Here is a 72,089-nt window from a genome sequence, read left to right as displayed (position 1 = left end):
TATAGAACTCAGAATCCTTAAAGGAACAGTACAGCTGATTATCATCTGCATATAGGCAATAAGAGACATTATGAAAAGAATCAAGTATCTGTCCAAGAGGGTGTATGTACAGCAGAAACAACAGTGGACCCAAAACAGAGCCTTGGGGTACCCCACAGAACAAATCAGTAGAATCTGACATGATGAGGTTTCTACAGACACTGTAACTCCAGTCTAGAACAGTTCCAGAGATCCCCACCGAGTCACCAAGTCTGTTACTAAGGTGCTGTGATCAACAGTGTCAAGAGCTGCAGAAAGACCTAACAATACTAACACTGTGAACTCCCTGTTGTCTGCAGCCATCATGATGTCACTGGAAACTTTAAGCAACGCTGTTTCGGTTGAACGCTTTTTACCAAAACCAGACTGGAATTTATCAAAACTGTTGTGTATTTCCAGAAAAGTAATCAGCTGATCTGCCACAACCTTTTCCAATATTTTAGAGATAAAGGGTCATTTAGAAATGGGTCTGTATGTGGTGAGGGAGGGGCTTCCCACCCCACCGCCCAGGTCCCACCAGCACCAGAGTCCAAGGCCATACGCGCCCCAGCAGCTGATAGGCACCAAAGGACGGACACCGATCAGCCAGCCTAGAGGACAGACCCAAGCCCAGGGAAGAAGAAAAGTCAGAGAACGTCAGGGCACCAGCCCCCTAACCAATAGGAGCCCATTTGGGGCCACCACTGATAGCAAGTGCAGCAGTAGCTCAACAGGTAGAGCGGGTTGTCCAGTAATCAGAAGGTTGCAGGTTCGATCCTGGCTCCGGACAGAGAATTCTGTTGTTGTGTCCTTGGGCAAGACACTTAACCCACCTTGCCTGCTGGTGGTGGTCGGAGGGACTGGTGGCGCCTGTGCTCGGCAGCCTTGGCTCTGTCAGTGCGCCCCAGGGCAGCTGTGGCTACATTGTAGCTCATCCCCACCAGTGTGTGAATGTGTGTGTGAATGGATGAATGATAAATGGATGAAATGGTAAAGCGCTTTGGAGTCCTTACTCTGAGAGGTGCTATACAAGTGCGAGTCATTTATCATTTAACGTACAAATGGACAAAAGGGGCGACGGTGGCACAGGAGTTAAGTGCTCGCCCCGTAATCGGAAGGTTGCCGGTTCGAGCCCCGCTCAGTCTGTCGCTGTCATTGTGTCCTTGGGCAAGACACTTAACCCACGTTGCCTGCTGGTGGTGGTCGGAGGGACCGGTGGCGCCAGTGCTCGGCAGCCTCACCTCTGTCAGTGCGCCCCAGGGCAGCTGTGGCTACATTGTAGCTCATCCCCACCAGTGTGTGAGTGTGTGTGTGAATGACTGATTGTGTTGTAAAGCGCCTTGGGGGGTTCCATGACTCTAGAAGGCGCTATATCAAATACAGACCATTTATGTACAGTGCAGACAAACAGACTGAGAATTTACATTCTCTGGTTACAGGCTAAGAAGCATTTTCAGTCCTGACAAAAGAGAACAAGAAAGAAAACAAGGGTACAAATTCATCTGAGTGTCGGCGACGAGCTGAAAGCAGCCGTGTTTAAATAACATTTCTCTAAGTTGCAATAAACGATTACAACCATAATAGAAAATGCCACCAAGCATGGTGGGCGTTATTGTCCCCCACCCCTCCACCCCCTGCTGGTTGATTTGCACAAAAGATGTGAGCGGTAAGGAGACGATTACCATAACAAACACACTCGCAGGCACACGCCTCCCCGGGGAAGTGTCAGTCTAAGTGGAAAAGTATGTTGACATTTATAACCATCTGGGGGGGACATGGTCGCCATTTCTCAGCTGCTTAACTTCAATTAGCGCAGCGTTGGTGGGTTGGAGTGAGGGCGACTTGTTGGTGAATGGTTAAGTGGAGGCAGAGGGAGTAACGGGGTGGGGGGGATATTTATGGCTGCCTCCTAAAGAGTGTTATTGTGCCGGTGTGTGGAGTCACGCTGCTGATGGCTGTAGATTACTATTGACACAAGATGTTAATGTGATCAGGTGTTTATTGGAAAAAGTGCCTTAAAAGTACTTCCTTTTCTCCCGAAAGCCAAAGACATATCTTGCGTCAGAACCTGTGGCCCAATACTTTTAAAAATCGAGCTCCCGGCGGACAGGAACAAGAATACAAGTTAAAAAAAAAACACCAATAATAAAATGATGAAGAGGGGAAAATGTCCTATTGGACAGGAAATAAAGTGTGCTGTCAGTCAGTGGCCGCGACGCTGTCACAGTCACATCTCCCAGGTTATTGCTTATTGTTTACTCCCACCAAAAGGTCAGAGGTCACAGCAACCGCATTTATTTTTCTCTCCCACCCACCCGGGCCATTCTTCTTCGAGCACAAGGAGGAACAAAGAGCCATGGCGGGTGGGAGGGGGTGAGGGGGGGAAGGGAAGGGGGTGGGGTGGGGTGTGTGGTTAGGTGGTGATGGGGGGGGGGGGGGGGTGGAATTAGAAAAAAAATATATAGAAAGGGAGAGCAGCGATCAGACAGCGCTGATAAGGAGAGGAGGCAGGGGCGGGGTGTTGCTGTGAGCTTTTGGTGTTGTGTGTGTGTGTGTGTGGGGGGGGGGGGGTGAGGAGGATGGAGTTGGAGAAGGGGAGGAAAGGAGAGAGGGGTGATGTGTGTATTCAACTCCGGGCTGACTCCTCTTATGCTAATACAGCCAATTTCCTCTTTTATTTCATTTCTGGAGCCGAAATCTGCGATCTGCGATAAGGTTGCCGTGGCGACCGCCTGTTCCCCGGGCGGATGCGGGCAGCCGTGTGATGGAGATGTGTAAGTCGGCGGGAGCAGCAGGGAATGAATAATTTAAAACTCCACCAAGCTGGAGAGATAAGAGAGAGCAGGGCTGAGGCCTCTCTCTCACACTCACACACTCTCTCTCACACACACACACACACACGCACGCACACACGCACGCACGCACACACACACACACACACACACACACACACACACACACACACACACACACACACACACACACACACACACACACACACACACACACACACACACACACACACACACACACACACACACACACACACACACACACACTATCCCTAACCCTTCATCTCTCCACCTCACCCCTTCCAACTCTCAATCCCCCTTTCCCTGTGCTCTTTTTTCTCCTCTCTTTCACTTCCCACCTCCCTCTCTGGACATCTAAGGCTTCATCCTCCAAAGCACGCGGACCCCAAAGGTCAAGGGCATGATGGGTAATTGAACCAAAGGTTTGGGCCAGCTGAGATTGGGTCTGTGGACGATACAGCAGAGACAAGACAGAGTGATGATGGCAGAGGAGAGGAAAGCCTCGGTTTTCTTCCCTCTGCTCGTTTTAATGAAGTCGGAGCGGCTGCAGCTCCCGTCATCCCTCTGACTGTCGGAACGTTCTACAAACTTCCTGCACTTGAAGTTAAGCCCCCTTTGCTTGTGTCATTCTCACATTAGTCACTCCAGCAGCAGCCACTTTCCACCAAACAATGGCCCAACACTTGAATCTGAAACATGCTTGGAATACTTGAGCGTTCCAGTTCAGCGACGCTCCAGGGTAAATACGGCGAGGCTTCCCGGTGACTCCTGAGGTCATCTGGTGCGCGTGTTCTTGTGTGCTTTCAGGATGTGTTCAGACAGATGAGGTTCAGTGTTGTTTGAAGATAAACAAGCACCTTTAACAGTTTAAAGATGCTAAAACAACACATCTGGATGATTTAGCGAGCGTGTCGGACAGTGTGGAGAAATCTTTTGGTTAGCGTCATCGCTCAGTGGGAAGGTTTCTGGATTAAATCTCAGCTCTACAGACCTACATGTTCTCCCAGTCTCTGAATGGGATTTCTCTGGGAACTCTGAAGTTTCTCCAGATATTTCTCCAGGGGTCAAGAGCAGATAGAGATGTCATGTGTCACGTCTGTGTCTTCCCTCATGTGTCTCCTCGTGTTCTCCATCCTCTAGGTCCCCATTTTGGGTCTCATAAGCGCCCTCATGTGTCCTTTGTCTGCGTCTCATTTACGTGTTTTCTCTTGTAGCTTCAGCCTTTTTGTCCCCAGCTCCCTCCTGGTTTTCTACATGTCTCTTACCCCGGGTTTCCACGGGAGCCGTCAGCAGCACGTGACTGCAGCAGCACGTCTTGCTCGCGTAAGCTGCTGCTTGGCCCTTCCCACGAGGCGCGAAGCAGCAGGGGAGCAGCTGTCACCGACCGAGCACGAAGTCACACGAGTGACTTCGTCAGTAAACACAACAACAAGCAGGAGAAAACTACAACATGATTTGTGTTTTATGTTCTGTCCGTTTTATAATCGCCAATACGGACCTGAAAAACAAAGGAGACCGCTAGCTAGGTGATAACTTCTCACGGGGCCGCACAGTTAGTAACCTTTTTTAAAAGTAAAGCAACCGGAAGGCAGGACGTTCTTTATTCTGAAAATCTCGGCAGCTTCGCTCCGTTTCCGCATCTGATTTCCTGTCTTTCCTTCCCCAAAAATGTCGAACTTGACCCGTTTCAGAGGCGTCGCGCGTAGAAAATAGAACCGGCGCGACTCCGGCCGACTCGCGCTGCTGACGGCTAAAGTGGAAAAGGTTCTGTTGACCACAGCGGTTCCTATCAGCAGCTATGACGTGCTGCTGACAGCTCCCGTGGAAAGCCGGGGTTAGTCTCCCCACCTCAGTTTATATAGGTCTTTTATTTCAGTGTGTGTGTGTGTGTGTGTGTGTGTGTGTGTGTGTGTGTGTGTGTGTGTGTGTGTGTGTGTGTGTGTGTGTGTGTGTGTGTGTGTGTGTGTGTGTGTGTGTGTGTGTGTGTGTGTGTGTGTGTGTGTGTGTGTGTGTGTGTGTGTGTGTGTGTGTGTGTGTGTGTGTGTGTGTGTGTGTGTGTGTGTGTGTGTGTGTGTGTGTGTGTGTGTGTGTGTGTGTGTGTGTGTGTGTGTGTGTGTGTGTGTGTGTGTGTGTGTGTGTGTGTGTGTGTGTGTGTGTGTGTGTGTGTGTGTGTGTGTGTGTGTGTGTGTGTGTGTGTGTGTGTGTGTGTGTGTGTGTGTGTGTGTGTGTGTGTGTGTGTGTGTGTGTGTGTGTGTGTGTGTGTGTGTGTGTGTGTGTGTGTGTGTGTGTGTGTGTGTGTGTGTGTGTGTGTGTGAGTCCTTCCCCAGTCAGGTCTGGTGTCCTTCTCTGCTTCTCCTCTAAGTATTGGTTTCACCTGTGCCAGTTCCCCACACACCTGCTCCTCGTCTCCTATCACTCCAGTCCCAGTGAATATAAGCCCTGTCTTGTCTCAGTGTCTTGTCGGTCCATCGTTGTTTGTCAGCGTGGTTTTGGTGCTCTGTGTGAGCTTTGTGGCTCGTCCCCAGTTTGTGCTCTAAGTGAGGTTTTGCTCTCCTGATTCAGGGTTTTTGGATTTTTGGCTCCCTGCCTTGGATTTATTTTTGTTCATCCTTCAAAACAAAGGATTTTTCTTTATATCATCTCCTGCCTCGTGTCATCCTGGGGTTTCTGCATTTTGGGTCCTAACCATCTCCTACTCATCCCGAGACAAGAGATACTTAAGCCCTTTAACAAGGATGTATTTCCTCAACAGAGTATGGTGGACTGTCCTGTTGACTGACACCCGTAGTGGCGAGTATCACATCGTTGTCCAGTAGCACCAATAGTATGTGGACAGTTGAAAGACAACCGCAGATCCCGTGCCATGACTGAGCTCTGCTGATGGGCGTGGCCAGACTGTACATTCACATGTTTAGGATGGCTCGCCAGGCTAATTTTTCAAGCCGACGTAAAAACTACTTTTACACGGGGCTTGAGGCCTCAGGTTGATAGAAAATTACGTGATTATTTCTCTGTCTCTACATTTTGTTTTTGACCTCGTTTACAATTTGGTGCCAATGATTTTTCAGGTGTCTTGCATTTCAGACTCGTGGAAACCAAACTGAGAAAGTTTTTAGACCTGTGATGTGAGGACTGCTGTTGTGGCCTTAACAAATACTTATCATCAGTAACTCTCTGGAGGCCAATCAATCAATCAAACAATCAATCAAACAACCAGATTTTATTTATAAAGCGCTTTTCAAGCAAAGTGCTTTACAGAATTAAAATGACCCCAAATTCCCATAACAGTTTAAAAACATTAACACACACACACACACACACACACACACACACACACACACACACACACACACACACACACACACACACACACACACACACACACACACACACACACACACACACACACACACACACACACACACACACACACACACACACACACACACACACACACACACACACACACACACACACACACACACACACACACACACACACACACACACACACACACCAGTAAAAATTTATATTCGGCAGAGTTCAGATGAGCCAAGTAAGGTAAGGTAAGGAAACACCATCAGAGGAGCCGTCTGCCCCGGCAGCATCAGGTCTTCCACACTAAGTCAGGGCGCTCAGCGGAGGGGGAGCATAGACCCCCACCTCCACTTAAACACTACCTGTGGAGCGCCCAGGAAGCTACGGTCGACCACCGCCCCCGGGGCAGAGGGCCCCTACTTTGGTTAGAATAGAATAGAATAGAATAGAATAGAATAGAATAGAATAGATCATTGATCCCACAATGAGGAAATTCAGTGGGTTAAACACCCTCTCGATATATGCTGCATCACTGTCATTTATCCAAGCAAATGTTGCGTGTGCCCCCCCCCCCCCCCCCCCCCCGAAAAAAAACATACGCAAATGGAAACAAGACGGAGATAAACATTGATTGTAAATACCAGCTTAGGTTTATCGGGCCCGTATGTTAGAAATCGACCGTTAGCCATCACCGATGTTGAGGCTATGCCGTGCATCACTATTGAACAAAAACACTATAACTACATCTCTACAATCATAAATACTTCTACGCTGAATGAACTCTGCAGAGACAAGGGCTCGTTTATTTAGGTATTATCAAACTAAATCTGAAGCACAATTAGAGTTTTTCGGACAGCAAAACTCACGTCTCAAGAACCCAAAAGCTGGTTGGTGACTGTATTTGGCAAATTTTCAACCATATTGAATCAAGTAAAGGTCAACTTGAAACTGAAGTTTCCTATTTTTGGTTCAAGGATGCACCATTTTCCAGCTGCAAGTAGAAATCCATTCCTGGTCCATTACAAATTAGGAAATAAAAATAGTGACGAAAGGCCTTTGTGGTGGTAAAACTGGTGCACGTCTAATTCTGACGTTTTAGTTGAGAGAAATTATGTGAAACAACAGAAGCAGCTGCTTGTTCTGCGTTGATCGTTTTCATTTACTTTTCAGGAAATTACTCGATTATAAGGAAATTACTCCCATCAAAACTAGTCAATTCTGGAGGAACTTTCATTCATTTTAAAAATCCAGTTGTTAGATGTGACCGTTCAGGCCACCAGTTTGTCCAGTCAGCTGGTTTGGTCGGTGTGTGTGTGTGTGTGTGTGTGTGTTATGTTACATCCTTGTCTCCTCTCTGTCTGGGCCTTCTACCTGTTTTCATTCCACAGCCAGAGCGTGAGGCTTTATCGCCATGGAGACAAACCAGGACATAAACACCCCCGCGGGTCACGTCCAGGTGAGGGGTTCACGGTGAGGTGTGTCGGCCTCCTCGGGTGTACGGACCTGCAGCAGAAGGATGCGAGCGGCGGGGAAAACGGGAACAAAAAAGCTGATTCATAAGCAAGCCACACAGGACGCCCGCACAGGTAAACTCAGCCCAAGCGTGAACGTTTTCATCCCCATGGCGCCAGCACGCAGCTCGACACACACACACACACCCAGAAAAACCTCCAAACTATTCAGTCCAATTCCATCTTTAGCTTCAACGCGCTCACCTCATGATAACTAAGCTCCAAACTCATTGGGTTCTACATTTTACTGTGTTTTAGGAACATTTTTCCTCCGAACCAAAGATCTCAACCCTCTTCTTCATTGAAGGTCTTCTTCCCATCAAGAGGACTTGTTTTGTCTGCAGAGTTCAACGTCTCGCATTCCTTAAAATCTGATTAAGAGGAATCGCAACAAGACTCGTTTGAGTCAGCAGCAAACATGAAATCAAACCAGAGGGGGACAAAGCATCAAACAAGCTGCAGTTCCTATTGGGACCACATGGTGGCACTCTGTACTTATTGGAGCCCTGGGGCTTGGCTTCAACACCAAGTCCCACCGAGCAGCACAGGGCCAAGCGCACCTAGCAGATCCTCCAGATCGGGTTGATAAAACCAAAAATATTGGCCCATAGAAATAATACAACACACCGATAAGAGCGCGCTATCTGCCTCCATCGTGATACCAAAGCAGAATATCAACTCACACAAACAAGCAAAAAGCAGAGAAGCCGGGCTCACATCAGTGAGATGACAAAATAAAACTGACACGGATGAAACCCAGAAGCCTCTTGATGAAAATTACAGCTAAATTCTCAAGTGGTGTTTCTGTGAAAGCGTGTAAATAGAGCGGTTTTAAGAGGCTTTCAGGGCCCAGCAAAGACGATTTCATTAAACAGGATATGAGCTGGCGTTTCTGATGGCTCCTAATCTAGATTAAGGTTCATCTGGATGTTCGCAAATAGATGTTGGAAGAATTAAACACGCGCCAGTCGTCGAAATCTATTCAAACGGGTCAAAATGTAGAGGAATACTCGGCTCTTCGTTCATTATCGCGTTAATTAAATTACTCCCAAATTATTTCTCTGTTGAAATGATCGTGTATAGAAAGGAATAATAATAACTACAATATATTTGTTTTAAATGAGGAGATTTTCCTGCACGGGATGCACGTCAGTGTGTTTTCTTCTTCTTTGAAAAGTAGATTTACATTCGTTTAATTACTCGCGATCGTCTATCTGAGCTGCCGAGAATTGTGTGGGCCTCAATTAAATTTGTTGTTAATTAAATCTGATCTTGTTTTGTGTTTTAATCAAGCGGCAATTTTAATCTAGTGGCTACGCAGACTGCAATAAGGAAACGTGGATATAGAGTGAGAGCAAGAATTATTTTAATTTCATGCTTGTGATGAATGATTTTTAATTTTTTGTTGCAATAATCTCCTGAACACGCAGTAACTAAGCAATCCGAGCATCGCATGTGCACACGCATAAAGACAAGCAGCTTGCACGAATACTCCTGGAGTTATTATGTGGAGAAGTCTCCTGCAGAAATGTTAATATTGATGTTTTCACTTTAATATTTCATTTATTTTCCCCTGAAAGAAGTGTGCAAGTTTCCACTGCCAAACTACCATTTTTTCTCACTTAATCTGGATTTCAGTTTGTGCATCCACCCACAAACGTGTGTGTGTGTGTGTGTGTTCGTGCAAACTCGTGTGCGTCAGACTGTTAATTATGTTTACATCAGCATTAAACTGCAGCCTTTATCAGATGTACTATTCCTTTTCAGCGGCAGCTTCTTGGTAGAGTGACACCAGAGATAAGTGGGAAAATTTACTCTGTGGTCAGCAACTCTCTCCACAGATACACACACTTTGTTTCCCCCGGTTATTTTAAGCAAATGTTCCTCCTGAATGCAGAGATAGGGGGGAAACACAACCTCTATCCAAACCACATTAGGCTAATTAACAAACTCATTTAAAGCTGGAGAAATATTGATTGCCATACATTTATTTGGAGTGGAGGTGGGGGGAGAGAGGGAGGAAGGAAAGTCAGGGGGAAATAAATAAATAAGTGTGGCAGGTGTATGTAAATTGTTTGTTGGGGAAATTTAAATTACAGTTCAATCAGAGAGGAGGAGAGAGGGGATGGAGAGCGGCGCGCGCCCTGTGATTTCCCGTCTCCACGCTTAGTTGATATTTCACTGGGTGAGGATTGAGCGCTACGGGTGCATTTCACACCCTGAATGAGAAAGGCAATCTCGCTCAGCCGACTAGAACAATAATTAGAATGGAGATTAAATAAAAATAATTAGAAAAAGTTCATCTAGTTTTGATGTATTAATTATTCCGCCCCTGCTTTATTCCAAGTCTAATTATCTGCTTCAGTGAAAATGCCGAGATTTTCTGTGAGTCATAAAAAATGACATTCATGTAATTATGTCAGCAATTTGGGGGGAAGTCGGCTAAGCAGAGCGTCGGCTCCCCACCCCCCGGTTTAAAGTAAGTAACTTCTAACTACTTATAACTTATAAGTTAATACAGTCCCTTTCAAGCCGGGGTATAAATAATAGAATGCAATGGGAGATTATTTACTCTTTAAATGAGGAGCGCGCCGCACTTCCTGCCTTCACACCCGCGTGCTCCGCGCGCCACAATGAAAACAAGACGACTTTTTATCCATTCTTGGTCAGTAGATAATAATTTGCATATAAATGGAAATATTTATTGTGACAAAAATAAGGGAAAGGGAGATGTAGGAAGTAATACGCTCGTTTTTCAAAAACTCATGGGGCCCAACTGTGATATCTGTATTTTAGGAGTCAAGCAGTTTAAAAAATAAGACCAGCCGAATCCTGGCAGGAAAAAAAAAGAAAAGAGAAGAATGAGAGAAAAGGGAGAAATAAATAAGTATGTGCAGAAGAAAGGGAGAGGGGAGCCAAAGGAACCTTTTAAGATGTTTACTACACAAATGGAGTCTCCAGGGAAGACAGCGTCGTGATGAAATTTGAGACGTCGTGATGAAATTTGAGAGATAGCTGTCGACATTCTGTACTTTTCTGGCGGCTGTGTGGATGGAGGCAGGCCGGCTGGAGGACTAAGCTGTAATGACTTTCCTTCCTCTACCTGACTCACTGGGGGAAACCAATAAAGTTACTAAAATAAACTTTACAGATGTGGAAAATGTATTTACTCAGATAGGAAACAGGTGACTGCACTTGAAAAGGAAAACTGAAGGTGTGCCCCTAAAAGGAGAAAAAAGGGAGAAAGTTTGGCTGGAAAAATAAATAAATGCAAATGTAGACACCTTTTATTCTTTTGAAAGAGTCAAACATAAAAGAGTATCTAAAATTTTATTTCTGATAAGGCACACGACGTGGCACTGAAACGCAAACTTTAGCTGTGATCAGTCAAACCGGCGGCTTTGAAAAGCAGAAAATTCTGAATTTCATGTTTGCAGAGCTGCAGGAAAACACTCGTTCAGCGAGCTGAGGTCTGTTCGTTTTCTGCCTGTGTGTTTTCAAACTTAAATTACCATTTATAATCACCTTAAAACCAGAAAAAGGAGGAAAACTTTCCAATGCCTCCAGTTTTTGTGTGACTGAAACAAGCATTTTGCAGCCTCGGCATCTGTGACCCATAACGTGGGGTGCATGTTGGTCTGACTGAAATCAATCAGAAACAGAAAGGCTTTTCATCACAATGTTTTTGGTGCTGGCGAAGCGAAGATCTTTTCATATTTACAGGTAATAAAACATGTGAGTTAAACTACAAGCGGGACTCCAGAGCGGCGGACGTGGACAGATAAGAACGAAACCTCTCTGACTCTGCTTCCTCTGACAGCTGAGACAAAAGCGCCACGGTTGAATCTGGTGTCATGATTAGTTTGAAGCAGCAGCGCCTGTAATACGTTTATAAAGGGGCCCAGCAGTGGTCTTTGGGTGACACCAAAACCAACAACCCCTGCAGGGTTTTAGGAGTTTTATTGTGGGATCTTCTGATTAACGAGACAGTAGAGCCACTCAGTAGAAAAAGGTACCGTATTTGCTCCGTTTCTAAATAATTGGTATTGTAACCGAGGATTAAGGAGAAACTAAATAAAAAATGGGACGCTTTTAAGTCTTTAGACTTGTCTTACAGCAGCCTTCATAGCAGAACTTCCATCAACCCTTCACAATAAGAGCTTCTAACATGCAAATGTACCTGAAATCATTTTCCCAACTACTCATTGGTTTCATCCATCCATCCATCTTTGGCCACTTATCCGGGGACGCGTCGGGGGGAAGGCAGCCTCTGCAGGGAGGCGCAGATTTCCCTCTCCCCAGCCACTTGGGCCAGCTCCTCCGGGGGAATCCCTAGATGTTCCCCGGCCAACAGAGAGACATCGTCCCTGGGTCTTCCTTCAGGTCTCTTCCCGGTTAGACGTGCCTGGAAAACCTCACCAGGGAGGTGTCCAGGACGCATCCTAACTAGATGCACGCAACGTGGAGGAGCAGCAGGTCTACTCTGAGCCCCTCCCGGATGATTGAGCTTCTCAGCCTAACTCTAAAGCTCAAACCGTACGACTTCCCCGCAGAGCAAATCTCACGAGTCATGTGCTCACACTGTATGCGTGGCAGCAACATGTTGGGTCCAAAAACATGCTAAAAATAGCTGTTTTAACACAACACGGTGGACTTTTTTGTGTTACCGATTTCTGTTGTCCTTGGAGAGTGCTGTGGGAGGACGCCCAGGGATTTATGGGGGTTGGATAAGGACGAAAAAAGAAAGTGAATCAGTGTTTTAATTGTTTTTAAAAAGTGTATAAATAAGAACGACTGAAGTGTGTTAACAAGAAAATAGCCGGCGAGCCGTGTTGATGCATGTTTGAGCATGCGTCGAGAGTGGTTCTGGTGCTTTTTGGGTCACAGCTGCTTGCAGCGCCGCTTTAACAGTGTGATACCCTCATGAGGGACGAGCAAAATATCAAGCATGCCAGAAATGTGTGCGAGCTTATGAATAACCTGCACTTGTATAGCACCTCTCAGAGTAAGGACTCCAAAGCGCTTTACACTACAGTGTATCATTCATCCATTCACACACACATTCATACACTGGTGGAGATGAGAGGCGAGGCTGACTGCTGATCGGTAGCTGATCACGTGGTGTTCATCGCCTCTCATAACCCTCCGTGTACTACATGATGCTCAGAGCAAAACTCGATCTTGTAGATTCTCACACGAGGGGAAAACCGGTTAAAAAAGTGGAAAAAGTCGTACAGTCTACGCCCGGCTTAAGGGACAGCCCACACCCTGTGGAGATAATTCATTTCGGCCGCTCATTGGCTTTCCAACAAGGTTCCTTCTGCAGCCTGAAGTGCGAGGAACTTTCAGAAGCTCTTCACAGGTTGTGTGCAGATCTAGACGAAGGTTATGGTTTATGTCGTTAAAGTGTTTTTACACAGAGCCATGTGGGTCTCTGCGCAAATGATGGGGATCCTCAGTCAATTCATTCTCAAAACATTTGTTGAAAATCTCAACATAGGCTTGTCTTCAGGGGTGGACTGGGACCAAAATTCGGCCCTGGCATTTTTACGAATTGTCGGCCCTCCCCGTTGGGAGAGCGGTGGGGGTGGGGGGTGTTGCCGCCCACGGACTCGTCTCTAGGCCGAATGTGAGATCTAATATGGTCCGGGACTGTTAAATTACAAGCAGGGCCAGACCACTGCGACCGGAGTCCTGGCCTTCCAGATCAGCTCATTCTCCACAGGCGGAGATCAGCGGGACATTAGCTACACGCTATTGTGTTAAAACTACTTCTACGTCATCGCTCTACCACGTTTTCCATGCTAAAAACTCCTGGAAAAACTCTGTTAACTTTGGGTTACCATGTAGATAATGTTCTGCTGATCATCAACTGTGGAGTAGTGTCGGCCCAAGCTGGGCAAGCAGCCCACTTGGCTAAGCGTCCCACTTGGACAGTGCCAGAATGCCAGATAGGCCAGTCTACTCCTGCCAGTATTTATATAGTGTCATCTAGGGTTCTAAACATCCATCCATCCATTTTCTGAACCCAGCTTGTCCATGTAGGGTCATGGGAGGGGCTGGTGCCTATCTCCAGCGGTCAATGGGCAATCAGGCGGGGTACACCCTGGACTAGGGGTTGCATGACTTATTTTTGTTTAAAGTCGACAGTCAAGTAATGAAAATTGAGTCGACTTCGACTAGTCGTTGATGACGTCATACACCTGAAGTGGGGGGGGGGGGGGGTCGGTTGGTTCGCTGGAGTTTTTGACAATTAAAATTGCGCCCACATTTTCTAAGTTAAACACATCTCTTTTAACAACGGTAGTTTCTGCTTCAGCCCTCTCCCCCCTCCCCCTGCGCAGCGGCCACAAACTCACTGATGCGCCTGCAGCCTCTCGGAGTTCCTGCTGCTCTAAACATTAAAATAATTATTTCATTTTCTGTTCCTCACATCTGATTACCTTCAATGGTGTCTGTTTGTTGCAACCACCAGGTACAAAAACTAGCTTGTTTTTATTTGACTATTTTTCTGTCCTGTCTGTTTATTATCTTCCTGCATCTCCTCTCAATCCTAAAGAAAAACTGCTACCTGGCTTCTTATATATTCATCTCACGAGTTACCTTTGAACTGCTGTTCTAAAAGATCTATTGACCGCAAAAACAGCGGAGTGCGAGCTGCTCGCCGGCCGCAGTGCGTCACCGGAGGATAAAACAGATGATGCGCCCCGCTCCACAGCAGCGGGGTGCATCAGGCAAAAATAAAAGACAGAAAGCATAAAAGGAAATGAGCCGACATGAACGATCGCGTTACATTTGTTTTTGAGTGGCGACACCTGATTTGATAATGTTACTGTGGCCGTGCTCAGGACGCAGATATCTGGAGCGCGTCAACAATCAGAGCTTTGCATGCGCAAGCTGGTTAAGATTAGGATGGGGTGAGGGGAAGGTTAAATTGTCCCCCACAGGACATTATGAGTATCTCGTCATGCCATTTGGACTACTAATGCCCCTGCTGTTTTTCAGGCCCTCATCAATGATGTTCTTAGAGACATGGTGGGCAGTTGTGTGTTCGTCTATCTCGATGATGTTTTGGTATTTTCTCCTGACCCAGAGACCCACCAGAAACACGTACATGCCGTGCTCCTCCGCCTCCTCCAGAATAACCTGTTTGTCAAAGCTGAAAAGTGTGAATTCCATTGTACCACTGTCTCTTTCCTTGGTTTCACACTCTCCCAATCAGATTGCTATGGATCCTGCCAAAACTTCTGCCGTTGTCAACTGGCCCGTTCCCACAACCTGTAAACAGCTCCAACGGTTCCTAGGATTCGCCAACTTCTATCGGAGATTCATAAAGGGATACAGTAAGATCACTACACCTCTGCATGCCCTCACTTCCAGCAAGGTCAGTTTTCATTGGACTAAGTCAGCCCAAGACTCATTTAAAAAACTCAAGGACATGTTTACATCCGCACCGGTCCTGCATTTACCCGATACCACAAGACAATTTATTGTTGAAGTTGATGCCTCTGCCTTTGGAGTTGGGACTGTTCTCAGTCAGAGATCCAAGGACGATAAGGTGCATCCATGTGCATTTTTCTCCAAGACTCTTTCATCCACAAACCACAATTATGATGTCGGAGACCGGGAGCTTTTGGCCATCAAACTTGCACTGGAAGAATGGCGGCATTGGCTTGAGGGGGCGGTTACACCATTTATTGTGTGGACCGGTCATAAGAACTTGGAATACATCAAAACAGCAAAAAGACTCAACTCTCGACAAGCCAGATGGGCCATATTTTTTACTTGATTCAACTTCACTCTGTTTTATCGCCCAGGAGAGAAGAACACAAAACCCGATGCCCTGTCTAGATCTATGGAATCCACAATAACAGACCAGGACCACGATTCTGACTCCCTGATCCTCCCACAAAAAGTTTTGCTTGGAGCGTCCAGTCTGGAGCTGGAGGATCAACCCCGACAAGCCCACCAGCAATATCCTGTGCCTCCCCAGTGTCCTCCTGATTGCCTGTTCGTTCCTGATACCCTCCGTTCTCAGGTACTCACCTTCTGCCACATTTCCCGTCTCTATTGCCATCCTGGTGTCTCCAAAACACTGGCCCTCGTACGCAATCATTTCTGGTGGTCTACCCTGTCAAGAGATGTTAAAGAGTTTGTTTCAGCCTGTCCTACCTGTGCCAAGGCCAAGACCTCTCGCCGACCCACGGCTGGATTATTACGGCCGTTACCTATTCCCCGCCGTCCCTGGTCTCACATCAGCCTGGATTTCATCACGAGTCTTCCTCCTTCTGATGGTTTTAAGGTAATTCTCACTATTGTGGACCGATTCTCGAAAATGTCTCATCTGGTTCCTCTTAGGAAACTCCCCTCTGCTAAGGATATGGCCGACATTGTGGCGAGAGAGGTGTTTCGCCTTCATGGATTGCCCCTGGACATCGTCTCTGATCGTGGCCCTCAGTTCATCTCTGGCTTTTGGAAGGAGCTCTGTACTCGTTTGGGCATTCGAGTGAGCCTCTCATCCGGTTTTCACCCCCAGACCAATGGCCAATCGGAGAGGATTAACCAGGAAGTGGAGACCAGACTTTGTACGCTCTGAGGACGATGCAACCTCCTGGTCCTGTAACCTGCCTTGGGTCTCCAGGATCAAGCCCGTCGTCTCCTCGGCACTTGTGCCCGCCTCCGGGCCCCCTCCACCCACCCGGCTGGTGGGGGGTGGGCCGGTTTGGGATGTCAGGCGGCTCCTGCGATCCAGGCGCTGGGGTCGGGGACTTCAGTACCTGGTAGACTGGGAGGGGTTTAGCCCTGAGGAGCGTTTCTGGGTTCCCGCCAGGGACATCCTCGATGGGTCCCTCATCCGCGACTTCCACCGGACCCATCCTGACCAGCCTGGTAGACCGGCTAGTGCTGGTCCTTGGGGGTGGGGGGGGGTGGGGTACTGTCATGATCCTGTTCCTGCCGAAGACCTGTTGCCACAGCAACCACAGCCCGCACCTCATCAGCTCCATTCATTCCACCTGTTCTGTCATCAACCTAATTCACCACACCTGCTCTTCCTGCTATATAAGATTCATTCAGCTACCCAGTCATCGCCAGATTATTGAACGCACTGCAATTAAATTCTCCAGCCTGATTACTCACCTTGTCTTCTGATCCCGACTCTGCTCCGTCCCCGAACTCGTCTCTTGGATTTTCCCTGTTGGCTCCGACTCTGCTCCATCCCCGACCTCGATTATTGCATTTACCCTGTCTGGGCACAGCCTTCCCACCCCCTCCCCCTCAGACATCTGGAACTTTTCCCTGCTGTGTGAAGGCAGCTGAAAGGACAAGTTCAGGTACAAAAGTGGTGTGTATGAAAACACAGTTCTGGTTAAAAACTGGACTGAATTGTCCACACATATTCCAGAATGTCAATCTGAAAAGGATTCAAGGGTCAGGTGACCGGTGACCTGTTAATGCTACCGTGGCACAGGTAACTGTAACAGTTCGTTGTTGATTGAAACTGGAAGAACTGGCACCTTTAAAGCGGTAGTGGAAAAATCCCCAAACCCATGACCAAGTTAATGGCACTTACATCGAGACCACTGATGTAGGCCACTGAAGGAGATCTGGATAAAACCTTCTTAGGGGAAACATAAATATTCCAACCTTTTGCAAAAATAAACAAAAAAAAAATCTTCTCTTTGGCTGGTTTGTCTCATCTGAAGTAGCTTCCCAGTGGGAATGTCAAAACGTGTACTCTGGTGTTTGTACAACACTTGTTTGTGTGTGTATGTTGGCTATTAACCACATTAAAGATGTGGACAAATGGAAAAAGCTGTAGGGTTGTAGTGACTCACTTGTGACTTCAACAGGTTCTTTAAGAACATTCATAAGTACCAGTGAACACACAAGCTTCAGTTCTTCAAGGATTTCATCAGTGTTTGTGTTTACGTGTCTGTATTTATTCAAGTTTCTAAAATTAACTCTTAAAAGAGAATGTTTTAACGTATTTATCCCAAGTTTACCATCATCATCATCACCATAGAGGAAAAAGCAATAAAGCTGACTGCATTTAAAGTTTGATGTAAAAAAAAAAAAAAAACATTATCAATGAACCCATAAAATGACCAGAATCTTAAGCAACAAGAACACAAGTTCCTAAAGGTTGATGTCAACCTTCATTATTATTTTTATTTCTAATTACTACTTTGGTCTGATATGAACCAAAATACACAAATTACATAGACACACCTATTTAAGAACAAAGGTGTTTTCTCTCTCTCTCTCTCTCTCTCTCTCTCTCTCTCTCTCTCTCTCTCTCTCTCTCTCTCTCTCTCTCTCTCTCTCTCTCTCTCTCTCTCTCTCTCTCTCTCTCTCTCTCTCTCTCTCTCTCTCTCTCTCTCTCTCTCTCTCTCTCTCTCTCTCTCTCTCTCTCTCTCTCTCTCTCTCTCTCTCTCTCTCTCTCTCTCTCTCTCTCTCTCTCTCTCTCTCTCTCTCTCTCTCTCTCTCTCTCTCTCTCTCTCTCTATATATATATATATATATATATATATGTTAGAGCTGGGCGATGTGGCCTAAAATCAATATCACGATATATTGAGAATTTCACCACGATAACGATAAATGGACGACAACCACAGGTATGCTCAGATACAAAAGTTCTCCACTAGATGGGGCTGTCACATGAATTACGTTGAGTAATTTTTACGTGACTCAAGACGGTATAGCTTCTAAAAGGAGATGAATGTTGCCAACCTACACACAACTTTTCATTTTTTTTATTAGCAAATTTATTGACACAGGAAAAATTATCACGATAAGAGTCAGAAATTTCAATAACAATAATTATTCTATTTATTGCCCAGCCCATATATATATATATATATATATATATATATATATATATATATATATATATATATATATATATATATATATATACTTGTTGGGTGTTTAATTTTGGGACATATATTTTTTTCCTCCACAGTTGAATTCCCATGACTCCACTGAAAGACTGATGATGACTCATAAAGGTATTAAGTGGTTTTGGACCAATAGAGTAAAAAAGACAACATATCAGTTACTGACCCTAAAAGTCAACCTCCTGACTCACTCTGACTCCAATTGTCCCAACTCACATGCACGCACGCATGCACACACACACACACACACGCGCACACACACGCACGCACGCACGCACGCACGCACACACATGCACGCACACACACACACACACACACACACACACTTCCAGGTTAAGTCAGGGTTTGTGGAAATATCCCAGGGTGAACATTAATTTCTTAATGCATTTTGCATCCCAGGGGGGCTGTCCTCAAGAGCAGGCCACACAGGACCACTCTGCCAACTCTCATAATAGGATTGAGTGACAGTGTAGTGTGTAATGCAGAAATGTGTGTGTGTGCTCTATTAACACCAGTTTTCTGGACTTCTCCTGGTTTTCCCCTTTCGGTTGTTGTGTTTTGATAGTATCAAACTTGTGTTTTGTGTTGCCGACGGTTCAGGCAGTCCAAAAGAAAATAAAGCCTTCATTAATCAGCGAGGTTGAGTTCCTCCTCGTGGAGGTTTGTTATTGCTATGTCTGAAGCAGGAAAAAGGCAGACACCTAATTGATCGACAGGCTCTCAGGGATTCAGCAACGATGATCAATATTGACACGTTCTCTGCCCTCACCATAACTCATAAACATCCATGCTGCGGCGTGGGCTGTGTTTGCCTGCCAGAGCCAAACAAAAACTAACAGCATGCTCACATTTAGACAGAAGATGAGATGGAAAATGTCCGTTCAGACGAGATTCTGGATCCCGATATGTTTGGATAGGAAACAAGAGAAAATACTGAAATGCTGTTTTACAGCCTTTCACTACGAATGACTTGTTGGTTGTTTAATTTTGGGACATTCTACCTCTGAAAAACATGTCTCACTTCATCCTAACCTTCTCAGTGGCCTAGTGGTAGAGCGTTCACCCTGGGACTGGGAGAAAGGGGCTCAAATCCAGAGACTCAAAAAAAAGGAACCCATGCCTCCCTGTGAAGCCCTAGGGTCCCCCAGTTGGGGGACCCTGTGCTGTTAGTTCCTTAACAGGCCCAAAACAATCCTCACACCACAGAAGAAATAGTAACAATTCCCATCAAATTAATCAGCAAACCCAGCACTACAAGGATATCTAAACTATTTTTTACCATTAAATGCCATTTTTACCATTTTTCAAGGAATAGGCTTCAAAGTAGGCCTAGGGCTTAAGGGGTTAGGATTTGGGGGGTTAAACCACCAAATAGTTCTCGAGCGCAGCCTCACCTGCAGCCCTTCGCTCCCCACGGGGATGGATCAGATGCGAAGACCAGTGTGTGATGACCAGAGGTGGAAAGAGTACTAAAATTTCCTACTTAAGTACAAGTACCAATACTTTGATAATTTTTTACTCAATTACAAGTAAAAGTACTTGCCTAAATTTTTACTCAAGTAAAAGTAAAAAGTATCGTAAACAAAATGTACTCAAAGTAAAAGTTACTTAGTTACATTTTTGTCAGCGTAAGGATGGCTACATCTAAGTAGTGCTAAATCACAACGCCAGTTCACAATTCGCTCGTGTGTGCGCGCGCACACACACACACACACACACACACAGCTTGAAGGAGGGATTTCTATCGAATCAGTGAGAACAGGACGTGCACATTGATTGGACGAGGTTTTTTTAGGATGTTAAGTTTCAATTGTGATTAAAATTATTCTTTATTTTGAAAAAAATGATAATTTTTTAAGATGCCATCAGTATGTGAGCTATCTCAATGATTTCATGACAACACTCTTAACATGAGACTGTGCTCTAACCTGTCACATAACAAGCTAAATGCAGTCAAACATTTCAGATGGACCGTATGACAGCTGCTAACGTTGGCCCTGCCCTACTTTACCTCAACATTACAGTTCCTTTATTCGTGTCCATCCTAGAGCTCCTCTCTGACCTTCATGCTTATTTAGAGCAGCTGATTTTTAAAGGTAGCAGAGTTCATCCTTGGTGGTGGGTTCACTCACTCATTTAACCCTTCACCACTGAAATCAGTGTGTTCATTCCAATCCTCCTAAATAATCCTCCAATCATCCAACTGGAATCCTTGAGGGTCCCGTAACGTCCATCCTGTCAGAACAGGCCTTGGGAGCCCAGGTGTTACTAGAACTAATGGTGTCTCCTCACCAGCGTGAGCCTCCACACTGTGAAGGTTGGTCTCCAAACATGAACTTTAAATTTATGCATTTATCTCCTCTTGTAAAACTTTAACATGTTTTAAAAGGCTTGTATCATGATAAGTTACACCTCCCAGACCAAAGATAAGATAAAACATTATCATAAACACTGCAGAGACGTCATTATGTATGAAATATAAGTTATTTTCCTGAGCCGTTACTGCAGCCAAGATATAGGACTGCATGGATTTGATGAAACCATGCTGTCTCATGCAGTTCTATATGTGTAACACACACACACACACACACACACACACACACACACACACACACACACACACACACACACACACACACACACACACACACACACACACACACACACACACACACACACACACACACACACACACACACACACGTCATGACTAATTTAACTACATTGAACTGCTTTAGTAATAATTTAATCTCTTATTCTGGAGTAAAATAAAGAAACAAGCTAAATCATCACATATGTGTGGCATCAAGGAGCATCTTCTGAGTTCAAACACAGGGATGGAGGAGCACAATGTTTACACCTGAACAGTATCAGGATGTTTTAACTCACAGAGGCCTGCAGGTCTTCTGTTTTATGAGCAGAGCGCTGAGAATCCGCTTGTTATGGGCGCTAAACGTTATTTTGCTGCTTCCATGCGGAGCGGTAGGGAAACACGTTTCAAACACGGAACCGAGTCTGGCTACCGAACCGAGCAGAACTCTGATGATGTCACACCGGTGCGCGAAGGTGCGGGTTCCAACCCACAGGAGAGGAGGGAGAGATCGGTAAACAGCGATTTGAGGAACTGAACTGATGTCTTTGAGCAAAAGTGTACCCCCCGTTTTGACGCGGCGCTCATACAGGTGTCTCTTTCTGTTCCGATGCTGCTACACGTAATATTTTTAATTTATTAAGTCTATTATTTGTTTTTACTCAGTAACGGATATGATTTAAAATGTAGCGAATTACAATTCTTTTTTAAAAATGTACTCAAGTAAAAGTAAAAGTACAGCTTTTAAAAACGACTTAAAAAGTATAAATATACAAAAAAGCTACTCAATTACAGTAACGTGAGTAAATGTAATTTGTTACTTTCCACCTCTGGTGATGACTGATGGGACTTCAACTTTAATGCCAATAAACTACAAATGTGACAAAGCCTTTAATGACTGTAAGGAAATTATAAACAGCACCAATAAACTGTTCTCTGCAGCATCTCGCTGTAGAACATTGCTGTAAGTGTCAGGGTGCTCGTTTTGGTTTTCACTTCTCCGTTTAGTTCCTCCATTCTGCTAACACTGGTCGACAAGCTGTTGCTGGGACAAAAACTATCATTGTAACTGGGTTGTTGACTCCTGAATACACACACCAGGCACCTCTTCCATCGCTGGCACTCAACAGGGATGTGTCCTGAGCCCCCGCCAGTTCTTCATGAACGTGAACTATCCTGGTAATCGTGTTTTGATGTTTGCAGATCAAAACAATGTTTATTCACTCAACAATGAGAAATCCATTCATAAGAGCGAGCTAGAGGAGCTTGCTGATTGGTGGTCAACATTCAACTGGAGTGTTATTGTGACAAATAGATGGCTTGACTGGTGGACAGCCTGCTGTGTAACAATCTGGTTTAGGAGCTGGTCTGAGGCTGACAAGAAGCTCCTGCAGAGTGGTTAGACCTCCTCAGAGTGTGACCGTCAGCCTTCCTGTTCCAGGAGACTTTTAGAGCAGAGAAAGAAAAATAGTGACAGACCCAACCGAAATGAACTATTGACCCAACAGCTCACTCCCTGAGAAGGGACACAGCAGACTGCACTTCTTGAGGATGCTTAGGTCCTTCAATGTCTGTAGCTAGATAATGCAGATCTTCTACAAGTCTGTTGTTGAGAGTGTAATCTCTTCAGCCATCGTCTGTTGGGGTAGCAGCATCAGAAGCAGGGACCTGAAAAGGCTCAACAGCCTAATAAAAAAGGCTGGTTCTGTTCTGGGGACGACTGTGGAACCACTGGAGGAGATAATGCAAAGAAGGATTCTCCAGAGAATCAAGAACATGATGGACAACGCTGAGCATTCTCTTCACAAGACTGTCCGCCAACGGAAGAGTGTCTTCAGTCAGAGGCTTCTTCAGTTTGGCTGCAACACTGACCGCTACTGGAGATCCTTCCTGCCAACAGCCATTGTAATATACAACAACTCTTTGATGACTTGATTATTATTCAGTCAATCAATCAATCAGATTTAATTTATAAAGCATTTTTCAAGCAAAGTGCTTTACAAATTGACCCCAAGTTCTCATAACAGTTTAAAAACATTGACATACACACACACACACACACCAGTAAAAATTTATATTCGGCTGAGTCCAGATGAGCCAAGTAAGGTAAGGCAAGGAAACGCCATCAGAGGAGCCGTCTGCCCCGGCAGCATCGGGTCTTCCACACTAAGTCAGGGCGCTCAGAGGAGGAGGAGGAGCATAGACCCCCACCTCCACTTAAACACTACCTGTAGAGCGCCCAGGAAGCAGCAGTCGACCACCGCCCCCGGGGCAGAGGGCCCCTACAGAGGAAACACTGGATTAAAATGAGGAAAAATATGAAAATAAAAGAGCTAATATAAATGACAAAAGTAAGAAAATAAGTAATAAATAAAATCATATGGACTGTTAAATAATTATATTCAATAATGAAACAATGCTAAAATATAATCATATAAAACATGCAAAGCAATAAAATATAATCAAGTAAAATGAGAAATAAAATAAAAGTATTAGGTAAAAGCAATTTTATTATTCTGAGCTACTACAGCAATCAATTCCCCTCTGGGATTAATAAAGTATTTTTCAACTGAATTGAATTGAAAAGAATAGAATTGGATTTCATGCTAATAAACTTTGTAATTTCTTCCTAAATGATTTTATTTGTTTACTAAAGACTGGCTTGTTTATTTGGGTTTTCCTGGCTTGGATGTTTTTGTACTCCCTCCCATCTTTTGTTTAACTATTTCATTACTAAAACTTCTAACTTTAATGATGCTTGAAAGTGCAGCCCATTGCAGATAATAATGCAGATAATAATCAAACATAAAGAATGGCGTCGTTTTCAGGTTCAGCGGGAGCAGTAAAGGTGGAGAACAGCAACCCAGCGTGGCATCGGTTTAAAAGGCAGAAGGTCGAGGTCTCGGTGGCACAAGTAGGTGAAAAAGAACATTTGGGTCACTGGGCAATTACTAACACCCTCCATCACAATAAATGGAGCCACACATACTTCCCCCTCAATTAATGCATTAGAGGGGTCAAGGGTTATGTAAGCACAGCGCTCTCTGCCAGAAGTGGGCGGAGCCTCGTAATCCGGGAAGTGTAGCGCTCAAACCTGAATGGCTACCTCTAAATGTTTAGCTTAAATAGCAAAAGAGAGGGGGACGGGGGGAGGAAAGTGCTGCGCTGTGGGACTTTTGTGTGTCTCCCATCGACACACGGTGTCTCCACAGAAATAACAGACAAGACAGATTATGGTTTAAAAATAGAAAAAGTGACGGTATATTAACCAGGATGATAGAAAATGTTCCTCCTGTCATCAACAACAACAGAAAACCGAGTAAAGGAAGTGAGCTCATTGTCCTTCATCAACAATAACTCCTGCACCACACAGGAGCCCCGTCTGTTTATTCTTCTAACACTTTCATGAATGGAGCTGCTCATCTGTCAGCTGAAGGTGTGACGCTTCTCTTCTTTCTCTGTCTTTGTGTTTCTGTGTGGGGATTTTCGCTGAGAGGGTTGACAGTTGTTGTGCCACGAGCCAAATTCCACATTCACGCTTTTAGCTGAAGCTTTCTAGGAACCTCCTCATCTCACCGGCCCGTCCGGGGAAGAAAGACTCCGGAGCCTCGGATACAGGGAGGAGTAAAAACGTCTGTCGTGCTCTCCCGTTTCAAATGTTGAGTTTTGAGCTGCTAACAAACACGGTCATCACGGTTTTGCATTTCTGAAATGTCAAGTTTATGTTTATTTACGTGGCCGACGCGTTTATCCACAGCGATGTGCAGTTGTTAACCTGTAGGGCATGTTGTGGTCTGTGGGGGAAACCGGAGTACCCGGAGGAAACACGGGTGCATGAGGAGAACACGCAACTCCACGCAGAAAAGCTGCAGCCGGGTTTCGAACCTGCAACCTTCTTGCTGCAATGAAGCGGTGCTAACAACTGTGCCACCATGCAGCCCTAAAAGTGGAGCTTCTCTTTAAAAATGTATTTTTTCCTGATGACACAAACCGTTGCAGTTACAGCAGTGCGACTCGTGTTGCCAGTGACGTGTTTAAGGGTTAACGACATCAAGTTCAGCAACAAACCCAAATACTTTTAACTTTATTTTCTCTCTAAGTGTTTTTCTCCCCAGAAGAAGCTACAATGATGTTCTGCTGAGCTGTGGTGGCCTCATGGAGGGGGCCATCGTCGAGCACACTGTTGCTAACCACTTAATCATTCTCCCTCTCCTGATAATAACACTTTATTCTCTTTGACGTTGGATGTGCTACTACTAGTTTACCCGTTTAATTATAGATTCACTAGGATAAATACAATAAAGTTTATCTCTCACCAAATAGAATATTTACAAAGAAATCACAATATAACCATAGAAACACCACTTGGTGTGTGTGTGTGTGTGTGTGCGATCGTGCGTGCGTGTGTGTGTGTGTGTGTGTGTGTGTGTGTGTGTTCGGTCTTCTCGATCCCCAGTGAGTCGTGGAGGATGGCTGCTTATACTGAGCCAGGATCCTCTGGAGGTTTCTTCCTGTTAAAAGGGAGTTTTCCTCTCCACTGTCGCTGCATGCTTGCTTAGTATGAGGATTGCTGTAAAGACTCTGACACTAGTCATTGACTCGATGCAACCTGCTGGGTTCCTTATATAGGAAACATTATTTCTGATTGGCTTAATGAACTGACCTGGATTGGAATGTTTATTATGTGAAGTGCCGTGAGACGACGCTTGTCGTGATTTGGCGCTTTATAAATAAACTTTAATTGAATTTGAATACTTTATTTCTTCCTTTAAAGTTGAGCTAATTTACAGTTTCATTGAGCAGGTCGAATAAACCACCATATAAGTATTTTTGTGTTTTTTTAAGTACATATAAGTATTTTTGTGGCGCCTGACAGCTTTTAACTTAATCGTTTTGTTGTAAAATGTTTAAACGCCACTGACTTCTATGCAAATCTGAACCAAAGTTGACGAGTATTGCACGATTTGTTCAAACCCTTACACCAAGAGATGGCCTCTGCTCTCCTAGAAATAAACCGCGGGATGTCTGAGAAAAAACAAAACTCACTTTTATGATTTCTGTTGCAACACTTCTGCTCCAAAGCCCTCCTAGGTACCGTACCAGGGGAGTCTTCCTTCGACCAGTCCAACCCAAGACTCATCATCTGCAGAGTGATCAGATCCACCTTCAATCAAATCTTGTCATGCAAATAGTGTGTGTGTGTGTGTGTGTGTGTGTGTGTGTGTGTGTGTGTGTGTGTGTGTGTGTGTGTGTGTGTGTGTGTGTGTGTGTGTGTGTGTGTGTGTGTGATCATAGTGGTATAGGTTAGATAGTTGATCAATGTTTTCAAAAGCAAGCGGTGTTGGACTCCATCACCAGTCAATCATTCACCACTAAAACCAGTTAAACCAGCCCTGAAGCTCTCAAGATTTGCTTGTATGGGTGTGTGTATTGACAAGGGTAGTTGAAGTCATGTTACATTAAGTTTTAAGTGCGTGCATGTGTGTGTGTGTGTGTGTGTGTGTGTGCATGCATGTGTGTGTGTGTGTGTGTGTGTGGGGGGGGGGGGGGGGTTCAGAGGCGACACTTTGAAGTCGGGGCAGTTTTCTCTTTGAGGAGGTCTCTCCCTGGTACTCAGCAGCGCTAATCATGCGTGAAGAGAACACGCTCGCTCTGTGGTCGGCCGGGCATCACCGCTGATGGCTTCCCTCAGTCTATGAGCGGGAGGGTGGCTGCTTCGATTAGCATAGCCGTGGGCAAACACACCAAAAAGAACGCTTGACAAATAAATAGACAGGGTCAACTCATTCAACTGGTGCTACAAAGGTAGACGACTTCAAGGAAGCTAAATTTTACGAGTAAATTTTTGGCTTTGCCAGCAAATAGAAGAGCTCAGCTGCAGATCACTGGGAGGGATAGTTAAATTACCGACATTGTGCACATGGTTGGACCAGTTTTTCAGTTAGTTTCCCCCTCATGCAGTGCTGTTGGTCTGGGATTGGTTTTTATGGGTTAAAATGGGCGTATATGGGATAAAAGACACCGATGGCACGTGTTCTACGTTCAGAGAGAGCTAGCTAGCCTTCAGAGAGCAAACGAGAAAACACTCAGCAGCTTTTCTGCATCAGATTAGATCCACTTATTCATTTATTTAACCCTCCCGCATTGTTATCGGGGTCAGATGGACCTCTGGTGAATTTTTATTTTAATATTTTTTAAGGGGTGCATCACTTCACCTCTGCAGAGGCATAAACTTTAAACCCTGTTTAACCACCCCTGTCCTGGCGGGGTCACCTGATAGGAAAGTGGAAGGGTTACATTATAAACGTATCAAACAACATTCATGTTTATTGTCTGAATCAGTTTCAAGGTATTCCACCCTCTTTCATTTGCAAAAATGATCTTTACAAAAAAAACAGATTCCTTTTAAAACAAACTGACACAAAATAGGTTTGTGAGTTGTGTTGCTAGTCAGATTTTAAGACATCGTAGAAGAACTTCATCAAGCACGTCTGCCTCATTAATGGGTACAAAGGGGCAGCCCACTTTGTGCTTGTTGTAATTTGTTCTGTACAACAAGCAGCGTGTGTCCATTCGCCGGTAATAACAGCAAAACTAGAACGCTACATCAGAGATTCAAAGGCCTGTCTGTCACAGCAGCAGCAGTAAACAATACACCGAAACACACCAAGTGGATGTTGTTGGCACCACTACAATGCATCAGCCTCTCCAGCAGCACAACATCCCACACGACATGATGAACTATTAATGTGGAACACGTGCCAATAACAAGACAGGTACGGACATCAAGCAACGACGTAAAGGTGCCAGACAGCATGTGAGTAGAATGGGACTGTGTGATGTCATTGGTGTCTTCGCTTTGTTAATTTCATCGTTAAGACAAATGCGAGACATTTTGAAGTTTCTACATTTCAAGATGTCAGATAAACCCTGATGCAAACTGGAGTTTCCGGTGGAGATCGTGCTTTTATCGCAAATGTGTTGATGCATGATGTTCTTATGGGCTCGACACGTGGGAGTCGACATCGTCTCTCCTCCATTCATTTTCAATGAGACATGCGTGACAAAGCGATAATCGCGGGTCTCTCTCCTACTAAGCGAAATGCGAAGAACGTGCGTGTGAAATAGGGATGGGTATCTTTGACATTTAAATCGATCTGGTACTAACTCCCGGTACCTAGGAATGGATACCGGTACTTAACGGTACCAATTTTCGATACTTTTGAGTGTTTAATATTTTAATTCTCTTTTATAATTAAATATGTATTTTTCTCAATATATAACAATATTTGATAAATATCACGATAAATAACATACAACTGTTTGTATTTTAACATCGTCCTTGCAGTTTTATAAGCTGATAATTAAACTGAAGCAAACATCTTTGCTGTGAACTAAATTTACTGTGTATCTTCATTCCTTTTGCCGTCCTTTTTCATTTGATTTTTCCTACTGGGAAGTTAGAATTTCCGAGGAGAAAGCGAACGCACCATTAGCTGATAACAATGGTAGCAATGGAAGCTAAGATATCGAGCTAACGTTATCTTAGTTTATTTAGCTATTTGGAGCAGATTAAAACGATGATGCCTCACACTTAGATCGTTATCACTGGTTTAGTCTTCACCCGTCACATTTAGTAAAGTGAAGCCAAACTTTAGAGCGCATTCAAGTTCTTCTAGTCGGGAAATCGGAGTTCCGAGGAGAAAGCGAACGCACCATTAGCGAAACGGAAGCTAACATACCGGTATCAAGCTAATTATATTTACCTACCGGAGCAAATTAAGATGAGGATGTCTCACTTAGATCGTTGTCGCTGGTTTCATCATCACCCAGTTACCCATCACATTTAGTGAAGTGGACCCAAGCTTTAGCCTGCGTTCTTTCTACCATGCTGCTCTGTTTACAACTGGTTCGCAGCGACCGATGACTTAACGCTCTTGCGCAGCTGTCTAGGCAAGTTCTCGTTGTGAAGGACGGGTACCGAAACGAGGCACCGTTTGAAATGACGTGAATCGGTGCTCGGTCGGTACTGTGGAATTCGGTCGGTACATTAAAAAGTACCAAATTCGGTACCCATCCCTAGTGTGAAATATTGCGCTCATGCACGTGTCGTGCACAGGCGACCCAGCAACGCGATCCCAGAAAGTTGAAATATCTTCAACTTTTCATCGCTGTCGCTTGGACGAGGACCAATCAACGGAGGTTTCATTCAGTGACCAATGAGCGGACAGGATGCTCCGTAAACATGGAGGAGAAGTAGATACTTGCTGTGACGGATTTCCCAGAACTGTACAATATGTCTACCAAAGAATATAGAGATATTCACAAAAAAAGGTGATCTTTACTCAAGACAAAAACAGTGCGAGGTGATCCGTATGCCACACAGAAACAACACACAGCACAACAAAGACAGTGATCATGATTTTTCTGGCTTTTTGTCAGACTTTGAAGTAGGAAACTACTGCAGAAATCAGCCAGAAAGCTCCGGAACAACCAGTGACTCCACCCCATAGTCAATCAGTAGCTGACGGATGCTGACATCGCGTTTCCAGACTGGGTCAGAACGCTATGAACCACAGCAAAGCCAACACATTCTCACACCCAAGGCATCAAAATATGACGCGTGTGGCCAAGCCTCAATATATGACGAATCGGGACGCCCCAGCGCGTCAGGAGACGACGATCAGGGACACGCTGGGTCACGTGGCTCCGCTGGCGTCACTGTTTGACGCGTGCGGTCACACGGACATTATTCGATTATGTAACCTTCCCCTCACCCCAATCCTAACCTTAAGGTCCATAAACTGTGACCTCAAGGTTAGGATGGGGTGAGGGGAAGGTTGAGTAGTTCACAAGTAGTTTTAATGTCTGTCTCACCACTGGCGTCGGATACCGACACTCTGGGACGCTGCGTCAGCTGTTTGTCCCTGATCGGCGTCTCCTGACACGCTGGGGCATCCCGAGTCGTCATATATTGAGGCTTGGTCACACGCGTCATATTTTGATGCCTTGGGTGTGAGAATGTGTTGGCGAAGCAGGTACTGAAACGTTGTTGAATAAGTCGGTCAAACCGAACCGCACCCATCCAACGTTGAGTAGGCCTGTTGGAACAAAAACAAATGTATGTTCAAAAATCAAGTCCTCTCATGTCAATTAGGAGTCCCTGTTAAGCAAAGAATACTGAAGCAGTAGCTAAAAACTAGTGTACCAGTAAAAAAATAAAACTACCTCAAACCATCGCAATGACTAAAATCAAGCATATGCTGTCGAGAGCGCACCTGGAGCGGGTACTGCATGCATTTGTAATTTCTAGGCTTGACTACTGCAACTCTCTCTATGCAGGGTTGTGTCAGTCATCACTGCGTCGCCTACAGGTTGTGCAGAACAGCACAGCCAGGTTCCTGACTGGGACCAGGAAACGGGACCACATCAGTCCGGTTCTGGCCTCCCTGCACTGGCTTCCGGTTTGCTATAGTGCACAATTCAAAATCCTCGTCTTTGTTTACAATTTCTTCCAGGATGGTGCTCTGCTCCCCCCTATCTGGCCACACTCCTGAACAAACATTCCCCATCACGCACTCTGCGCTCCTCTGACCAAGGCCTGCTCGCTGTCCCTCGTTCTAGGTGTCGTACTTGCGGGGACCGGGCTTTCTCAGTCCTAGCACCGTCACTCTGGAACCAGTTGCCACCCTCAGTTAGGCTGTCCCCATCTCTGCCAGTCTTTAAGAGTCATCTAAAAACCCACCTCCTCCGCTTGGCGTTTCCTGAATATGTTTGATTCGGCCCTCTTGTACGTTGAATTTATTTCACAGTTTTCATTGGTTCACTCAGTCCCTTGTTTTACCCATCTGTCCTGTACTAGAATGTTTCACCTTTTTTTGTAATTTGTATTCTGCAATTTGCAATCCTTTTATTTTTGAATTGCTCTTATTTTTGATGTATTCACTATATTTGTACTTCTACTGTACCATGTTCAGCGCCTTGGGCTTCCTGACAGGGTTGCGGAAGGCGCTTTATAAATAAAGCTTTGATTTGATTTGATTGATCGATTTGATTTGATGACTGTAGGCAGTTCAAAAACAGCCAATATTATTTATCAAACACAACCCGTTCAGGCTGGAATTGTTACCAATCCACTTCGGAATGAGACTGTGGGACAAGTTGGGGACAAAGTTGAAGAAAATTCAAGGTCTAAGGGAAAGAAAAGCTGTTCAGGCAGGAGGAGGAAACGGGGGTGAAGGGGAGTTGGGGGAGTGTGGGCAGGCACAGACAGTTGAGTCATTTTTCAGGCCTGATTGGAACTGACAAAGTGTTGTTGGAGGACTCGGTCCCTACAGCGTTGTTTGCTTTACAAAGTCAGGGCCAGATTTATTATGACTGAAAAACATTAGAGATCGGAAGTGGGAGCAGAGCAGGGAGCACGGCATGTCTATCTGCACACAGAGGAAGGGAACTTTAGAGGGCTCACATGGAGATCTATTAGGCCACTCATAAACAAGGGCTTTAAAGAGGTTCGTGATGACACAATAAAACAATCCAAGGAATTTTACCAATTCAAACCCACGTGTGCAGTTTTTCTGTTAGTTTGCGTCTCCCGGAGAAAGATGATACCTTTTGGTTTGTGCTACAACCTTTTGGGCTGATCGGCGTACAACACGGTTACGGTAGTTTGAGGTTACAGCATGTGTGGTGTTGGGAGGTCTGCAGGTGGTGCAGTGGTTAGCACTGTTGCCTCGCAGCACAAAAGTTGCAGGTTCGAAACTCGGCTGCGGCCTTCCTGCGTGGAATTGCGTGTTCTCCCCATGCATGCGTGGGTTTCCTCCGGGTGCTCCGGTTTCCCCCACAGTTCACAACACACCCTATAGGTTATAAATTGTAAGTCACTTTGGATAAAAGCATCTGCTAAGTGAATAAACATAAACATAAACATAAACATCCACAGCATGGATGTTTGGTCACTGAGAGTTGGAAGCCGGATTGATCTCATGCCTCAGTTACAATCCTATTAATCTCGTGGAGCATGGGCAACTTCTTTTTGACCTTCTTCAGAGTAAAAGGGAACACGATTACAGAAAAGTGGATTTTGCTGAAGTAGTTACCGTAATTAAAATGCTTAAAGGATGTAGGGATGGAAACCACATACATGGTTTGGTACAGAGGGAGACTCACCTCCTCCTCTGCAGGAGGTGTCTGTAATTCTACTGATTTCACAGGCTGTCACGTGCTAAAACAATGAAAAAGTTGGCTTGTGACTGACTGGCAACCTGTCCAATTTGTCTCCTGTCTGGAAGTGTTTGTGAGGAATCTAGCAGCGGAATTCTGTACTACGTATCTACGTAAATGTATATATGTGCAACTATGTATCTATGTAACTGTATATATATATAGACTATCTATCTATGTATTTTTGTAACTATGTATCTATGTAACTATGTAACTGTGTATCTCTGTATCTATGTAACTATGTATCTATGTAACTGTATATATATATATAGACTATCTATCTATGTATTTTTGTAACTATGTATCTATGTAACTATGTATCTATGTAACTGTATATATATATATAGACTATCTATCTATGTATTTTTGTAACTATGTATCTATGTAACTATGTAACTGTGTATCTCTGTATCTATGTAACTATGTATCTATGTAGCTATGTATCAACGTATCTATGTATCTATATGTAACTATATATATGTAATTATGTATCTATGTATCTTTGTAACTATGTATCTATGTATCTATGTAACTGTATATATATGTAACTATGTATCTATGTAACTATGTAAGTATGTAACTATATATCTATGTAACTGTATATATATATATATATATATACACTACTCACAAGAATTAAAGGAACACTGTTTTTATTGGGCCTGGCATGAAATCAGTTAAACCTGTCTGATACTTTCCTGGTTGATTAAGCAGCTGAGGGCATTGTTAATCACTTTCAGCTTTATTGGTGTTCATGGACTTAAAGACAGGTGCACTAAAGTGGAAACAATTAGAAAACCCTCAGAACAGGACTGGTTTAACATGTAGAGGCCATTTCAAGTTTCTCCCTCTGGATCTTTTTTGGCTGGTTTTCCACTCGTGCTAGTTTTGGCTCTCTACTGGCAGTATGAGGCGATTTCTTAACCCTACAGAAGTTGCACAGGTTGTCCGACTTCTCCAGGATGGCACATCCACACGTGCTGCAGCAAGAAGGTTTAATGGGTCTGTATGTGTATATATATATATATATATATATATATATATATATATATATATATATATAACTTTGTATCTATGTAACTATGTATCTATGTAACTATACATATGTAACTATACATATGTAACTATGTATCTTTGTAACTGTATTTATGTAACTATGTATCTATGTAACTATGTATCTATGTATCTATGTTACTATGTAACTATGTAACTATGTATCTTTGTAACTGTATCTATGTAACTATGTATCATTGTAACTATGTTTCTATGTAACTATGTATCTATGTATCTTTGTAACTATGTAACTATGTATCTATCTATTTTTGTAACTATGTGTCTATGTATCTATGCAACTATGTATCTATATAACTATATATCTATGTATCTAGGTAACTATGTATCTATGTAACTATCTATGTAACTATGTATCTATGTATCTGTGTATCTTTGTAACTATGTATCTATGTAACTGTATATATATATAGACTATCTATCTATGTATTTTTGTAACTATGTATCTATGTAACTATGTAACTGTGTATCTCTGTATCTATGTAACTATGTATCTATGTAGCTATGTATCAAAGTATCTATGTATCTATGTAACTATATATATGTAATTATGTATCTATGTATCTTTGTAACTATGTATCTATGTATCTATGTAACTGTATATATATGTAACTATGTATCTATGTAACTATGTAAGTATGTAACTATATACCTATGTAACTGTATATATATACACTACTCACAAGAATTAAAGGAACACTTTTTTTATTGGGCCTGGCATGAAATCAATTAAACCTGTCTGATACTTTCCTGGTTGATTAAGCAGCTGAGGGCATTGTTAATCACTTTCAGCTTTATTGGTGTTCATGGACTTAAAGACAGGTGCACTAAAGTGGAAACAATTAGAAAACCCTCAGAACAGGACTGGTTTAACATGTAGAGGCCATTTCAAGTTTCTCCCTCTGGATCTTTTTTGGCTGGTTTTCCACTCGTGCTAGTTTTGGCTCTCTACTGGCAGTATGAGGCGATTTCTTAACCCTACAGAAGTTGCACAGGTTGTCCAACTTCTCCAGGATGGCACATCCACACGTGCTGCAGCAAGAAGGTTTAATGGGTCTGTATGTGTATATACATATATATATATATATATATATATATATATATATATATATATATATATATATAAAACTTTGTATCTATGTAACTATGTATCTATGTTACTATGTAACTATGTAACTTTGTAACTGTATCTATGTAACTATGTATCATTGTAACTATGTTTCTATGTAACTATGTATCTATGTATCTTTGTAACTATGTAACTATGTATCTATCTATTTTTGTAACTATGTGTCTATGTATCTATGCAACTATGTATCTATATAACTATATATCTATGTATCTAGGTAACTATGTATCTATGTAACTATCTATGTAACTATGTATCTATGTATCTGTGTATCTTTGTAACTATGTATCTATGTAACTATGTGTTTTTGTAACTATGTAACTATGTATCTATGTAACCATGTGTTTTATAACTATGTAACTATGTATCTTTGTAACTATGTATCTTTGTAACTATGTGTTTTTGCAACTATGTAACTATGTATCTATGTAACCATGTGTTTTGTAATTATGTATATATGTAACTATGTATCTATGCGCAACTATGTATCTATGTAACCATGTGTTTTGTAATTATGTATCTGTGTAACTATGTATCTATGCAACTATCTATGTAACTATGTATCTATGTAACTATGCATCTATGTAACTATGTATCTATGTAACTATGTGTTTTTGTAACTATGTAACTATGTATCTATGTAACTATGTGTTTTTGTAACTATGTAACTATGTATCTATGTAACTATGTGTTTTTGTAACTATGTAACTGTATTTATGTAACTATGTATCTATGTAACTATGTATCTATGTAACTATGTGTTTTTGTAACTATGTAACTATGTATCTTTGTGACTATGTATCTATGTAACTATGTGTTTTTGTAACTATGTATCTATGCAACTATATATTTATGCAACTATGTATCTACTAGCCTGGGTTTGCCGGCAATGTTTGAAGCCATTTTATAGGTACAGTATGTACAATGGTTCCTTTCATGGGTCAGGGTTCTTGTACGATCCAACACTTCACCAAACGAGTGACATAATAAAGTCAACCGGATCAGTAAACAAATGCTCCGGCGCTTTTTCCCATTTTCATAAACTTAGCCTGGTAGCTAACGAACAAACACGCTAACGATATGTCTTCAGGTCTCGACTTACTGTAGAGTTAAACATTCCAACCAAAACACAAAACTAGCTTTTACCCTGTATTGTTTGAAAAGTCCCAAGTTTTTACTGGCTCCAAGTTAGAGTGTAGCAGGTATAAATGTGAACTGCACTGCCACATGAGAGGTTCTAATCCCAATTATAGCTAAACGGACGGTAGCGTAGCCAGAGAAACAGCTCTCTTTAATCTTCGGGTTACTGTATACAGACCTGTCAGAACCAGAGTCTGTTATTGGAAAAGAACATGTTGTTTGCTCAAGTTCTTCCTGTATAAATAAAGCTTAGAATAAAAAGTTAACACAGGTATCAAAACAATGGCAGTCGGAGCTGAGCGCTCTCATCCCGGCTGGCGCTCCAACATGTGTTTTCATAGTTAATGGACAGTACGGAGAGGCAAAGCTCGCTGTATTTGAGTAACCTCCGTCTGACCCCGTCCCCACCAATCCTGTCCTCGCACGCTGGAACAGAGCAACTGAAAATAAAAAAAGAGGTGCAGCAGGGGTGGGGTGTTAAACGAAAGTGGTCTGTGTTGTGTTTGGTTTGGCCGAGTTTCTTCATCCAGTCTGAGCCAAAGTCAGCTGACTGCGCTGGTTCTGTTTAATGCCTGGATGTTAATTGGTGGTCATTAAATTACTGCGTTTAATCAGAGAATCAAACCTCAAATGGAGTAAAAATAGAATAAATTCAGTTGAACTCCGACACGTGGGAACAAAATGTTGTGATTTGTGGAGATTTGGATTATTTGCAGCAGGATTTGTGTCTCCAGCTAGTTGCAGCCCAGTGGGAAACGAGCCAGCACCAGTTCTGGGGACCGGGTGACAGACCCAAAAGTTTACCTGAGAGATTGAATGTAAAATCTAAAATCACCCATGAAAGCATTGGTTTGAACTTTTGGAGAATGTGACTCTTTACATGAAGGTTTTTAATTGACCAGTCACGGAGACAAAAGCAGTCATTTGCTGCAGTTTTCCCATCAGATGCAGCACCTGCACAGCAGCTCATCCGGGAAAAAACAGCTTCAACCTGCACTATATTTAAACTGGTATTAACATTCATGAGCCGCAGATGGATCCACTATCTCATGGAAGCGAAGAGTCAGAGACACAAACAGACAACGATGCAAAGATCAGAGGATCAGAGAGCAAGTGTGGGAGGAGAAGGGAAAGATTGAGCCGGGGGAAAGAAAAGGAAAATCGCCTGGCAGACGTGAGCTGTGGCACGGAGCAAAGCTCTTTCAGCAGGAGAGGAATCCAGCAGGTCCTGAGCAGGTGGTGCCAAGAACTGAGCTGCCTGAGCGACGACAGCGAGAGAAAACCAGGAAGACGAAGGTGAGGTGAAACGGGAAGAAAAGCCATCAAGTTCATTCCTTTTCACAGCTTTTCAAGCATTTTTTACCCTGACAGCCCCGGCAATCTTTTTTTTGGGGGATAATAATTATTTTTCTCTCTCTGTGAGCACCAGTGAAGGTAGGGTCTGATTTTACGGGGAGAAGGTCATAGTCTGATCCTCGGTGCGGGTCATGAGGTCGTAGTGGAGTCAGTGCAGATCTGCTGAGGTGGGCGCGAGTAGTTTAATACTATCAGTCATGATATGACACGCTAACAGAGCCAGGTGCTCAAGGGGGCGGCGGCCTGTTTCAGGACAAGAAAAACACGCTGGAGCTTCGGAAGTAACCGCAGACGGGTCCTGACCTGGACAGGAAGTACGACAGGTCAGGGTCAAGTCTTGTCTGATTAACCCAGATTATTTTGTTATGATTCTTTTGGCTTGATTAATTCAGTAACTATAATTAAACTGTTACCTGATTGGGTTGCTTTTGCGTTTCATCGAGGAAACTGTGAAGTACGCGTCGTCCCTAAAAGCTGGACGGTCCGCGCAGCTGGTGCTTCCATCTCCGTCTGACCTCTCCAGACTTTTAGCACATGAAGGATTTACCTTTGCACCATGCACACTGTGTAAGGTTACCTTGGCTTCATCCTGCAGAGAGAGAGACAGATCTGAGTGTGGAACCTGCAAACCATTTAGCTCCTAAATGAACTCAGGATCTGGGAAGAAAAGAATTTCAGTGAGTTGGAATAAAGTCCCATCATTCCTTGGGGGAATGCATTTCACCAACCACCATTCATACCAGAGATTTTCTACATGTTAGCAGATGAAGATAAAGCACTTATGGTCAAACTTCAAAGTGAAAATTATCCGCAGTCTCATGAAATGATCTTGATACCTCTCACGATCTGCATACCCAGCAGGTGAAGGGGGGTGGGGGTGGGGGTCTCAGCTTCCTCCACATCAAATCATGGTTCAGTGTCTGTGAAACTGATTTCATTTGAACCATTTTTGGTAAATGTGAAAAACATCTCCTTATTTTTGTGTTCTTTATTGGTCAGCTGGCTGTGGCGACCATCTTGCTGTAGATGTACATCCAAGCAAAGGTGCCCCCAAGAGGTGGCCAGAGGTGGCCATGGCCACCCCTAGAAAATTGCTGGGCCCCCCAGGAAAAGCCAGTGTTAGCGAATCATATTAGCGTTCAGTAAAACCATAAATTGATCTGGTTTATTCAAGACATAATTGTAAAACAAAATAAAAATAATACAATTAATGAGTAAAGAAATAATCTGAATAAAAAATACACACGTGTTTCTGCCTTTTACCATTTAAAAAAAGTTTTTATCTCCATAGATTTTTGTGAACAGCAACAGGTGAATTAACCAAAAAAGTCACATTCTAAAATAAAATTTGAAGTAACTAAAATATATTTTTCTGAAATGTTTGTGTTTGTAAAATTTAAGTTAAATGTTTTGGATTCATACCGTCTTTTTTTTAAATAAAAACAAATAAAGGTGCAATGCAGTACATCGCCACAGGCTAAACGCTCCCAGAGTTACCACAAGGACCAATTTGGTGTGCCACCCCAAAAATGTATTTGGCTCCATCTAGCCACCCCTATCAACATTTTCTGGAGGCGCCCCTGCATCCAAGCGAATCTTTCTGAGAACATCTCTAAAATCCATTCAGTGGTTTATGAGATAATTGGCTAACAGACGCATAAAAAAGGTGAAAAGATTATAGAAATGTACAAAAAGTATTACAACACCTATGAACAAAACAAGCATCTTCTGACCCTGCTCTGCTCCCGCTGTGATTTCTCCACAAAATCCCACCTGTTGGAACACCTGGCTGTTTAAAGGGTCTCCACACGGACCTCAAGGTTCACGGGCCAAACCTGGAGCTTCCTTAGCCCGAGCCCCAGGGCCACCCGTCCTTTTGTTCCCAGGACGGCAGCGCTGCTCGGATTCCTCGCTCCGATTCGCAGCACAGTAAGAGAATACCTCAACTACACGGGGTCCAAACAGTGGTCATGACCGCAAGTGCATGTGAAAGCCTTCACTTGTGTGTGTGTATGTGTGTGTGTGTGTGTGTGTGTGTGCGTGCGTGCGTGTGTGTTTGTTGATCTGTGTTTTAATTGAGAAAGGATGAGGATGTCCTTGTGCTGCAGCTGACTGGAGCTCAATAGAGCACCTGGATGATTGTTAAACCTGTCTCGACCTTTGACCCCAAACTTCTGACCTGTAACTGTAGACCTTGAAATAAAATAATACAACGAGGATGCAGCTTTTGTATGTGTGTGTGTGTGTGTGTGTGTGTGTGTGTGTGTGTGTGTGTGTGTGTGTGTAAACACGAGAGCTGTAGGTGTATAGGTAACCTTGACGGTAGACCTTAGAAGGTAAAGCTTCCTGTGTGACTGAACAGTAGTACGCTAGTGGCGAGTCGGGGTTCAGACTAAGGCCTGCTTGGCAGCTTCTAACATGTGAAGCCAGCTGTGACGGACGTTAGGCTGCAACATCAAAACCGCTGAGGAGAATATTGTACTGTAAGTCTGAGACGACTGCAGCTGTCCCTTTAAGAGCACGGTTGTTACTGACTTTACTGTTATCCCTGCCTGTTTTGTGAAGGGGGCAGCCGAGCCGAGGGAGTAATCCGCCCGTCAGCACTCACATTAATGGCCTAATTGGTCTCTTTGCTTACAGTCAAAACGTAGAAACGCTAAGCCCTCGGAGGCCTTTGCACTTACACACCCAAGAAATGCATGATGTCGCTGCAAAGTGGAGCGGCCATTCTTTCTCACATCCACATTGTTGTCATTCCTCTATTTTCTTTCTCTTTCTGCTCCTCTCCATCATGCTGCGTGTCATTTCTGGCAGCGGCTGCAGTGGGTCTACGCTCCGGGCTTAACGTGTGTTGTCAACCAGAAAGCTAATATTTATACAAGACGTGAGAAGCAGCATTACATATCAGAAAAATGGCTCGCTGGGGATGGAGTTTTTACTATATAATTACTATTTACCTAATATGTCATCAAAGAGATGTGGCTGCACTAGTTAAAGTGTCCTTGGGCCCTGTATTGGCCCGGTGTGTTCTGAAGGGTGACTCTGTGGGTGACGGGGTCATTTTGCCGTCTGTGGTCGAGTTAAGACCAGAGCACAAGTGTATTGGGCTCGACACACGGGAGGCGACATCGCCTCTCCTCCATTCATTTTCAATGAGACGTGCACGACAAAACGATGATCGTGGGACTCCCTCCTACTAAGCAAAACGCGAAAAACGTGCGTGTGAAATTTTCTGCTCGTGCACAGGCGACCCAGTGACGCGATCCCAGAAAGTTGAAATATTTTCAACTTTTCATCGCCGTCGCTCGGACGAGGACCAATCAACGGAGGTTTCATTCACTGACCAATGAGCGGACAGGATGCTCCGTACACCTCCGAGCAAACATGGAGGAGAAGTTGATTATTATTATGTTTTATAGTAAAATCAGAAGTAAGATTTCACATAACTCTAGCAGCACCTTGTGAAACATCATATCTACCGCTTTATTAACTCTGAACCGCTTCAATAACCTTAATTCCCTCCAACCTGACACAGCCAATCAAAACAACGGAAGTTTCGATTTCGCCACGGAACAGAACGCGTAGACGGCTTTGCCGCTGGCTGCTGCCGCGGATCGCCTCCCGTGTGTCAGGTAATAAAAGCGACAGGGACAAATTTTGCTGATCGCGGTCGTTTGTCGCCTCCCTTGTGTCGAGCCCATATGACTGCCGTTGGTATTTGTTTCTTACAGTTCCTCTGGCACTAAAACCACAAAGCAGCCAAAAGACAATTGACTAATAGGCTCAGTTGTTTTGGTGACAGTGGCGGCGTCCGGGGGTGCGCTAGGGGGCGCTATAGCTACCCCTAGATTAGTCATAGCACCCCCAAGTAAATGTTAGATTTTTTAACACTTTAATTTTAATTTAACGTGTGGATGTGATAATATTTAACAAACACAAAACAAAAATAATCAGTAAATTATCATATAGATAGTAAAAACTTAAACCAAAACAGGAAATTGATGTTAACCTTTGACCTCTTTTTCCACCTGTGAACGAGTGAAAGGTAGAGCTAGTGGTAAAATGGATCGGTTTGTGTTGCCCACGTTTCCACGGGTTCAGTCAGAAACGAATGAATGTTTGGAAGTGATCTCAGACCCACAAAAACCTACGGATCTGGATGAAGAGAGTCAACCCTCAACCGCCGCAGCAGTCCAGGGTTTAGCCGCTGGAAATGCTAATGCTAACGTTAGCTAACCTTGCAACACTTAGATGGTTTTCTGTGTGGCTGTATGTGTTTATGATTTCATGGAAAAGTCAGTGATTGTTCATGTGTTTATGATGTTTATTAATGATTGTTTCAGGTGTTGTTGAGGTGTTGTGTACGCATGTGTATCTGCTAGTGTTGAAGGTGTTTTAGAGAACAACAGGTACGCACGAGCACTTCCTTCATAGCACCTGCAGAAAAACATTTCTGGAGCCGCCACTGTTTGGTGATAATGTTAAAGCCACAATCCCAATAGTTAGAAACTTAGTCCCTAATAATAAAAATAATACAAGGTCACCTTACAGAGATAAAACAGAAATAAGAACATTTAAATAGTAAATGGCCTGTATTTGATATACCCTATAATCCTGGAACCCCCCAAGGCGCTTTACAACACAACCAGTCATTCACCCATTCACACACACATTCACACACTGGTGGGGATGAGCTACGATGTAGCCACAGCTGCCCTAGGGCGCACTGACAGAGGCGAGGTTGCCGAGCACTGGCGCCACCGGTCCCTCCGACCACCACCAGCAGGCAACGTGGGTTAAGTGTCTTGCCCAAGGACACAACAACAGCGACAGACTGAACGGGGCTCGAACCTGCAACCTTCCGATTACGGGGCGAGCACTTAACTCCTGTGCCACTGTCACTCACATACATTAATACATCAGTTAAGTGCAAAGCAATACCTAAGAGAAGAAATTGGTTAAACCGTCTGTCTGAAGTGAATGTGCCTGCTTGAACAGACAGGTTTAGAGCTGCGTTTAGTGTTCCTAAAGGGATGTTCTGTAACAGCAATTTGTGCTAATTATAATCGTACTACGCCTCTACTTCTCCCAGACGTGTCTCGTATTTCTCCCTTTTCGACAAAAAAAATGTAAATTTAAGAAAAAATCCCAGAGAAGCACAATGACTGATTTAAAGGTGCATTCTGTGAGACTGAGGTGACTGTCTTCCTGTGGGGGACGCTCCAGGGGTATGGGGTGGGTGGCTTTCTGTTAAGGACCATTCAGTCCCTTTACTAGAGGAGCGTGAGTTTGGTCCACATGTCCGGAAGAAAGTCGGACCTGTTCCCGGTGAGGGTTGGACTCCGCCAGGGCTGCCCTTTGTCACCGGTTCTGTTCATCACCTTTATGGACAGAATTTCTAGGTGCGGCCGTGGTGTGGAGTGTGTCGAGTTTGGTGGCAGGAGAATCTCATCTCTGCTTTTTGTGGATGATGTGGTCCTCCTAGCTTCATCCAGCTCTGACCTTCAGCTCTTGCTGGGTAGGTTCGTGGCCGAGTGTGAAGCGGCTGGGATGAGGATCAGCACCTCCAAATCTGAGACCATGGTTCTCGACCGGAAAAGGGTGGCTTGCCAACTCCGGGTCGGGAGAGAGGTCCTACCTCAAGTGGAGGAGTTTAAGTATCTCAGGGTCTTGTTCACAGTGGGGGTAGGAGGGATTGGGAGATCAACAGGCGGATTGGTTCGGCGTCTGCAGTGATGCGGACGCTGAGCCGATCTGTCGTGGTGAAGAGGGAGCTGAGACAGAAAGCCAGGCTCTCGATTTACCGGTCGATCTACGTCCCAATCCTCACCTATGGTCATGATCTTTGGGTAATGACCGAAAGAACGAGATTGCAGATACAAGCGGCCGAAATGAGTTTCCTCCGTAGGGTGGCCGGGCTCAGCCTTAGAGATAGGGTGAAGAGCTCGGACATTCGGGAGGGACTCTGAGTAGAACCGCTGCTCCTCCGGATCGAAAGGAGTCAGTTGAGGTGGTTTGGGCATCTGGTCAGGATGCCTCTTGGACGCCTCCCTGGGGAGGTGTTTTGGGCATGTCCTGCCGGCAGGAGGCCCCCGGGTCGACCCAGGACACGTTGGAGAGGTTACATCTCCAATCTGGTCCGGGAATGCCTTGGGGTCCTGCCGGAGGAGCTGGTGGAGGTGGCCGGGGAGAGGACGGTCTGGAGCTCCCTAGTTGGGATGCTGCCCCCGCGACCCGGACCCGGATAAGCGGAGGAAGACGACGATGACGATGTCTTCCTGCAGTACACTTTCAGCACTGCAGCCCATTTAAAATCACTTTTTCACTACTAGTCCATGAGTTTCATGGCTGTTGCCGATAACGGAACGTTCTATATAACAAGCAAAGATGAGTCATGCAGTAAGCTGATGAGTAGATAAATGCATCTAACTTTGTTACCAAGTTGTAGGTAACTGAAAAAAGTGGCTTCTGATTTTGTTAGAACAGACTAGTTGTTTAAGTTCTCCGGATTGAACCGGACAGAAGCTTCACAAATGAAACCGCTGCTGGCCACACCCACCCATCCCTTGATTGGCTGCTATGAGCTAAGGAGTTCCGATATTTGGGAGGAGCTTGGAGTAGAGTGGCTGCTCCTCCAGTGTCAACAAGTGGCAGGTTCAATGTTATTTTCCTTTATTGTGACATCACATTAAGCACGATTCATGAAACCAAACACTGACAGAAATCCACTGGATAGCTTTTATTTCAATGTGAAGTTTTTATAGAGGCAGCAGAAACCCACACGGCAGCACAAAAGGATGCATAAGGTGAGTTCGGAAGAATTTGTCCCCTTTAAGTCAAATTGGTTTTTTATAGATGATTTAAAGACCAAGTTCATAGGCTTTTAATACACCTGTGCCATGGGCGGCGCCAGGCAGTAGCTTGGGCTTACTAAAGCAACGTCCAGATTTGGCCAAGCAACAGTTTAGCAAACCCAACTCTTGCACACCTGCTCTTTAGTACGAACAGCGGACGATGGAGGGGTGTTCCATTAAAAAACATGTTCGTCATACTCTACCACTGACTCTGTTAATGTTTCATCTCCACAAATAACACAAGTCTGGAGGAGTTCTGCCGTGTGGTGGAGCTAACAGTTAGCTTCTGCTAGTGGAGACGTTGTCTGTTTCGCGGATGCTAAATCAACCGAAAACGGGTGACTCCACGAATGTTCATTTTCAGTGTGACGTAGATCTTTGTGATGTTTTTCTGACTCGAGCGTTTCCCCATCTGTTTCATACCAGCGTCTAATGCAGGAAATGGGGTAGAAGACTATTTTCACATTTAGCCTGTGTGTTAAACGCATCATATTTCAAAAGTAACAAGTAAATATTGTTTGTCAGTGAACTTGTTCTTAAAGATGATAGTATTTACTTGTTGATGTTGAAAAGGATTCTCACCCAACAAAAGAGTCACAGTGGCGTTTGTCACATATTTAGCAACAATCCGCTCTGAAATCAACTTAATAACCACAAATGTATTAAGTTAGCGCTACAATAACGGTAACCATAGCAGGACACGCTGTTTACGGGTCATGCGTAATGAATTTGGGCTTGCATATTTAAAATATCCACATTTTAAACTTTACACCATTTTACAGATCCTGGTGCTCAACTCCTGGTCTTCCGATCAAAGTTTCTTGTTTTAAAAAGGGGTTCCATAATCTGACACGACCCCGACCCACCTACCTGTGGGTAAAAATACCTGATTGATGGGAAATGCTGAGAGCTAGCAGCCCTGCTGAAGCCAATTCATTTGATTTTCAGGTTACCGAAGTTCCGATCTTTCAAGCCAGGAGCGCAGCGGCCATAAATGCATCACTCCTTTACTGCAGGCAGCTGGGGAGCAGTTTTAATGCCTCACCTTGGGACATGTTAGCAGGAGGCTTTTCAGAGGGGAGCCCTGAATGACATCAGAATCCTTCGCTTCAGCTCTACAATTTACTCACTTCTTATTTCGGAAGGATTCCCAAATATGCCTGCAGGTTCCCAGTGAGTCAGTGCAGGAAGAGATTCCGCTTGATGGATGATGCAACAAAATTCAGAGTTGATGGAGGTGGCTTTTAGAGCGTGTCTCAATTTTTCTTCCTGTCTTTCGAGAGCCTTCCAGACAAAAATGTTACCTCAGCTTCCCGACTTTTGTCTCTTCAGTTTGTTCCAAGCTCAAAGAAGTTTGGTGTTTGCATATTTAAACAAATAAAGGTCTCACATCATAGTCGCTGAAAATCTCTTCTTTTAATAGAAAATACATGTGTGCAGCTTTTGGAAATAGTGCATGGACATAATTGGTTAAAAAAAACTGAGAAGTGTTCCATGTTCTCTACGTTCTGTATAAAACTTCAGGAGAGGTCAGCGGTGTGAACGCTGAGGCTTAGGCAACTAAATGAAGAGATTAGAACAACGTGAGGTGCCACAGGTGGGTGCAGTTATTTTATCATTTCCTAAACTTAATTAAATCAGCAACAGAGTAAGAGCTGATGACTGCAACAGCAACGAGTCAGGAGCCAGTGACACCTATCAGGGTGACCATCAACAGGACCGCCTCTGCAGAGGTTTAATTTTCAATTTAGCGCTTTTTCCTGCTTCCCTTTAACACGCTGAGAAATAACACACACACACGCACGCACACACACACACACACACACACACACACGTCAGTGCTCAGTCACGATGGGAGGATCAAGGTTGAAGGTTGTGGAGTTGAGGGAGCAGAGCTGAGTTGGCTGTTGGACTGGGTTGTGTGTGTGTGTGTGTGTGTGTGTGTGTGTGTGTGTGTGTGTGTGTGTGTGTGTGTGTGTGTGTGTGTGTGTGTGTGTGTGTGTGTGTCAGAGGGTTTGGGGAGAGCTCATGTGTTAGTGTAACTGAAGCTGTCATCCAGCCCTAGGGTCACCTCCCCTAAGCATGCCGGCTGTCTCTTTTAATAGACTAAACACATATGTCTGCAGCAGACGAGGCAGTGTGGGGGTGCAGACTGACTGCATAATTAGCTTGTTAAGATTTTTTAATGGTTAATGGAAATCGACGCTAACGTAAGACGTTTGGCCGCATGTCACTCCTCACGTTGCTCTGCAGAAGCTGCAGCCTTTTTCAGAACTTTTGTCACTGAATGCATCAGAAACAACAATCAGTTCATGACTGAAACCAAGCCCCCCCCCCACCCCCCCCCCCCCACCTCCACACACACACACACACACACACACCACCCCCACCCCCGTTTAAGACTCTCAACAGCAGAGACAAGCTATGGAAAAACTCTGACTCCCTCACTGCAAATCAGACAGGACGTAACGGAGTTAAAGGTAGTAGTCACATATCTCCAGCTAGCGTCTCCGTCACTTCCTGTTTATTCAAGGTAACAAACACGTTGGTTTTCCCCCTAAAATTATAAACATCTCAGTTCTCAATCTGACAGAAAAAAGGATTATTAGTCAAAATCCTGGAGCCTAAAACTGGAAATGGGTAAACTTGATGAATCAGCTAATAAGAAAAGTGATAAATATGCTCTCTTATGTCATTGCATTTAAATGATAGGAACATATTTGAACAGAAAATGTTTCAGTGAACCAGAGCAGAGGTGTTTCAATCAGATGACTGAAAGGCAAAGTCAGACTCCAACACGGTAGTACAACCAAGGCCAGATCATCATTGCAGGGGCCCCTGCGCACAATGTGCTTAGGGCCCGCCCCACCCCACCCCACCCGGCCTCCCCCAACATTACTGCCACCCAGAAGCACTTTTTAGACATTTCATAACGTTGTCAATATTAAAACTCGCTTACCTATGTTGAAACAAGGGTTAAATATCTGCATACTTTTTGTTTGTCTCCTGTCTCCTTCCTCCTCTTGTCTCCTGTTTCCTTCCTCATCTTGTCTCCTGTTTCCTTCCTCATCTTGTCTCCTGTCTCCTTCCTCCTCTTGTCTCCTGTCTCCTTCCTCATCTTGTCTCCTGTTTCCTTCCTCATCTTGTCTCCTGTTTCCTTCCTCATCTTGTCTCCTGTTTCCTTCCTCATCTTGTCTCCTTCCTCGTCTCCTTCCTCATCTTGTCTCCTGTCTCCTTCCTCATCTTGTCTCCAGTCTCCTTCCTCATCTTGTCTCCTGTTTCCATCCTCATCTTGTCTCCTGTCTCCTTCCTCATCTTGTCTCCTGTCTCCTTCCTCCTCTTGTCTCCTGTCTCCTTCCTCCTCTGGTCTCCTGTCTCCTTCCTCCTCTGGTCTCCTGTCTCCTTCCCCCTCTTGTCTCCTGTCTCCTTCCCCCTCTTGTCACCTGTCTCCTTCCTCATCTTGTCTTCTTTCTCCTCTTGTCTCCTGTTTCCTTCCTCCTCTTGTCTCCTGTCTCCGTCCTCCTCTTGTCTCCTGTCTCCTTCCTCATCTTGTCTCCTGTCTCCTTTCTCCTCTTGTCTCCTGTTTCCTTCCTCATCTTGTCTCCTGTCTCCTTCCTCCTCTTGACTCCTGTCTCCTTCCTCCTCATTACCCCTGTCTCCTTCTTCCTCTTGACAACTGGCTCCTTCCTCCTCTTTTTGTTTCCTCTTGTTGGTCTCCTCTCTTGCCTTCAGAAAACTGCTTTCTGGCCTTTCTATTAGTAAATTCATTTACAATGTCATCAAAGTCCAGATTCCTGACAAGCTGAGATTCAATAGCCTTCAGTGACAGTGAAATGAGGCTCTGATGAGTTTGTGTTGTTCTCAGTTCATTTTTTATTCTTGCCATTTGTGAAAATCGTCCCTCTTCACAATTTGTAACTGGTAGCGGGCCCACTGCAAGCTTTTCAAAAGTGTGGGGGATGTTGTCTGTGCCTAAAATAATGTTATGTTATTCATCTTGTTAGTTTAAATTCCATAATAGCTGAGCAGGTGCAAACTTTTAGACGCGTCACGCATGTCTCCGTTTTAAACATTTTTAAACTGTTCAGAATACAAATCCAGGCTCTGTCTCATTAGATTGGTGTGACTAAAGTTTGTACTGAATGAAACTTTTACATTAAACCACGTTGAAAAGGTAAGAAAAGGGTCCGATTAAATCGTTTTTCCCCTCATTTACAGTCACGAAGTAGAGCGCAGTGCGCCTGGCTCTGGGGTTAATCAAGTTTAATTGTTTCTCTTTGCAACAATCTTCACAAGAAAGCAAAACAGTTAAATGGCAGGTTACAGATATTTCCACTTGGCTTTTATTTTGATGGATAAACTCAAGGATATTGGTTAATATGAAAGAATTACCCAGACGCACACTGATGCGCACACAGATGAGCTGACATTTTAATCATTACGCACGCACATCACTAGGGATGGGTACCTTTGACATCTGAATCGATCCGGTACTTATTCCCGGTACCTACGAGTCGATACCGGTACTTGACGGTACCAATTTTTGATACTTTTGAGTGTTTATTATTTTAATTCTCTTTTATAATTAAATATATACTTTTCTCAATATATAACCATATTTGATAAATATCACGATAAATAACATTCAACTGTTTGTATTTTAACATCGTCCTTGTAGTTTTATAAGCTGATAATTAAACTGAAGCAAACATCTTTACTGTGAACTAAATTTACTGTGTATCTTCATTCCTTTTTCCGTCCTTTTTCATTTGATTTTTCCTACTGGGAAGTTAGAATTTCCGAGGAGAAAGCGAACGCACCATTAGCTGATAACAACGGTGGCAATGAAAGCTAACATATCAAGCTAACGTTATCTTTAACAGTTTATTTAGCTGCTGGAGCAGATTAAAACGATGATGCCTCACACTTAGATCGTTGTCACTGGTTTTACCTTCACCCATTCACCCGTCGCATTTAGTAAAGTAAAGCCAAGCTTTAGAGCGCGTTCATGTTCTTCTAGTCGGAAATTCGGAGTTCCGAGGAGAAAGCGAACGCACCATTAGCGAAACGGAAGCTAACATATCAAGGGAACGTTATCTTAAACATTTTATTTACCTACCGGAGCAGATTAAGATGAGGATGTCTCACTTAGATCGTTGTCTGTCGCTGGTTTCATCACCCAGTTACCCATCACATTTAGTGAAGTGGACCCAAGCTTTAGCGTGCTTTCTTTCTACCATGCTGCTGTTTACAACTGATTCGCAGGGACCGGCGACATAACTCTCTTGCGCATGCGCAACTGTCTTGGCAAGTTCTCGTTATGAAGGACGGGTACTGAAACGAGGCACCGTTTGAAATGACGTGAATCGTGCTCGGTCAGTACTATGGAATTCGGTCGGTACCTTAAAAAGTACCGAATTCGGTACCCATCCCTACACATCACGGAGGTAACTAAATCAATCAAGAAATGATTCCCATCAGAACATGTGAGCTTTATACTGGACACTGCTCAGCACAGCTCGCAGCGCACATGGTGGACAGTGAGCTAAAGATCTGTAGAGGGGTTCGCAGTGCAGCACAGAACCACAGCGATGCGGTTCCAGGACTCTAGAAGGACCTTACATCAAATACAGGCCATTTTTTAGAACTGCAGTTCAAAGGTAACTCATAAAGTGAATATATATGAACCCAGGTAGCAGTTTTTCTTTAGGATTGAAAGGAGATGCCGGAAGATAATAAACAGACAAGACAGAAAAAATACTCAAATAAAAACAAGTTAGTTTTTGTACCTGGTGGTTGCAACAAACAGACACCATTGAAGGTAATCAGAAGTGAGGAACAGAAAATTAAATGATTCTTTCAATGTTTAGAGCAGCAGGAACTCTGAGAGGCTGCAGGAGCATCAGTGAGTTTGCAGCCACTGCGCAGGGGGAGGGGGGAGAGGGCTGAAGCAGGAACAGTAAAGATGCAAAAACTACCGTTCTGAAAAGAAATTTGTGTTAACTTAGAAAATGTGGGCACAATTTTAATTATTTGTCAACATTTTTCTCTAATGTTAAGACTGCTGCACAAAAAAATAAATTAAAAATTAAAGATTGCCTCTTGCGTGGGCCCCCTTGTGGCTGTGGGCGCCTGGGCCTGTGCCCAGTTTGCCCATATTATAATCCGGCCTTGAGTACAACGTCTCCTGTTATGATCTCGCTAACGCTGTAGTCATACATTTAAACATTATTAAATATATTTAGCTAAAGTTCAATCAAGGGAAAAAAAGGAAAAAAATGAGAAAAAAGGAAAAATAAATAAAAAGAAAAAATAAGTTCAGTCAGGTGACAAATATTACTGTAAGAATCAAATATGAACCAAAAAATTTAAAATCTTTAATCTAAATGATAAATCACTCATACTTGTACAGCACCTCTCAGAGGACTCCAAAGCACTTTGCACTACAGCAGGGTCCCGGAGTGCCGGTATCCAGCATGTTTTAGTTTTACCCTGCTTCAGCACACCTGGTTTCAATCAGCAGGTGATTGACAGGCTTCTGCAGAGCCTGATGAGCTGCTGCAGGTGATTCAACCACTGAAACAAGTGTGTCAGAGCAGAGAAACCACTAAAACATGCTGAATACCCGCTCTCCAGGACCGGTGTCGGCACCATATCTGCTTGGGGTCCTGCGTCTGCAAATTATGTCACAGTAGATGATTGGCTGAACGTAAGACTTACGGAAGTTACGATACCACGTTCGTAAAATTTACGTTAGCGCGAGGAGGATTTTGATTGGTCAGAACAAATTTACAGTTGTAGTCTTAGCGGTTGTAGTCCTGTAGTCCAAAAATCAACACTTTTTGGAGAAAATGTTTGAATTTCCAAAGGAAATGTAAAAGAAAAAGTAAAGATATCAACTGATAAACGGTGACCCTCAAAAACTCTTGATTTTGATGAAATGCGGAAAAATAAAATATAAGAACTTTATTGAAAAGACAGCAACCAACATTTTGAATGAATGAATGAATGAATGAATGATTGAATGAATGTATTTACATAACAACTAAGGAAATATCCAGATGAATTCCACATGAATAAACAGATTTGGCTTCACATACACACTGTAGTCTCTTTTGGCATTCTGATGTTGGTTTTATGTAGTTTCACATTCTTTACAAAACAAAGATAATACGGTGTTTTATTTACAAATTACAATTATAAAGAAAACATTTGGGTGGTAACAAACAAGAATTTATTAACAAAACTGCTGATGTCTTTCCAAAACTTAAGTGTGAAAACCGTGGATTTTCTGGAAAGTGACGTCATCAGCAGGAGCAGGACCCCGAGCCGATCTAGCAGCTCGAGTAGATCTGGTACAGACACCGGTACGATGAAGCCACGGCTGCCCCGGGGCGCGCTGACAGAAGCAAGGCTGCCGAACCCCGGCGCCACCGGACCCTCGACCACCACCAGCAGGAAAGATGGGTTAGGAGTAGCATTCTCTGCCGGCAGCCGGGATTGATCCTACAACCCCACCCGATTACTGGATAACCTGCTCTACCTCCTGAGCTACTGCTGCCTTCAAGTTGTGTCTAAATGTTGGAATTTAAGTTTAAATGTGGTGATTCTGAATGCAATATTTAGTGTTAAAATCAGCTGTTAATTTTATCTTATGAGCGTTTTCTCCCAGAAGAAGCTACAACAACCTTCTGTTCAAGGGGAGATTTCCTCTCCACTGTCTCTACATGCTTGTTTTGTATGGGGATTGCTGTAAAGTCTCTGACTCTGACTCTATCTGAGATTTGGTGCTATATAAATAAACTGAAATGAAAATCATAGTAGCCTACCAAAATAAGACCAGGGTGAAGAGATACAACATCTAAGAGACCCTATAACAGTAAATCTGAGTTATTCAACCACAGAAACCAGAAAACTGGGGATCACTTGACCCTCCTTTTAATTTTTGACAGTCTTACATTTTCCAGTTTAGCTAAATATTTAGTTTTAAACCACTACAAATATTTACAGGTTTGTGTAATTCTATATTTATGTTTCATTTAAAATATTTAGCTGTTATAGATCTAGATTAGATATAAAAGCTTTAGGACGAAATTTGTATTTTGTATGAACCGGTGACTCCCTCGTTCTGCTGGGGGACTTTAACGCTCACGTGGACAACGGCAGTGAGACCTGGAGAGGTGTGGTTGGGAGGAATGGCCCCCCTGATCTGAATCCGAGTGGTGTTTTGTAATTGGACTTCTGTGCCAGTCATGGAATGTTCATAATGAACACCATGTTCAGACAAAAAGGTGTCCGTATGTGCTCTTGGCACCAGGATACCTTAGGCCGGAGCTCCATGATGGACTTTGTTGTTATTTCATCTGACCTGCGGCCGCATGTCTTGGACACTCGGGTGAAGAGAGGGGCGGAGCTGTCAACTGACCACTACCTGGTGGTGAGTTGGCTCAGATGGTGGGGGAGGATGCCGGTCAGACCTGGCAAGCCCAAACGTATTGCGAGGGTCTGCTGGGAACGTCTGACAGAGTCTCCTGTCAGAAGGAGCTTCAATTCCCACCTCCGACAGAAATTCCAAAATGTTCCAGAGGAGGCGGGGGACATTGAGTCTGAATTGACCCTGTTCCGTGCCTCCATTGTTTAGGCGGCCGACCAGAGCTGTGGTCGCAGGATCGTCGGTGCCTGTTGTGGTGACAACCCCCGAACCCACTGTGGACACCGGCGGTTAGGGATGCTGTCAAGCTGAAGAAAGAGTCCTATCAGGTCTTTTTGGCCTGTGGGACTCCAAAGGCAGCTGACGGGCACCAGCAGTCCAAGCGGAACGCGGCTCGGGTGGTCGCCAAGGCAAAAACCTGGGCACGGGAGGAGTTCGGTGAGACCATGGAGCAAGACTTCCGTACGGCTTCAAGGAGATCCTGGTCCACCATCCGGCGCCTCTGGGGGGGGGGGGGGGGGTGGGGAAGCAGTGCGCTACCAACACTATCTATAGTGGGGATGGTGTGCTGCTGACCTCTACTCAGGACCTTGTGGATGGGTGGGCAGAGTACTTCGAAGATCTCCTCAATCCCACCGGCACGTCTTCCAGTGAGGAAGCAGAGTCTGGGTACTTTGGGTTGGCCTCTCAAACCTCTGGTGCTGAGGTCACTGAGGTGGTTAAAATGCTCCTTTGTGGCAAGACTCCAGGGGTGGATGAGATCCGCCCGGAGTTCCATAAGGCTCTGGATGTGGTGGGGCTGTGTTGGCTGACGCGGCTCTGCAATATCGCGTGGACATCGGGGGCAGTCCCACTGGACTGGCAGACCGGGGTGGCGGTCCCCTTATTTAAAAAGGGGGGCCGCAGGGTGTGTTCCAACTACAGGGGGATCACACTCCTGAGCCATCCTGGTAAGGCCTATTCAGGGGTTCTGGAAAGGAGGGTCCATCGGATTGTTGAACCTCAGATTCAGGAGGAGCAATGTGGTTTTCATCCTGGCCGTGGAACACTGGACCAGCTCTATACCCTTAGGGGGATCCTGGTGGGTGCGTGGGAATTTGCCCAACCAGTCTACGTGTGTTTTGTGGATTTGGAGAAGGCGTTTGACCGCATCCCTCGGGGGCCCTGTGGGAGGTACTCCGGGAGTATGGGGTACCAGGCCCTCTGATACGGGCTATTAGGTCCCTGTATGACCGGTGTCAGAGCTTGCCAGCAGTAAGTCGGGCTCGTTCCCAGTGAGAGTTGGACTCTGCCAAGGCTGCCCTTTGTCACCGATTCTGTTCATAACCTTTATGGACAGGATTTCTAGGCGCAGCCAAGGTGTGGAGGGCATCCGTTTTGGTGGCCTGAGGATCAGGTCTCTGCTGTTTGCAGATGATGTGGTCCTGTTGGCCTCATCAGAACGTGATCTTCAGCTTTTGCTGGAGTGGTTCGCAGCCGAGTGTGAAGCAGCTGGGATGAGAATCAGCTCCTCTAAATCTGAGACCATGGTCTTTATTCGGAAAAGGGTAGAATGCCTTCTCCGGGTCAGGGATGAGGTCCTGCCCCAAGTGGAGGAGTTTAAGTATCTCGGGGTCTTGTTCACGAGTGAGGGAAAACTGGAGCGTGAGATCGACAGGCGGATTGGTGCTGCATCTGCAGTGATGCGGGCGTTGTGCCGGTCTGTCGTGGTGAAGAGAGAGCTGAGTCAGAAGGCGAAGCTCTCGATTTACCGGTCGATCTACGTTCCTACCCTCACCTATGGTCATGAGCTTTGGGTAGTGACCGAAAGAACGAGATCGCAGATACAAGCGGCCGAAATGAGTTTTCTCCGAAGAGTGGCTCGGCTCTGCCTTAGAGATAGGGTGAGAAGCTCGGTCATTCGGGAGGGGCTTGGAGTAGATTCACTGCTCCTCCACATTGAGAGGAGCCAGTTGAGGTGGCTCGGGCATCTGGTCAGGATGCCTCCTGGACGCCTCCCTGGTGAGGTTTTCTGGGCACGTCCAACCTGGAGGAGACCTAAAGATAGACCCAGGACACGCTGGAGGGACTATGTCTCTCACCTGGCCAGGGAACGCCTTGGGATTCCCCCGGAGGAGCTGGCCCAAGTGGCTGGGGCGAGTGAAGTCTGAGCCTCTCGACTTAGGCTACTGCCCCCGCGACCAGACTCCAGATAAGCGGATGAAAATGGATGGATGGAGGTTTAATTGTAAATTGGTAGTTTTACCCACATATTTAGATTGTAAATGTTCAGATTTAATTGGAGTTAAATAATAACTAAAATATTTGGTTGTAAATCATCATTTTTATATTAGTTTTTAAATGTTTATGTTTATTTATTTGGCAGACGCTTTTATCCAAAGCGACATTCGTTAACTTGTAGGGCATATTGTGATCTGTAGGGGAAACCAGAGTACCCAGACGAAACCCACGCATGCATGGGGAGAACATGCAACTCCACGCAAAAAGGCCGCAGCGGAGTTTCGAACCTGCAACCTTCTTGCTGCGAGGCAACAGTGCTAACAACTGCGCCACTATGCAGTGGTGGATGTTTTATTTCTTTATATTTTATACTTTATAAATTTACTGAATATTTGATTCTAAATACTTAAATTTACCTTCATATATTTATATGTAATACAACATATTTACATGTAATTTCATATTTTTGGACTGGATTCTACATATTTAGACTTCTTTGTTTGAATTAGATCCAACATAAAATGTATTTAATGTGTTTAAATTAGATATCACATTTTTACAATTATCTGCACACCTCATTTTTAACGATACAAGAAACTCAATGTGGCAAAGGTAGCAGGACTTTTAAATGAATTCCCGCTACCAGCACATTTATTTAAATGTGTTTTAATAAATGTTGTAAAAATGAATACATAGGGTGGCCTAAGCCTTCAGGAAGCATGCTTTCCATCACGATGAGTTATTCCCTGACAAATTCTTTGAGGCAGTTGCTTCAGTGTTCCTGGTAGTCTGAGTGTGGACAGTTCACTGTGAAGTTTTTCTTTTACAGCTTGGGTTGCACAAACCTTCAGTTCAGAGTCTTTAAGCTGCTCAAAAGTGCCAACAATGTGGGTATCTTTATGAACAATCACACTAACCACTTCTCAACCACAAAGCACATCTTCTTCAGCAATCGTAATTTCCAGTGTGTACAAATGAAAATGTCTTCGTCTTCGTCTTCCTCCGCTTATCCGGGTCCGGGTCGCGGGGGCAGCATCCCAACTAGGGAGCTCCAGGCCGTCCTCTCCCCGGCCTTGTCCACCAGCTCCTCCGGCAGGACCCCAAGGCGTTCCCGGACCAGATTGGAGATGTAACCTCTCCAACGTGTCCTGGGTCGACCCGGGGGCCTTCTGCCGGCAGGACATGCCCGAAACACCTCCCCGGGGAGGCGTCCAGGAGGCATCCTGACCAGATGCCCAAACCACCTCAACTGGCTCCTTTCGATCCGGAGGAGCAGCGGTTCTACTCCGAGTCCCTCCCGAATGTCCGAGCTCCTCACCCTATCTCTAAGGCTGAGCCCGGCCACCCTACGGAGGAAACTCATTTCGGCCGCTTGTATCCGCGATCTCGTTCTTTCGGTCATTACCCAAAGCTCATGACCATAGGTGAGGATTGGGACGTAGATCGACCGGTAAATCGAGAGCCTGGCTTTCTGGCTCAGCTCCCTCTTCCCCACGACAGATCGGCTCAGCGTCCGCATCACTGCAGACGCCGAACCAATCCGCCTGTCGATCTCCCGATCCCTCCTACCCTCACTCGTGAACAAGACCCCGAGATACTTAAACTCCTCCACTTGAGGTAGGACCTCTCCCCCGACCCGGAGGTGGCAAGCCACCCTTTTCCGGTCGAGAACCATGGTCTCAGATTTGGAGGTGCTGATCCTCATCCCAGCCGCTTCACATTCGGCCGCGAACCTACCCAGCAAGAGCTGAAGGTCAGAGCTGGATGAAGCTAGGAGGACCACATCATCCGCAAAAAGCAGAGACGAGATTCTCCTGCCACCAAACTCGACACACTCCACACCACGGCTGCGTCTAGAAATTCTGTCCATAAAAGTGATGAACAGAACTGGTGACAAAGGGCAGCCCTGGCGGAGTCCAACCCTCACTGGGAACGGGTCCGACTTACTACCGGCTATGCGGACCAAACTCACGCTCCTCTGGTAAAGGGACTGAATGGCCCTTAACAGAAAGCCACCCACCCCATACTCCTGGAGCGTCCCCCACAGGGTGCCCCTGGGGACACGGTCATAAGCCTTCTCCAAATCCACAAAGCACATGTGGATTGGTTGGGCAAACTCCCATGCCCCCTCCATCACCCTTGCAAGGGTATAGAGCTGGTCCACAGTTCCACGGCCAGGACGAAAACCACATTGCTCCTCCTCTATCTGAGATTCAACTATCGATCGGACCCTCCTCTCCAGTACCTTGGCGTAGACCTTTCCAGGGAGGCTGAGGAGTGTGATCCCCCTATAGTTGGAACACACCCTCAGGTCACCCTTCTTAAAGATGGGGACCACCACCCCGGTCTGCCACTCCCCAGGAACTTCCCCCGATGACCACGCAATGTTGTAGAGACGTGTCAACCATGACAGCCCTACAACATCCATAGCCTTGAGATACCCAGGACGAACCTCATCCGCCCCCGGGGCTCCGCCGCTGTGTAGTTGTTTGACTACCTCAGCAACTTCTGTCCCCGAGATCGGACAGTACATCCCCAGGCCTCCCAGCTCTGGTTCCTCCTCGGAATGCGCATTGGTGGGATTGAGGAGCTCCTCAAAGTATTCCTTCCACCGTCCGACTATAGCCTCAGTTGACGTCAGCAGCTCCCCATCCCCACTGTAAACAATGTGAGCGAGTTGCTGCCTTCCTCTCCTGAGGCGCCGGACAGTTTGCCAGAACCTCTTTGGAGCCGATCGATAGTCTTTCTCCATGGCCTCACCAAACTCCTCCCACGCCCGAGATTTTTCATCGGCAACTGCCACTGCTGCACCCCGCTTGGCTATCCGGTACCTGTCTGCTGCCTCCGGAGACCCACAGACCAGCCACGCCCTGTAGGCCTCCTTCTTCAGCCTGACGGCTCCCCGAACCTCTGGTGTCCACCAGCGGGTACGGGGGTTGCCACCACGACTGGCACCGGCCACCTTACGACCACAGCTAGCAACAGCCGCCTCGACAATCGCAGAGTGGAACAAGGCCCACTCGGACTCAATGTCCCCCACTGCTCTCGGGACGTGGTCAAAGCTCTGCCGGAGGTGGGAGTTGAAGACCGTCTTGACAGGTTCTTCTGCCAGGCGTTCCCAGCAGACCCTCACTATGCGTTTGGGTCTGCCAGGTCTACGCGGCATGTTCCCTTGCCATCTGATCCAACTCACCACCAGGTGGTGATCAGTTGACAGCTCCGCCCCTCTCTTCACTCGGGTGTCCAAAACATACGGCCGCAGGTCAGATGATACGACTACAAAATCTATCATCGACCTGTGACCTAGGCTGCCCTGGTACCAAGTGTACTGGTGGGCATCCTTATGTTCGAACATGGTGTTCGTTATGGCCAAACTGCGGCTTGCACAGAAGTCCAATAACAAAACACCGCTCGAGTTCAGATTAGGTGGGCCGTTCCTCCCAATCACACCCCTCCAGGTCAAGCTGTCATTGCCCACGTGAGCATTGAAGTCCCCCAGCAGGACAATGGAGTCCCCTGATGGAGCACTATCTAGCACTCGTCCCAGGGACTCCAAAAAGGGTGGGTACTCTGAACTGATATTTGGCCCATAAGCACAAACAACAGTCAGGACCCGTTCCCCGACCCGAAGGCGCAAGGAAGCTACCCACTTGTCCCCCGGGGTAAACCCCAACACACAGGCAGAGAGTCTCGGGGCTAACAAAAAGCCAACCCCAGCCCTCCGCCTCTCACCCGGAGCAACTCCAGCAAAGTAGAGTGTCCAACCCCTCTCCAGGTCTCGGGTTCCAGAGCCAATGCAATGTGTCGAGGTGAGTCCGACTATATCTAGCCGGTACCGCTCAACCTCTGCCACAAGCTCCGGCTCCTTCCCCGCCAGCGAGGTGACGTTCCATGTCCCAAAAACTAGTTTTCTTGTCCGGGGATTGGACCGCCAAGGCTCCCGCCTTGGTCTGCCACCCGATTCGCATTGCACCGGACCCTTCATGTTCCTCCTGCGGGTGGTGGGTCCACAGTTGGACGAGCCCATGTATCCGGTTCGGGCTGGGCCCGGCCGGGCCCCATGGGCGAAAGCCCGGCCACCAGGCGCTCGCTCACGGGCCCCAACCCCAGGCCTGGCTCCAGGGTGGGACCCCGGTAACCCTCCGGGCCGGGTACTCCGACTCTTCGTTTTAACCGCCATGAAAGATCCTTCGAACCGTTCTTTGTCTCACCCTTCACCTAACTTAGTGCCCCTGGTAGGGTCTCCCATGACAAATGAAAATGTTTGTTTTTTATTTCTCACAGTGAGCCAGAAGCTGGTTAAATATATGCAAGTGCTCTTTACTTATATTGATACTGTATGGATGCAGTTTAACTACATAGTTAGTGTATGGATGCAGTTTAACTACATAGTTACTGTATGGATGCACTTTAACTACATAGTTAGTGTATGGATGCAGTCTAACTACATAGTTAGTGTATGGATGCAGTTTAACTACATAGTTACTGTATGGATGCACTTTAACTACATAGTTACTGTATGGATGCACTTTAACAACATAGTTAGTGTATGGATGCAGTTTCACTACATAGTTACTGTTTGGATGCACTTTAACTACATAGTTAGTGTATGGATGCACTATAACAACATAGTTAGTGTCTGGATGCACTTTAACTACATAGTTAGTGTATGGATGCAGTTTAACTACATAGTTAGTGTATGGATGCACTTTAACAACATAGTTAGGGTCTGGATGCACTTTAACTACATAGTTACTGTATGGATGCAGTTTAACTACATAGTTAGTGTATGTATGCAGTTTAACTACATAGATACTGTATGGATGTAATTTAACTACATAGTTAGTGTATGTGTGCAGTTTAACCACATAGATACAGTATGGATGCACTTTAACTACATAGTTAGTGTATGGATGCACTTTAACAACATAGTTAGTGTATAGATGCAGTTTAACTACATAGTTACTGTATGGATGCAGTTTAACTACATAGTTACAGTATGGATGCACTTTAACTACATAGTTAGTGTATGGATGCAGTTTAACTACATAGTTAGTGTATGGATGCACTTTAACAACATAGTTAGTGTATGGATGCAGTTTAACTACATAGCTAGTGTATGGATGCAGTTTAACTACATAGTTACTGTATGGATGCACTTTAATTACATAGTTACTGTATGGATGCACTTTAACAACATAGTTAGTGTATGGATGCACTTTAACAACATAGCTAGTGTATGGATGCAGTTTAACTACATAGTTAGTGTATGGATGCACTTTAACAACATAGTTAGGGTATGGATGCACTTTAACTACATAGTTACTGTATGGATGCAGTTTAACTACATAGTTAGTGTATGTATGCAGTTTAACTACATAGATACTGTATGGATGCACTTTAACTACATAGTTAGTGTATGTATGCAGTTTAACTACTTAGATAATGTATGGATGCAGTTTAACTACATAGTTACTGTATGGATGCACTTCAACTACATAGTTATTATATGAATGCACTTTAACTACATAGTTACTGTATGGATGCACTTTAACTACATAGTTAGTGTATGGATGCACTTTAACTACATAGTTAGTGTATGGATGTACTTTAACTACATAGTTAGTGTATGGATGCACTTTAACTACATACTTAGTGTATGGATGCAGTTTAACTACATATTTTAGTGTATAGATGCACTTTAACTACATAGTTTGTGTATGGATGCACTTTACATAGTTATTGTATGGATAAACTTTAACTACATAGTTAGTGTATGGATGCAGTTTAACTACATAGTTAGTGTATGGATGCAGTTTAACTACATAGTTACTGTATGGATGCACTTTAACTACATAGTTAGTGTTTGGATGCAGTTTAACAACATAGTTAGTGTATGGATGCAGTTTAACTACATAGTTAGTGTATGGATGCACTTTAACAACATACTTAGTGTATGGATGCAGTTTAACTACATATTTAGTGTATAGATGCACTTTAACTACATAGTTTGTGTATGGATGCACTTTAACAACATACTTAGTGTATGGATGCAGTTTAACTACATATTTAGTGTATAGATGCACTTTAACTACATAGTTTGTGTATGGATGCACTTTAACAACATACTTAGTGTATGGATGCAGTTTAACTACATATTTAGTGTATAGATGCACTTTAACTACATAGTTTGTGTATGGATGCACTTTAACAACATACTTAGTGTATGGATGCAGTTTAACTACATATTTAGTGTATAGATGCACTTTAACTACATAGTTTGTGTATGGATGCACTTTACATAGTTATTGTATGGATAAACTTTAACTACATAGTTAGTGTATGGATGCAGTTTAACTACATAGTTAGTGTATGGGTGCAGTTTAACTACATAGTTACTGTATGGATGCACTTTAACTACATAGTTAGTGTATGGATGCAGTTTAACAACATAGTTAGTGTATGGATGCAGTTTAACTACATAGTTAGCGTATGGATGCACTTTAACAACATACTTAGTGTATGGATGCAGTTTAACTACATATTTAGTGTATAGATGCACTTTAACTACATAGTTTGTGTATGGATAAACTTTAACAACATACTTAGTGTATGGATGCAGTTTAACTACATATTTAGTGTATAGATGCACTTTAACTACATAGTTTGTGTATGGATGCACTTTAACAACATACTTAGTGTATGGATGCAGTTTAACTACATATTTAGTGTATAGATGCACTTTAACTACATAGTTTGTGTATGGATGCACTTTAACAACATACTTAGTGTATGGATGCAGTTTAACTACATATTTAGTGTATAGATGCACTTTAACTACATAGTTTGTGTATGCATGCACTTTACATAGTTATTGTATGGATAAACTTTAACTACATAGTTAGTGTATGGATGCAGTTTAACTACATATTGAGTGTATGGATGCACTTTAACAACATACTTAGTGTATGGATGCAGTTTAACTACATATTTAGTGTATAGATGCACTTTAACTACATATTTAGTGTATAGATGCACTTTAACTACATAGTTTGTGTATGGATGCACTTTACATAGTTATTGTATGGATAAACTTTAACTACATAGTTAGTGTATGGATGCAGTTTAACTACATAGTTAGTGTATGGATGCAGTTTAACTACATAGTTACTGTATGGATGCACTTTAACTACATAGTTAGTGTATGGATGCACTTTAACAACATATTAGTGTATGGATGCAGTTTAACTACATAGTTACTGTATGGATGGACTTTAACTACATAGTTGCACTTTAACTACATAATGTATGGATGCACTTTAACTACATAGTTACTGTATGGATGGACATTAACTACATAGTTGCACTTTAACTACATAGTTGCACTTTAACTACATAGCCAGTGTATGACGGCTAAAAACAAACATTGTTTCTACTGACTGAAAGTCAAGAAACCAATCTAGAAAATCCTCTGAATCATTGATCCTGCAACACCTCAGCTGTAATATTCTCCAACAACTTTAAACACATCTATGAATGATATGATTTAAAGCAAGGTCTTTTCTGCTTAGTTAACAGTTTGCAGAAGAAATTGAAATTTTTACTTAAATAAGTTTCAAACTGCTGGTTTTAAAGGTCCAAGTTTTCAGTAAAAATGCAAACTAAAAATTATATTTTGACCCAGTAGGCTACAAACTTTTCCCCATCAGTGAAAAGTAAAGTAAATATTTCACAGATCTGACTGGAAGAATATGTCATTAATAAAGGCAACAAATGTGGGTTACGTGTTGTTATATGACAGAGCTAGCTTGTCTCTGAGCGTGTCTGCAGATATGAATGATAAATGCAGGAATTATACTGGGTGCATCGGTCAGCTGTCAGACCCTTTCACCTCTTTAATCAAGACAAAATGACTTTTCTCCATCTGCTGTTAAAATCTGTGGGTCGTTGTTATCAAATAGTTCAGAAGAATGGGTTCAGCTGAAGTAAGCAGAGGCTAGATGTAGGAAGCAGAAAGTTCACACATGGAGGAAGAGGAGGAGGGGTCAGCGGGATTCAGGTATCAGCTCTGCACGACATCTTAGTTTATATTTGTACATGAGGGGTGATCCTGGCCCACCTTGGACCACTCAGTCCCACCTGAACCTGGTTTAAACACCACAGCCACATGACTGGTTTCTAGAACATGCCTATGAGGTCACTGACCTCCAGCAGCCTCCACAGTCACCAGATCTCAGTCCAGAACCTATGGGATGTGGAGGAACAGGAGGCTCTCATCGTGGTTGGAGCAGATGCTGTCACGTCAGCATGGACCGGAACCTCTGAGAACCACTTCCAACATCATGACACCAACAATAAAGACAACTGTGAAGGGAAAAGGTGTTCCGATGGAGTGCTATGGCTTTCACCCCACCAAAGTTTAAGCATGGACGGAACAAACGTGATCATATTCACAAAGCGCTGACGCTTTCTAAAAGCAGGTCAAGTGAAAACCCAAAACGTTGTCTGATAACAGTGTCTGCGTTCAGTGCAGCAAACTCTTAAGTGATGTAAACTTCTTATCAGCTTTCTTGGTTTGCCAAATGAGCCGTTCTGACCTAAAGAAATGAGCGTGAGTGACGATAGCAAGATAGTCGTAAAGGCTACTTCCTCTTTGTCACAGATCAGCAAGGATAAACACAAACTCAGGCCTACACTCTGAGCTGCATGGCTCGATAACGTGAACAACGGGCTGATAAGAACCTATAGTGCAAGTCTAGTTTATGTATAAAAATATGACTCAACACAATCTTTTATTGCACAACTCACGGGAGTCAGTGCTTAGCTGTAACTTGTAATTGAGTATTAGTTAATTCTACATATTTAAGGTTGACTGTGTGAAGAGGTTTTTCAGCGGGAGAAATAAAAGAAGAGGTCATTTTAGGGGGCAGCAGAACGCCAGAAGGGGGTCCACACTCCGCCCACTACCCACCGCCCCTCAAACAGACCAGCAGTCTCCTCAGATCGCTGCTGCTGGCTGCGGTGATGAACTTGGCCTTGCCGTCACTCTGCGGTAACCAGACACTCGGCACAGAGGGGCCTGACAGGCCCGGAGAGGAAGGGGAGGGGAGGGGTGAGCTGGGAGGGCAGGGGCCCGCTGGGACGGAGAGTGCATTTCAAACCCATCAGTGTCAGTTAGTTCACTAAGTGGTGACATAATCACCATCGCCACGGCTGCTCCTCGGGGAGAACCGGTGGGAACTTGGGCCCGCCTCCCCCCTCCCCGATGGTGAGAGGCGGTGGGCGGTTTTACCAAACAGCTGTTACCTGTTTCTCATAACATCCTTCTTCGCTAACAGCCCCCCCTCAAATGTGACAGGGTCAATATGAGCTCCCAAACACAATAAAGCAACTGTGGATGTGCATATGAACCGAATAACTACACTGTAAAAATAAACACAGTCTGGAAGTCTGACTAAGTCAAGCCTCCAGACTCCACTCGTGGAGCGTTACGGGATCACAGTAGCTGTGAGGAGGGCAGACGTGAGCTGAACCAAGACACGGGGTGATTCTCGATGTCAAGGCGCCTGGCCTTGCGACCCGATGTCTTGCAAGGCCAGGCGCCTTGCTTACAAGGACGCTGTCCTTCCTTGGTCAAAGAAAACGGTTAAATGGAACAGACTTGCATCACGTGACCGCGGCTTCGACGGCGGTCACGTGACACGGGAAATAACGTTATATTTTATACGTATTAGATTCAATCCTTTTACTTATTAAATATTGTATATGTTTATTAAATTAAATATATAAGTGAGTTACTACCCGCTAGCCACCGAAGCTGCAACTACTAAGCTACTAACCAACCATAGATAACTTCTTTGGATCTAAAAAAACATTTTAAATTAGTTGACTTACTTTTAAACATGAAAATTGTCCCCAAAGTAGTTGCCGGCTTCTGATCTGCCGTCTTTTTGAAAATACCGCGGTGTATTCTGGGTGATTTTTGACCAAGGCTAGGCTACAAGACACCTCCCGTGCATCTTCGCTCAGCTAGCTAAACAGCTAACAAATGAAGAACACACGCCTCGGTAGAACATGAACATTGGAACACGTCTTGACGGCTCCTGATGTCGTATCTCCTAGGCAACCAGGGCGGGACCTAGACATCAAGGCGAGGTTCCTTGGCATTGAGAAACACCAATAGTTACAGAAAGTACAAGAAGTACAAAGGTAAAAAACTTTAGGCATTTACCCCAGCCACCTTCCACCAAATGAGTAAGCATCACATAATACCCTCGCACAAAATATGCAGCCAATAAGCTATTTTCTGCTGCACTTCCACAAGCTCAGCAATTCAGACCGGGCCAGACTGGAAGTCAAACATGGGAGTGTAAAGCGTCCGGTCAGGGTACGGCCCAATGCAATGGAGAAGGTGGAAAAGAGGTGAAGAAGCATGAGAAGCAGCTTGAATTGGGTAGAAAAACATATCAGTTGTGATGAAAGGGTTTCAGGTGTAGAAGACACTATTGAGAGCAGCCATGTTGTCTGGTTTAGAGACAGTGTCCACGAGGAAAAGACAGGAGACAGAATTGCTGCGGTTCTCTTTAGGAGTGATGAGGATGGATAGGACCAGGTACGAGTCCATCAGAGGGACAGCTCATGTTAGATGTTAAGGAGGTAAAGTCAGAGAGGACAGATTGAGATGGTTTGGACATGTACAGAGGAGAGACGAGGACGACGTAGGTAGAAGGATGATGAGGTTGGAGCCACCAGGCAGGAGGCTGAGAGGAAGACCAACAAGGAGATTTATGGATGTGGTGGAAGAGGACGTGACGTTTGAAGGGTAAATAGCAGCAAATAGACTTTGAAGTGAAGTTAAACAGGGTTTAAGAAGAATGATTGAGAGGTGATAGCACAGACACGTCCAAAAGAAGCAGCACTTTGTGGCACTGTGCTTACCGCTGCTTTACTTCCTGTTTCAACCACATGAATGGTGAGGAAACTACCAGACCTTTCACAGGAAGACAAGTTCGATCCAAGCGACAGACACATTTTCTCACAGCCAAGTTTAAAGTGGTTCTGCTTTTCACATCTGGACCTAATCGCTTCCATTTCAGGGGGTGGGAAGATGCGACACTCGCTCCCTCCTACTACCGTTTCGGCTCACCTCCGCTCTCTTCCATGAGTTTTGACAATAATGACTCACCTTGATTTCAGAAATGTGTGACGTTTTCAGCTGAAAAGTACATCTTTTGCAGAGATTTCTCAGTGTTGCTTTGCTGAATAAAGGCCTGCCCGAGGTTTTCTGGTTCAGGTAAGTCTGGTGGAATTGTGAGAACTTTGAGTCACCAGGATTTACGCTTTTTGTCTTTTGTAAATCGGGGTGAAAAAAGTGAGTGAAATGTGTTCAAAGTTCAAAAAGCCAACAATCAACTTTATATGGATTCCCTTTATACATAATTTAGAGAAATCAGCCTTCAAATAAACATTTTACCACCTAAAGTACAAAAGACTTTCATTTTCAGTTAAAGGCTGTTTGTATTTAACCTAAAAGGTGTCCTAACTGGGGCTGAAGAGTGGTGCAGTGGTTCGCACTGTTGCCCTGCAGCAAGGAGGTCCTGGGTTCACGTGTGGGTTCCCTCTGGGTACTCCGGCTTCCTCCCACAGTCCAAGAGTGTTCTATCTAAATTATCCTTAGTGTACGTGCTTGTCTATCCTGTGTGTCTCTGTGTTGCCCTGCGATGGACTGGCAACCTGCCCAGGGTGTACCCCACCTATTTGCCCATTGATCACTGGAGATAGGCACCAGCCACCCAGCGACCCTGCAGGTGAAGAAAATGGATGGTTGCATGAATGAACATCCAAACTGCAGAGAGACCATGCCATTTGTGTGAATGTAGTGCAAATGTTCTAGTCAGAACTTTCTTAATCCTAATTAGGGTCCGTCCGTGGACCGTGCGTGGCAAAAGAGGCAGGTAGCTACAATGCTAACGCAAAAAGTCCCTGTGCTAAGTTTATAAAGTCTACATACTTCTGATTTGGGCATGTTTTTTTTTTCTTCTTCCGCTTTCGGAATGCTGATTCCGATGGCTTGGGTGTGTCGCGGGATGGTGTAGGAGGAAGTTTAGGACCCAAAATGCAGAGAACCAGATGAACCAGGCAGGAGGTAGATGATGAAAATAAAATCCTTTATTTAGCGATAATCCAAAAGGCAGGGAGCCAAAAACCAAAAATCCAAATGACTAAATAAGAGATCCAAAAACACTAGAAGCTAGAGACACTAGAAGCACTGGAAACACTAGAGGCTAGGAACAGGAACGAGACGAGCCTGACAAGAACAATGGACCGAACAACACACTGGGACACAGACAGGGTTATATACACTGGGGAGGATGAGAGGGAGATGAACTGATGGTAATGGTAAATGGTAAGTGGCCTGTATTTGATATAGCGCCTTCTAGAGTCCTGGAACCCCCCAAGGCGCTTTACAACACAATCAGTCATTCACCCATTCACACACACATTCACACACTGGTGGGGATGAGCTACAATGTAGCCACAGCTGCCCTGGGGCGCACTGACAGAGGCGAGGCTGCCGAGCACAGGCGCCACCGGTCCCTCCGACCACCACCAGCAGGCAACGTGGGTTAAGTGTCTTGCCCAAGGACACAACGACAGCGACAGACTGAGCGGGACTTGAACCTGCAACCTTCCGATTACAGTAAAAATGGTGAGAAACGGTGGCAGCGAAGGGCTTTACCCATCAGGAAACGGCTGGCAGTGAATGAGTAAAAAAAATCTGACACATGTAGTCTGATAAGCAGCAGAATGATGGGATTGGATCGTAAGTGGGTGGTTTGAACTATCTGTTTTCTTCAAACTCTTTGATTAGGTGACAAAAGTGACTGGTATTTGTCAAGTACTACCTGAGCAGCTGTGTTTTTTCTCCAGAACATGATTGTACCATAATCATTGCCATTTGAAACGTCATTCACAGACGAGGATGTGGGACATCCAGTTCTTTATCTGTGCAGCTCCTGCTGCTCAGCAGAAAACACACAGGAACGCTCAGCGATTTAATTTCCCTTCAACTTTTTCTAAAGTTTTTCATTATCTTTCTGTGGCTTCTGTTTCTCAACACCTTAACCTGAGAGCGGTGACTCCCGTGTTCGATCTTAGAGAAAGTGTGATCCCACGCAGAGAGCTCTACTCGCCTTTCTACTGCTCACTCATCTCCGAAGCACTGGGAATAAAAAAGTGAAAGCTTCAGGGTGACGCGAGTCCCCAGCACCCCTCCCTCCCTCACGGTCCGGCTATCTAACGATGGACAAGACAAAGCAGCTTATCAAACAGGGCTGATAACACTGCAGCCAATTAAGATTTGCTCTCTTTCACAATAAACGTTCTCTATCGGTATCAAAGGGTCAGGAAAGTAAAAGCGAGTGACCCGGACCGGTAGACGAACAGGCCCAGCATCCTTAAAGGGAACAAAATATTCAAAATGTTGCAGAGACAAATCCAACACCAGAGCAGTGAGCACTAGATGGCACCAATGAATGGTAATTATGACGATCCTTGCCCATGAAATAAGACTGACTTTAGTCCCTTTGTGGACTTTCTAGTGATTCTGAGCATTTGTTTTCACAAAATAAATCAGACAAGCATGAAAACTAAATCATTTGTTTCAAATGAACATTTATTTATGATTTAAAAACTTAACCCTTTAGGCCCTAGGTCCTTTTTCTGTGGGCCCTGGCGCCTCCTAATCGGGGGCCTTTGGAGTTTAGTGTCGGTGGTTGCTTGCATTCCCTGAGCACAGCTACAGCTACAATCAAAACAGTTTAGATTGTGGTTTTTGACACATTAAGATCAAATAATACTTGAACTTTATTTTAGAAGAGCTGCCCTGTGTGAAAGGGCTGACAGGATGGAGGTTGTGAGTTCAAATTCCATTTAGGAAATTTAGTCAATTGTCTTATTTATTCCAGGGGTCCTCAACTAAATTCGTTCAAGTTTTTTTTTTGTTTTTTGTTTTTTTCAGCAGACACCAGAGAAAGTCAGATGGTCTTCTAAAATAAAGTTCAAACATTGTTGTATCTTAATTTATTACCATTTAAAATGGCCTTGTTTCCCATCTGGGCTGTTTGATTGTGATTTCAGTTGTGTTTGGAGAATGTGGACAGTTGATGTTTGGGACATGAAACTGTAGAGGACCCCAATTGGGGGGGGGGGGGGGGGGGGGGGGGGGGTTAAAAATCTTTGAAAAATTGGACAGTCTTCTTTTTCACTATCAATTGAGGCTTTTGTGTTTTTGGTTAATTTAAACATATTTCAAAATAAAGCTGCAACATTTGTTTGATTGTTGTGTTTTGTGAACGTCAGTCATACAAGCTTCGGCGTTTGTTGGTTTCTGCCGTCATTTTAAAATCTGAGCGAGTCGTTTCTGATTCGTAACGTTTAAAGCCACGTCGCTCATTTCTAAATCATCTCACTAAAACCTAAAAAGAGAGGAATGAATGTTCTAAAATAACAGAACATAAACTATACAAGTTTTCGTGTTCGGGCCTTGATTATTTCAATAAGTGAAATATTTTGGGTAATTACATCAATCCATTAAATGTGTAAATATTGTGTTTAAATAGTCAGAATAAGCCTCACAGACGGAGCTCAGACTCCATGTTTTTGCAGAACAGGATGGTCCTTCCCCTTCCAGACGTATCAGCCGAGTGTGCCATCAGACCTGTAGTGCTTATGAAGAGGCCAGAGAGCAGAGTGATAATGGCGGCCTGCGATGGAGGGGTTAGTTATCGTACAAACGGGGGCTTGTTGCCGCCGACCCCCCGTCGTGGCCTGTAATCGCCCATCTGAGCTCAGAACAGAGCCGATCTCCTGTTTCCCTTCGGACCTTATCGTAGGAAGGGACTTAATCTGCAGCGGTGATAAGACGCACACCGCTGCATCCACACGTCTGCACACCCACGCTCTCCAACGCGCTCCCGCTGTCAGGACGTGATGCTATGATACGTCTGCTGGTGTCGCTTCACAGTGAAACACTGGAAACTCCCTAAGTAATGATCAAAATCCTGCTCGCTGACTCGTGCAGTCATAAAGAAACCAGCGGGGCTAAAGCAACAGCACGGCTGGTGGTGGAGGGACAGCTCGAGTCGGTGACCGAAGCCACCGCAACATCACTTTAGACTTTTTCTGTCATCAAGCTGATGCTATCACTTCACTTTCACACACATCGTCTCCTCAACAGCTGAGGAACAGGCGTGGAAATAAAGAGCAAACACATCTGATGTCTTAGATTAGATAAAGCAGGAGGGGGGAAAATGTAGGTTTATCTCTGAGTGTACACATCCTGAGCTTCTCTGAAGGCTGCCTAGCAAGGTCCCTCTCTCTCTTTGGGCCCCTCCTGCGGTTTGGGCCGGCTGTGAGCGCTCCGGACAAGAGAAGAAGAAGAAATGGATGGAGAGATGGATGGAGGTGGTGTTGAGGCCGACGCTTCTGCAGCTCTGCAGCAGACACAGACTGCTGAGGAAATAGGTGTCACAGCGAACAGGTGTGACATCAGTCAGCTAAAAACACACGTTTTTGTTCCTCTTTGGACTGAAAAAAGGCTTCGATACGTTTCCATAAACTCCATTAATGTATGAGAGAAATTATACGAAGGAAATATATTTTACATGTCTTTAAACTGATGATTTTAACACATTTCAACCAAGTGAAAGGCAACAAAACCTACAGAATAAACAAAAAACATAAAAAAATAGTATCATCAATCACACTACTCAAAGTAATGTGACAATAAGATACATATAATAATAATAATATTAATAATAATAAATGGTAAATGGTAAATGGCCTGTATTTGATATAGCGCCTTCTAGAGTCCTGGAACCCCTCAAGGCGCTTTACAACACAATCAGTCATTCACCCATTCACACACACATTCACACACTGGTGGGGATGAGCTACGATGTAGCCACAGCTGCCCTGGGGCGCACTGACAGAGGCGAGGCTGCCGAGCACAGGCGCCACCGGTCCCTCCGACCACCACCAGCAGGCAAGGTGGGTTAAGTGTCTTGCCCAAGGACACAAAGACAGCGACAGACTGAGCGGGACTCGAACCTGCAACCTTCCGATTACGGGGCGAGCACTTAACTCCTGTGCCACCGTCGCCCATAATAACAATAATAACAATAATAATAATAACAATAATAATAATAATAAATAATAATGTCAGAAAAAGGGGGTATTAGACTATCACTAATCAGTCTGGTGCGCTGCAAGTCTGACATGGATGCATCATTCAAAGCTAAATCAACAGCTGACCACCATGTGTCGTAGTCTGTCTCATGAACTGGCCTAGGCACTTTACCAGAGAATGTTCTCAGTCTATGGGATGCATGCAAAGACTGATCCCCACTTCGGAAAACATGCTCCACAACATAGCTTTGTACTCCAGGAGGACTGAAACCGCCTACATCATTGAAAGGACCGCCTTGTGCTCCTTCACCACAAGAAACAGGGGAGAACTTTGGGGGGAAATCAGGCAGAGAAGGAGGAATTGCCGATTTAGAGGGTTTTGAATCTGTAGATTCTTCATTTTTTGCACTCATTAAAGTCTCTGGGTTGAGGTCTGCAATAGACCGACTTATTTGAGACGTCACTTCATTATGAACTTCAGCAAAATTACTACCAGACAATTTGGCAACTTTTTGCAGGTCTGTTAAGTAGGCATTTGTTTTGGAACCACCCACTTCTGAAGAATAAATTTCAGATAGGCTCTCAATTCTAAATGTATCACCCTTATCTAGAGATGGGTACCTTTGACATTTGAATCAATTCGGTACTAACTCCCGGTACCTACGAATCGATACCGGTACTTAACGGTACCAATTTTAGATACTTTTGAGTGTTTAATAATTTAATTCTCTTTTATAATTAAATATATATTTTTCTCAATATATAACCATATTTGATCAATATCACGATAAATAACATACAACTGTTTGTATTTTAACATCGTCCTTGTAGTTTTATAAGCTGATAATTAAACTGAAGCAAACATCTTTACTGTGAACTAAATTTACTGTGTATCTTCATTCCTTTTACCGTCTATTTTCCTTTGATTTTTCCTACTGGGAATTTAGAATTTCCGAGGAGAAAGCGAACGCACCATTAGCTGATAACAACGGTGGCATAGGAAGCTAACATATCAAGCTAACGTTATCTTAAACAGTTTATTTAGCTGCTGGAGCAGATTTAAACGATGATGCCTCACACTTAGATCGTTGTCACTGGTTTCATCTTCACCCAATCACCCGTCGCATTTAGTAAAGTGAAGCCAAACTTTAGAGCGTGTTCATGTTCTTCTAGTCGGGAATTCTGAGTTCGAGGAGAAAGCGAACGCACCATTAGCGGAACGGAAGCTAACATATCAAGCTAACGTTATCTTAAACATTGTATTTAGCTACCGGAGCAGATTAAGATGAGGATGTCTCACTTAGATCGTTGTCGCTGGTTTCATCTT

The sequence above is a fragment of the Nothobranchius furzeri genome, chromosome 1 (assembly GCF_043380555.1).
Source record: "Nothobranchius furzeri strain GRZ-AD chromosome 1, NfurGRZ-RIMD1, whole genome shotgun sequence".
In the NCBI taxonomy this organism is placed as follows: domain Eukaryota; kingdom Metazoa; phylum Chordata; class Actinopteri; order Cyprinodontiformes; family Nothobranchiidae; genus Nothobranchius; species Nothobranchius furzeri.
This window is presented reverse-complemented; position numbering follows the sequence as displayed.